Source organism: Malania oleifera, chromosome 7, assembly GCF_029873635.1.
Source record: "Malania oleifera isolate guangnan ecotype guangnan chromosome 7, ASM2987363v1, whole genome shotgun sequence".
NCBI classification, from domain to species: Eukaryota; Viridiplantae; Streptophyta; class Magnoliopsida; order Santalales; family Ximeniaceae; genus Malania; species Malania oleifera.
The window spans coordinates 13,952,490-14,024,578 of record NC_080423.1 but is presented as its reverse complement, the minus strand read 5'-3'; the positions used below and the strand labels follow the sequence as shown (position 1 = coordinate 14,024,578).

Genomic DNA, 72,089 nt, shown 5'->3' with positions numbered 1-72,089 from the left:
TAAATATGTCTATATAAGAATTTCAGTCGCCTGATGAGGATTCATCAATCATCTATCCTATCTTGCAGCTTATATGTTTTCAAAATTTTGTTTCCAAAACTCTTAGCTTTTAAACTTGAAAAACTTAAATGAGACTATAAAAAAAAAATTTCCATGGTTTTCAAAATAACTTTTAAGAACCCTTGATTTGTTATCATCAAAATAATATTCTAAGCCTTGTTAGGCCAACAATCTCTCCCTTTTTAATGATGACAAATAAGGAGCAAAAATGTGTAAGCTTTAATATGGCTCCCCCTTACAGTAAGCATAATATTAACAATATTTGTAAAGTAGAACATATATCATGATTCATATTGACTTAATGAACATCTCATTTAACTTGTATCATTTAAGATCAATGTCATTGTCATGAATATTCATAGTATTCCATTTCCATGCTTAGTTTTGCACTCAAACTTATTCTGTATTTATTTTCCAAAATCTCATACTCAACTACATACTAAGTTTTGCACTCAAACTTCTCCCCCTTTTGAAATCAATCAAAAAGAGAAGGGTAGCATGAAGAGCATAAAAAGCTAACAGATTGAGCCATCAGAAGCACAAGCAATAGCATTCATCACGTATAAGAAGATGAGCAATAAGTCCCAAAATAGCATGAGAAAATTCAAAAGAGCACAAAACAAATTGCATCAAGTGCACATATTACAACCAAAGTAGGTTCAATCAAAGAACACATCTTAGCCTCAACTGCATCTTCATCTTCATTTGCGATTCATCTTCATCATCTTCTTCTTCAGTATCACCAAAACTAGTCTCCATAAGAGCTTTTTCGAGCGAAGAAGATGATCCAGCCATATGTTGTTCATTCCGGCCAAGCCTTTGATCAAGAGAAGTGTAATTATCTTGAAGAGATGCATAAATCGCCTGAAGCAAATTGAAACCAGAGCACATTTCACCCCAAATTAGTGAATAGCTACTGATAAGCTATAAACCATAGAGGGTTGTCATCTACTAGAAGAGCGGGCTGCTAAGTTGGTTGCTGAACAGGAGGCTGTGGGTCCTAAGCTTATCGTCGTCGCTGACTATATTTAGGAAACCATCCTTGATCATGGTTCTTATAACCCATTTTCTTAAGTGTAGTAGAAGAGAAAAGGTCATAGTGGGTTCTCTTGATGAACAAGGTGGAAGGGGTGACTATGCTAAGGTGTGCAATTACAGGATTCAGAATGCCACCATATGGAATAACTACTCGACGAGCTTCTTCTTTAGAAATCATCCACTTGAGAATTAAGCTTGGCAAGTCAAGCTTTTTACCTTTAATCAAACACCACCGAACAAAACAATCCAAATAAGAGACATGGTCATGGGATCCTACTCGAGGCAAGATATTGTATGTGATGAGCTTCTATAGGATCTGAGCTTGCAAATTTAGTTGATTGTAAAGGATGACCAAAGTAAACTGGTTCTTCAGTCATAACCAATGGAACAAATTCCTTAGGGGAGAAATCTTCAGTCATAATCCAAGATTGGCCGAGAGGTGGACACTCAAGCTCTCCTTATCTGATATTTAGAATGGTTGTTAAGGTCTGAGGAGTAAGGGTAATTGATTTCCCCATAACTTCAGTAGAGATTACAGTGTCCCCTTTGACCATAATGGCATAAAATAGTTTGACCAAATTGGGATACATTCCCTACGCTTGATACGTAATAAGCTTGTCCCATTCAAGAGCTTTAAACATTGGCAAAGTTTTCTTCAAAGAAATTTGTATCAAGGACCTTACCGAAATTTGGTTCAATTGCTCAAAGATGATTCTAGTAAAGTTTCTTTGCATGAGGAATCATAAGCCATTTTTATATATCATTGCTATCATCCTTCCCTGAAGTAGAACCTTTGTTTGTTGTTGTTTTCATTCTTGGCATGATGATTATGAGCAAAACAACTGGTGAAATCCTTTGAAATCGAGTGTAAACGAAGTAGGATGATGAGCTTCAATGTTTAATTTGAAGATTTTAAGTGAGGGACCACTTTGGATTTTTTTTTGGTAAAAGAGGGCGGCACCTCCTTTCTTGATTTTATTAATAACCCTCACTTATGGCGGAGGAATACTGTGGAAAAAAAAAATACTTAGAGCTTACATAATAACAAAATAAAAAACACTCCATGCATCAAACTAAGCATAAGAAGAAAACAAACCTATACCAATACCAAAAGGAAACCAACTAAATGTGCTTCATATAAGCCGTACCTACCTTATACAATCTATATAAACCTTTGATAACTCTAGGAAGTTGACTACTATTTGTAAACAAACTATTCCTCCCCATGGCACCTTGTCGAGCCAACGCATATGCCACTTTATTCCCTTCTCTATAGAAATGATTTATAGAAAAATCTACTCCCTCCAATACACCAATAAGTTGCTCCCAAAAATCCCACAAATACCATGAAGAACACTTATTAGATCTTATCCAATTTACTACAATATTCGAATCACATTCAATGTCAATACTGGTACAGCCCAATTGTTTACAAAGCTTTATTCCTTCTATCACTGCTCTTAATTCAACTTCATTATTAGAACAAGAACCAAAATATTTTGATAAACCAAAAATAAAAGAACCTGTACATTCTCTAAGGAGGCCACCACCACCTTCCGGCCCTAGGTTCCCCAAGCTGCTCCGATCCAAATTTAGTTTCAACCTCCCTTGCATGGGTTTTAGCCATCTCACAACTTGCATAGTTTTATTCTTTTTATTCACAATCTGCACCTCCAGATTCTGTAAAATCCAAACATCAGCATCATTTAGATGAGCCATAAGTATCATCTCACTCAAAACCCCTACCCAAATCCTAATGGATAGCCACACATTTGTACTGCTCTCCAATTTCCCCTCCATTCTAGCCACACTTCTCCTTCTCCATAACCTCCAAAGTACTAAACAAGGAATCAAACCCATCAATGTTCCCAATTTAGAGTATCTGAAAGCCATATTAAACCACATTTCGACTCTTTCTTTCTAGCTTTGTTGCCTAAGGAACGATATACCTACCTCCACCGAAACCTTCCTCTATACATCAGCAGCAAGACCTCCCTTATTCAAAACACACTCCACATGTTTTGATTGCCTCATCTCACAACAATCACATGCCAAAGCAAGTGAAACCTCCACCCTTCTCACATTTTCATCAATGCTTAAGCACTCAAAAGCAGCCTTCCATATACAAATAGTAATTTTCTTCAGTAACCATTTGTTCCAAACCCACATTGTCCAATCAAACTTTGGAGCTCTAACTCTGATAGCATCTCATGCTGACCTTATATTAAAAAAACCATTCCTTTCTGGGAGCCATAGTAGGATGTCCAAAAAGTTTCTAAGTTTCCTAACTCTTTCCATAACTTCTTCTGCTTTATTAAAACCAAGAATACTTTGCAAATTTTACACATCTCACACATTATTAATAACCAAATATTTTGATCTGAAATGTGAATGAGGGTTTTACACAATTAGGGTTTTACACCCTGTTGTATATAAACTGCCATTAGCCAGTCGATTGACCTCGATATGTCAGTCGCTGGACAAGTGAGGTTTTTGAATTTTTTTCAAAACAGTGGCTAGTCAGTTGACTGAGCCTCATAAGTCAGTCTCCTGACCTTTGGTCTTTTAATTCTTCTTTTCACTCTACTTATCTACTATGTAATAATCCTAGTTCTGGTCTTATAGAGATAAATCTATCCTCTAAAAGAGGTTTCGTAAAGATATCAGCCCATTGATCACTCGTATTCACAAACTCAAGAGTTATATCCTCTTTTTGCACATGATCTCTCAAGAAATGATGCATATCAATATGCTTGGTTCTTGAATGAGATACATGATTTTTGGAGATATTTATGGCACTTGTGTTATCAAATTTTAAAGGTACAGCTAAATCCAAATTAAAATCCTCTAACTATTGCTTCATATAGAGAGTTTGTGCCTCATAGCTACCTGCTGCCACGTACTCTGCTTCTGCAATAGATAGTGCTACGGAATTTTTGCTTCTTGGAGAACCAAGATAGAAGAGATCTTCCTAGGAAGTGGCAGGAACCACTTGTGTTTATATCAAGCATAGTCGGCATTTGAATAACTGATCATCTCAAAGCTTGTATCTTTAGGATACCGTAAACCTAAGTCAATAGTACCTATCAAATATCTTAAGATTCACTTGACGACTATCTAGTGAGATTCCTTAGGGGCTACTTGAAACTGGGCACACATACATACACTGAATATAATGTCCGGTCTATTGGCTATCAAATAAAGCAGACTTCCTATCATGCCTCGATAGTGTTTCACATCTACCAGTTTTCCTTTTTCATCTTTATCAATATTTATAAATGCAAATCATAAGGGTCCCTAAAGGTTTTCCATTCTCCATATCAAATTTCTTAAGCAAATATCTTATGTATTTTGAATGATTTATGAAAGTTCCAGTTTTAGCTTGCTTAATTTGAAGTCCAAGGAAGTAGGTCAACTCACCCATCATACTCATCTCAAATTCGTCCTATATACATTTTGCAAAGTCTTTGCACAGTTTTTCATTTGTAGCACCAAAAATGATATCATCCACATATATTTGTATAATAAGCATATCTTTGTCTTTAGACTGAATGAACAGTGTGCTGTCCATTTTTCCTCTAGAAAACCCATTTTCCAACAAAAATCCACTTAAATGCTCATACTAAACTCTAGAAACTTGTTTTAGTCTGTATAATGCCTTTGTTAATCTAAACACATGATCAGGGTAATGGAAATCCTTAAATTCTAGAGGTTGTTCTACATATACTTCTTCATTTATAAATCCATTTAAGAATGCACTCTTCACATCCATTTGATAAAGTTTAAAATCTTTGTGAGATGCACAAGCTAATAGCATTCTTATGGCTTCCATACTTTCTGCTGGAGCAAAGGTCTCCTCATAGTCTATTCCTTCTTCTTTATTATATCCTTGAACTACAAGTCTAACCTTGTTACAAACTACTATGTTGCTTTCATCCTTCTTATTCATAAATACCCTTTCGGTTCCAATTACTGAATGATCAACGGGTCTAAGAACTAGTTTCTAAACTTTATATCTTTCCAATTGATTTAATTCTTCTTGCATGGCTACTATCCAAGAATCATCACTTAATTCTTCATCCATGTTCTTGGGTTCCTCCTAAGATAGGAACGCGTAATAACTACACATATTTTTTAAAAAGGATCTAGTAGATACTCCTCGTTAAGGTTCACCAATGATTAGATCCTTTGGGTGATTTCTTACAAACTTTTATTCTTTAGGTAGTTCGGATTGATTTAAAGGTCTATCATTTGAGCTTGATTACTTGTTCTCATCTTTTACTTCTTGAATTTCTAATTCCTTTAGATTTTTCTTTATTTTAGCTTCCTCAATATCAACTGGTTTAGAAAATGGATTTTCCTCATCGAAAGTTACATGCATTGATTCTATGTTTATGAGGGTCCTTTTGTTATAGATCCTAAAGGCTTTATTATTCAACGCATATCGTAAGAAGATTCCTTCATCTAATTTCACATAAAACTTTCCTAAGTCCTCTTTATCATTCAATACAAAACACTTACACTCAAAAACTTGGAAATAAGATATGTTTGGTCTTCCTCATTTCCATAATCCATAGGGGGCCTTCTTTAGGCTTGATCTAAGGGAAACTCTATTTATCACATAACATGCAGTATTTACAGCATCAACCCAAAATTACTTAGGTAAATTATGCTCATTTAACGTGATCCTAGCCATTTCTTGAAGCGTCCTTGTTGACCTTATAGGTCGCACCTAGTTTTAATAATGACAAATACTGACATTTGATGATTGTCAAGTTCTTGTGCATGCTCAAACAAATATCCCAAGGAAGGACACTTGAAGGAACAAGAAGACCGCGAAGACTTGAAATTTGTAATTGTAATTCATATTGGTCTGTAATAATTTATATGGGTCTATAATAGTAACCTAGGCTGTGATTGTATGCTTATCACCCGCACATTATGCATATAGAATATAGCGTAAGCTCAATTAGACTATAACAAGACCCTAGGCTCCAACATTCACACACATGGCATAAAATATATGAGTGTGTTGTAATTGTGCTCAAAATTGAACAAAACTAAGCAACATAAGAGGGCTCGAGCGACCGAACCTTTGGAGTACAAAACTCCTCGGGCGCCAGAAGTTGAAAGTCAAAATGTTGACCATCCTCGGGTGACCGAACACTAAATGCACACGTTTTCCCCGGGTACCCGAACCCCTCGAAAGGGACTATTTACCAACTCGAGCGACGGACATTTTTAGTTCAAAAATACCCTTGATCAATCGAACACAGGGATTTGGGCCACTGAACATTTGACTGGGCACCCGAAGTCACGTAGATTTGCTATTGACTTTGATTCGGGCTGCCGAACCATGACACGAGCGACCAAACTTAGCTAAATCACTTTTATTACTGTGTCTGTTTGGGCGACCGAACCTAGGTTCAGCCACCCAAACCTCGCCCGGTTAAAATTAGTTTAACCATGGTAAAATAGGGTTATTTCGGGCTAATTAGATTTTAATCTTTTGGGACTTTTTTAATAATACCCATTTTATCCTGAACGGTTATATTTTTTTCACCTGGTTATAAATATGCCTTCATTTGCATGATTAGGGAAAAAATTAGCAAAGCGATTAAGCCAGAAATTCTCTCTACTGAAAAACCACCCTTTTGCTCAAATATTCTCAAACTTGCATCCCTTCGATAAAATCCGAGATTGTGAGAGTTTCTCTTACGTTTATGTGATTATTGTTCCTTGCTAATACTCCCATTTGTGTGTGTGCTTGAGATTTTTCTTTTGGAGCTTAGCCTAGGTTTATCCTACAAATTTCTCCATTATAAATCTTGTGTACAATTAAACGAAAGAAGCTTAGGATATTTGCATCCCATTGCAAGTGTCCAATAGCTTTGCTTTTGGTGTGCAAAGGTTTTTCAAACAAGCAAGTAATCTTTCAAACTAGTATTGTGCTACTTACTTCATTCAGGAAAATCATTTTGGAACAAGTTTGATTATCTATTTAGTAAACTTGGAATATTGATGTGCTACTGAAATATTTTATCTAGATTCCAAGTCCCTGCTTGTGTTGAATACTCTTGTGCATCACACTGATTGTGTTGTGTTGAATATTCTTGAACTTCATATTGATTATACTGTGTAGAGTATTGATTAAACAAATCTTGCATCACTGAGTTTACATTATATTCATGCTATTGATGTGTATGTGATTGTGTGTATTTGGGTAAAAATCTATTTTACGTGAAAACATTATTTATGTACCATTTGATGGTAAAATCTGAGTGTTTCTAAGCGTGGCCTGAGGGGGCGGTAATCTAACCTGGTAAGGATTGTATGTAAAAGTTGAGGTCAACCCTAGGCTAATTGACTTGATTCGTATAGGTGCCACTCCACCCGTTTAAGTGAGCAAGTTATTGTGGTAATCCTTGTGCTTGTTAGCCAAGGCGGAGACGTAGGCAAGTAGCTGAACCTCGATAACATTTCTGCATGTCACCCTTACTTTACTGCTTTCTGGTGCATGTATATTTGATTAAATCATTTTATTTACTTTCTGGTATACTTTTACATTACTTGCACTAGATTGACCATAGGGCTATGAATATACTGGTGTTAGGAGATCGATCTAGAGCTTAAATTTTAAAAATGCCAATTCTCCCCCCCCCCTCTTGGGATCACGGTAAAGCTAACAATTGGTATCAGAGCTGTAACGACCTACTTGATAAACTAATTTTTTTTTATACATATATACTCTACATACTATGATACCATACTGGGGGGTAAACCCATTCATTAACCTAAGCAGCAAGAAGAAGAAACTGAATAAACATATCCATATGTAAATATATACAATACCGTACCACACAATACCAGAGTGCTACATGTTTCCCAAAAATACACACATATCTTTGTTCCCAAAGCTCCCTCAACTAGCTAGGGTATACAAAATCATTCCCAAAAATGTACTCACTCTCTGACAGGGCACCACAGAAGCCCCTCTACTTGCGAGCTTGATCTGCTTGCCTGCCTAGATCGCCTGAAAAAATAATTCAACACTGGGATAAGCCAACGCCCAGTAAGAAGAATTATGCTATTACTAGTGTGTGGCAAATGAGCTACTATATATCATGGAATCTGTTTTCATGTAAACATGTATAACTGAATATGTAAGTACAGTATAAGTAATAAAATTCACCACCCCTGTCCCTATTGCTTAACATGACAGTATTGGAGTTTATTATTCAAAATACTTCTAGTATAAGTAAGTATGTCCCCTGTTTCTACAAATCTATACATACATAATAATAAATGAAAATGTTCTCTGTGGCTATCTGTGTGTCATGACTTACCCCCTCATGATAGGGTTGTGCGGCCCGTAGGCTGGATTTACCCTGGCTGGCCAACTAGGAATAAATCACTTTACTCCATAGGTCGATCTGCCCATCTCAACCCATATCTGGATGGGGAGCCTAACCTCTTCAAGGGCCTAAGTGAACGACCTTACCACGTATTATCTAAATAGGTGGTTGCACTCATAAAGTAACATAGTATCTGTAGCAACGGTACCGTGCTCTATAGCTGCAAGTCCAACAGGGTCCGATATCATATAATATACTTCTATATATATATATATATATATATATATCTGATTTACCATGATTCTGAAGTACTAAATTAAACATGATGTTGCATAACTGCACTATAATTCATATGTCGTAATACTGAGAACTGTATAATCATATTACTGAAGTTGCATAATCATAATACTGAAATTGCATAATCATAATATGGATATTTGTATAATCATGGTACTAAGATTCATAAAATCATGGTACTAAAATCCATCAAAAATTATGGTATTAAAATATCGTAAAATCAGGATACTGAAATATTGTAAAACTTATATTCATACTATACTCATATTCAAAAGCCACACGATACTGTAATACATAATTTTCATCAATAAATAAACTGTATAGTATTTTAAAAGTTCCTAGCATAACATATTTCCCTTACCTGACTATTAGAAAGCCCCTATGAAATACTAGCCTAACACCCGTAGGGCCTCTCATAAAACACCCTGAAAACAATATTTTTCAGAACTAAATATCGGCATTTCATTGCCTACATCATTTCTTATAACTACCATAAGGCCAAAAATAGGCTAAAAGGTCTTACCCTGAATTTGGGATGAAATCCAACTTCGATTCCCCAACGATCTGTTCCGATAGACTTGCAGAGAACTTCGCCAGGAGCATCTTGGCGGCTTCGGATTGTTGATCTGGCTACTAGCAGGTCCGAAATCGAAGGGAGAAGGGAGAGAGTGACGTAGGGAGAGAGAGGAGAGAGAGATAGGATTGAAATATGCTTAAAAATCTAATTTTTAGCTATTTATAGGGGCAGATTCGTCGACGAGCCACGTCACCTCATCGATGAGTCCTTCATTAAATTCGTCGACGAGACCCTGTATTCGTCGACGAAATTCAGAGTAGCCAAAAATCGTCTCTCAGTATTTTCTCATTGATAAAGCCTTGTATTCATCGACTAAATTCTTCAGACCTTCGTAGACGAAACCCTGTGTTCATCGACGAAGCTTGGCAATTTCCTTAAATTAAAATTATCCTCAAAATGCAATGTCGTCGATGAAGTCTACAGCCTCCTTCTGTTTCTGTATCTATTTTCTTCCCTCTTATTATTATTAAAATGCTAGTATTCTTTAGGTCACTACAAGAGCCACGTTGCATAGACTAGCTATTATTTTGCAAAAGATCACTTATGGCTCATAACTCCATGACCTCTTTCCCTAAGGGACCATCTTCCGCACGACCTCCTGTTTTCAGTGGTGTTAATTACACCTTCTAGAAATAGAGGATGCGCATCTATCTTTAGAATACTGATTGGAAGGTGTGGAGGATTGTCTCTAAAAGAAACTATGTCCTTATGAAAACTGAGGGTGCAGCTAGGGTGCCTAAGACTGAGGATGAGTATAATGATGATGATATGAAAGTTGTACTGCCATGAATATTTTATACTGTAGTCTTGATGTGAATGAATTTAACAAAATTATGGCATGTTCTACTGCAAAAGAAACATAGGATAAGTTAGAGGTCACATATGAGGGTACTAGGCATGTGAAGGACAGTAGGATAGACATGTTGACCAGTGAGTACGAGGCATTTAGGATGAATGTAGGTGAGTCCATTCAGAGCATGTACACTAGATTCGCACACATCATAAACTCACTGCATGCATTAGGAAAGACCTATCCCACATATGAGATGATTAGGAAGATCCTTAGAGGCTTACCACCTATTTGGGAAGCCAAGGCTATGACTATTGCTGAGGGTAGAGACCTTAAGGTCATGACCTTAGATAAATTGGTAGGTTCCTTGATTACTTATGAATTGTCCATAAATGAAAGACTTAACGAGCATAATAGGACTATGAAAGTGACTGCATTGAAAGCATCTAATAATACATCTAGTGAGTGTAATGAGTCTGACACTGATGATGAAATGGCCATGCTAATCAAAAAATTTAGCAGATTTTTCAGGAAGAACAAGAAGCCCTTTAAAAAATATAGCAAGTCTACTAATGAGAAGGGAGAGTCTAACAAAAGAAAAGAAAAATCAAATGCTCCTACGCGCTATAACTGCAATAAGGTGGGGCATATTAAACTTGACTGCCCACTGCTAAAAAATGAAGCTAAGAAAAAGAAGAAAGCCATGAAGACCAAGACTTCATAGGAAAAACTTAGTAGCGGTGACTCAAAATCAAATCACAGCGACTCGGAGGTTGCTAATCTATGCTTGATGGCACACGAGGATGAGGTATTGTGATTCTGATTGCATGCCTACATTTAAAGAGTTACAATTTGAATATATTCGTGCCTCTAAATTGTAAGGTAAAATGACCAAAGAAAATAATGATCTGAAAAAGAAATATGAAAATTGGTCAAAATTGTTTAATATGGAAAAAACCTCTCAGCCTCTATTTTAAAACAAAAAGGTGATACTATTGTTGAGCTTAAGAAGAAATTGGAGGATAGCTCCAAAATCATTTTTTAAATTCATGGAGGGAAAAAATAATTTTGAAAAATTACTTGGTACCCAAGGAAACTCCTTAAGTAAAAAGGGTCTTGGTTTTAATGGTGTTGAGAATGTTAGATGGCCTAATCATTACTTAGGACACTTTACACATGAGGCAAAATCTCATATTCCTCGTTAAGAGCATAAGTGTAGATTAAAATGTTTTAAATGTAAACAGATTGTTCACATTCAATTCAACTGTCCACTTAGGAATAAGCATGCCAGAATTAGGAAGGTATGGGTAGTTAAAGGAGATCCTGCTACTAACCCCCGTGGACCCAACAAAATATGGGCACCAGCATAAGTTACCTAGCTTATTTTGTAGGTATGCCTAAGATCATCCTCCTCCAAGGATCAGTGGACTTGGATAGCGGGTGCTCATGACACATGACTGGCGACAAGGGCAAATTCACATCAATTGTTCCAAATGATGGAAGCTATGTAACATTTGGTGACAATGTCGAAAGACGCATCATCGGGTAGGTAAGGTTGGTAAGGATTCCTCTCTTACTATTGATAATGTTTTATTAGTTGATGGGCTGAAACATAATTTTCTTAGAATAAGTCAGTTGTGTGACATAGGATATAAAGTATCCTTTGAAAATGAAAAATGCATAGTAGAAGATAAAACAGATTACAAAGTGCTTTTTACTGCTGATAGACATGAAAATGTTTATACTACCTCTCTTGATAATTTAGCTTCACAACAAGTAACATGTTTTTCTTCTATAAATGATGCTAGTTGGTTATGGCATAGGCGTCTAGGACATGCGAATTTATTGTCAAAACTTGTTAGAAAAGAATTAGTTAAAGGCTTGTCTAAGACGTCTTTTGTAAAGGATAAAATCTGTGATGCATGTCAAATGATTAAGCAAACAAAATCAAGTTTTAAGAAAAAGAAATTCATATCTACTACTAGACCTTTAGAGATGCTTCACTTAGATTTTTTTGTACCAAATTCTGTGCAAAGTCTTAGTGGTAAATCTTATGCTTTTGTAATTGTGGATGACTTTTCTAGATTCACATGGGTGTTGTTTCTTGCACATAAAAATGAATCATGTGAACAGTTCACCAAACTTTGTAGGAGAATCCAGAATGAAAAAGGATATAAAATAACTCACATAAGAAGTGATAAAGGCACGGAATTCAAAAATGAAGGCATAGAAAAATATTGTGACTTAGAACACATATCACATAACTTCTCTGCACCTAGGACACCTTAACAAAATGGTGTAGTAGAAAGAAAGAATAGGTCACTGCAAGAAATGGGTAGAACTATGTTAAATGAGCATAACTTACCTAAATATTTTTTAGTCGAGGCCATTAACACTGCATGCTATGTTATGAATAGGGTATTGATTAGACCTTCGATTAATAAAACCCCTTATGAATTGTAGAACAACCATAAGCCTAATATTTCCTATTTTCATGTGTTTGGTTGTAAATGCTTTATGCTAAGAGATAATGAGCATCTAGGAAAATTTGACTCTAAATCTGATGAAGGTATTTTCCTAGGATATGCATTAAATAGCAAAGCATATAAAGTTTTCAACAAAAGAACATTGACTGTGATTCAATCTATTCATGTTGTATTTGATGAAGCTAATCCATTTTCTAAGAAAGATGATGAAGATGATATCAATATTAGAAAATGCTTAGACAAACTATCTATTGAAAATAATGCAAGTGAAAACCCAGAAGAAATGAAAAATCATCTGAAGATAATGAACATCAGAAGTTGCCTAGAGATTGAAAATTCATCAGAAGTCATCCTATAGATCAAATTATAGGTGAACCATCCCATGGAGTAGCCACAACATCCTCCTTGAAAAATATAGTGAATCACTCTGCCTTTTTATCCCAAGAAGAATCTAAAAATATTAAAGAAGCCATAGAGGATGAGTCTTGGGTAATGTCCATGCAAGAAGAACTAAATCAATTTGAACGAAGCAAAGTGTGGACACTAGTTCCTAGGCCTAATGATTAATCAATTATTGGAACTAAATGGGTATATAGAAATAAGAAAGATGAAAATGGAGTAGTAACTAGAAATAAGGCTAGAATAGTTGCCCAAGGGTATAACCAACAGGGAGGGATTGACTTTGACGAAACATATGCTCATGTTGCTAGGTTAGAAACCATTCGTATGTTACTTGCCTTTTTCACTTTTAAAAATTTTAAATTGTTTCAAATGGCTACATTAATGAAGAGGTATACGTAGAACAACCACCCAGTTTTGAAAATCATAAATATCCCGATCATGTGTACCGATTGTCTAAAGCCTTGTATGGATTGAACAAGCTCCTAGAGCTTGGTATGAAGGTTTAGTGGATTTCTACTAGAAAATAGGTTTACCCGTAGCAAGATTGATACTACACTTTTCATCAAATCTAAAAATGATGATATGTTGCTTGTTCAAATTTATGTGGATGATATCATTTTTGGAGCAACGAATGATGAGTTGTGTAATGAGTTTTCCAAATGCATGTAAAGTGAATTTGAAATGAACATGATCGGTGAACTTAGTTTCTTCTTAGAACTACAAATTAAGCAAGCTAATCATGGAACTTTCATATGCCAATCTAAATACATTAAGGACTTGCTAAAGAAATTTAATATGGAAGATTGCAAAATTCTTGGTACACCTATGAACTCTTCCATTAAGCTTGATAAAGATAAGCAAGGAATTCATGTTGATGTAAAATTGTATCGTGGCATAATTGGGAGTCTCCTATATCTCACAGCTAGTAGGCCTGATATTATGTTTAGTGTATGTATGTGTGCTAGATTTCAGGCTTCCCCTAAGGAATCCCATCTAAAAGTTGTTAAACAATTCCTTAGGTATCTAATTGGGACTATAGAGTTAGGCTTGTGGTACCCTAAGTGTACTACCTTTGAGATTGTTAGTTATACTGATGCTGACTCTACCGGTAGTAAAGTTGATAGAAAAAGTACTAGCGGCACTTGTCATTATTTAGGACAAACTCTTGTTTCTTGTTTCTACAAGAAACAAAACTCAGTTGCCTTACCCACAGCCGAAGTAGAATATATTGCGGCTGGAAGTTGTTGTGCCCAAACTCTTTATATGAAACAACAACTTGTGGATTTTGGATTGTACTATGAAACAATACCGATTAAATGTGATAATGCTAGTGCAACAACATCTTTAAAAATATTATCTCATATTCACGAACTAAACACATTGAGATTAAACATCATTTCCTTCATGATCATGTGCAAAAAGGAGATGTGGATGTTGAGTTTGTATGCAAAAATGAACAGTGGGCAGATATATTCATTAAACCACTTCCTGAGGATAGGTTCATACAAATTAGACGTGAGTTAGGTTTAATGCACAACATAGAAGCTTTTTAGATGTTTCATAGTTTGCATAAATTTAGGGGGAGCTCTCAAGTGAAATTTAACAAGTCTTAGCAACCAATGTCATTGTTGATTTGTTTACTTGCCTTAGACTTTGTGGATGCCGATTATTACGTGTGTACACATATCTTATATCTATAACATGATCATAGTGAATGTAATGCATATTGTTTATTACTTGATGCACAACTTCTTGGTTTTGATGATGATCTTAAAACTTTTACTTGATTGTTGGACCATACTAAACTGTTTGAGTAGTTGTGGATAAAATGTTAGGAAATATAAACTCAAATAGGTTACATTTTATACAGGATTTATTTTGGAAAGCGTGATTTACAGACGACACTCTGCCAAAAATTTTTTTAAAACCTTTCCAAAATATCTTTTGTGTAAACGAAACTCTTCACTATTGCCTAGGGTGTTCACTCCTTTGACCCTTTTTGCTGTTGCCAAAAGGGGGAGAGGTAGGGCAAATTTTTGGATTAAATACATCATTCATATTGTTGGGGAGAGCCTCTTAAGGCTATACCCAATTTTTTCTTAGTGTATTTTTCATCATCAAAAAGGAGAAAAATGTTGACCTTATAGGTCGCACTTGGTTTCGATAATGACAAATACTGACATTTGATCATTCACACACATGGCATAAAATATATAAGTGTGTTGTAATTGTGCTCAAAATTGAACAAAACTAAGCAACATAAGAGGGCTTGGGCGACCGAACCTTTGGAGTATAAAACTCCTCGAGTGCCAGAACTTGAAAGTCAAAATGTTAACCATCCCTTGGGTGACCGAACCCTAAATGCACACGTTTTCCCTAGGCACCCGAACCCCTCGAAAGGGACGGTTCACAAACTTGGGTAACCAACATTTTTAGTTCAAAAAAACCCTCGGGCGATCGAACACAGGGATTCAAACCACCAAACATTTGACTGGGCACCCGAAGTCATGTAGCTTTGCTAATAACTTTGATTCGAGCTGCTGAACCATGACACGGGCGACCAAACTCAGCTAAATGACTTTTATTATTGTATTTGTTTGGGTGACCGAACCTCAACTGATTAAAATTAGTTTAACTGTGGCAAATAGGGTTATTTCGGGCTAATTGGATTTTAATCTTTTGGGACTTTTTTAATGATACCCATTTTTTCACCTGGCTATAAATATGCCTTCATTTGCATGATTAGGGAAAAGATTAGCAAAGTGATTAAGCCAAAAATTCTCTCTATTGAAAGACCACCCTTTTGCTCAAATACTCTCAAACTTGCATCCCTTTGATAAAATCCGAGATTATGAGATTTTCTCTTATGTTTATGTGATTATTGTTCCTTGCTAATACTCCCATTTGTGTCTATTCTTGAGATTTTTCTTTTAGACCTTAGCCTAGGTTTATCCCACGAATTTCTCCATTATAAATCTCATGTGGGATTAAACCAAAGAAGCTTAGGATATTTGCATCCCATTGCAAGTGTCCAATAGCTTTGCTTTTAGTGTGCAAAGGTTTTCCAAACAAGCAAGTAATCTTTCAAACTAGTATTGTGCTGCCTACTTCATTGAAGAAAATCATTTTGGAAGTAGTTTGATTATCTGTTTAGTGAACTTGGAATATTGATGTGCTACTGAAATATTTTATCTATATTTCAAGTCTCTACTTGTGTTGAATACTCTTGTGCATCACACTGATTGTATTGTGTTGAATACTCTTGAGTTTCATATTGATTATAATGTGCAGAGTATTCGTTGAACAAATCTTGCATCACTGAGCTTACACTATATTCATGTTATTGATGTGTATATGATTGTGCTCATTTGGGTACAAATCTGCTTTACGTGAAAGCACTATTTTTGTACCGTTTAATTGTAAAATCTAAAGTGTTTCCAGGTGTGTTCTGAGGGGGCGGTAATCCAGCCTGGTAAGGATTGTATGTAAAGGTTAAGGTCAGCCCTGTGCTAATTGACCTGGTTTGTATAGGTGCCGCTCCACCCATTTAAGTGAGCAAGTTATTGTGGTAATCCTTGTGCTTGTTAGCCAAGGCAGGGACGTAGGCAATTGGTTGAACCTCGATAACATTTTTGCGTGTCACCCTTATTTTACTGCTTTCTGGTGCATGTGTGTTTGATTAAATCATTTTATTTGCTTTATGGTATACTTTTACATTACATGCACTAAATTGACCATAGGTTTGTGAATATACTGGTGTTATGAGATTGATCTTGAGCTCAAATTTAAAAAAATACCAATTCACCCACCCCCTCCCCTCTTTTGGGATCACGGTAAAGCTAAGAGTCTTATTTTTCCTTTCAACAACACCATTTTGTTGAGGAGTACGAGATGCTGAAAAGTTGTGAGCTATTCCATATTCATCATAGAATTTTTCAATTTCTTTATTTTTTTGCATGTTAGTATGGATCTATTGTCTACTAGTGGAAATGTACTTTTTCTTTTTGAAACTTGTTTTAGTTTGCTTCCCAAGTTGGCAAGCATCACAAACTTTATCCTTTATGTACTTAGTGTTGGGTAGTCCTTTGACTAAGTTCTTTTTAGCTAATTTAGACAATAGATCCATACTAACATGTCCTAGTCCTCTATGCCACAGCTATCTGGCTTCATTCATAGCTGTGAAGCATGTGAATTCTTACGATATCATATTTTCAAAATTTATGCAAAACACATTATCAACCCTATTTGCCACAAACAAGATATCATGGATTTCTTTGTTTTCAACTACGCACTTGTCTTGTTTAAAGATTACGTCAAAGCCTTTATCACTTAATTGACTAATGCTAAGTAGATTATGTTTTAACCCATCTACTAATAAAACATCATCAATAGTTTTTGTACCTACTTTACTGATACCGATTATTCTACCTTTAGCATTATCTCTGAAGGTGACATGTCCACCATCCTTTTGTATTAGTGTGGTAAATTTGGAATTGTATCCATTCATATGTCTTGAACATCCACTATCCAAGTACCATTTGTCTTTTGATGGAGTGGTCCTAAAACTAACCTATAAGAAGGGTTTCAAGGTGTTACTTTTGGTTCCCAAACCTTCTTAGGTCTTCTTTATTCAATTTTAGCTTCAATTTTGACTCTCCATACTTTCTTAACTTTAACATTTTTTTTCTTTTAAATGGACATTCAAAATTTATGTGTCCCTTTTTCTTACACAGCAAGTAGTATGTTCGTATGCATTTGTGGAAGATGTGCTAGCATAGTGTTTTGATGCCTTTAAGATATATCCCATGTAGAGGTTCTTTTTCTTCTTGTTTTCAACTTTATTGAATCCAATTCATTCTTTATCTAAGGATATTCTTTGTGATCCAATCAATTTTTCAAAGTTTTCCTTTCTTTTAGTGAAACTGTAGATGATTTTGCCTTTATCCTTAATTTTACTATTAAGATCACATATTTCTGAGTCCTTTTTATCTTAACCATTTACTTGTAGCTTTACTAAGTCTTGAGACATCTTGTTTATTTTACTCATAAGTTCATCAATGAGTAAGTCCCTTTCCTTTTTAGCTAATATTGAAGTCTCTAGTTGATTCTTGAGCTTTTCATTTTGTTCTTTCAAAGCCATGTTTCTTTTGGTTACTCTTATAAATTTATCATGCAAAGAAAATAATTCAGCTTGCATTTCTCTATATGAGGGCATGCTGTCACATGTGTCATTACATGATTCATCACTAGATTCTTCTTCCTGTGAGTTAGAATAGGAATTTACCTCATCATCTTTCGCCATGAAGTAGAGGTTTGCCGCATCTTGATCGCATGATTTATTTTCTGATTCACTTGAGCTTGAGAGTCATCCCACATGGTAGCTTTCATCGCCTTCTTTTTCTTCTTATTGGCATCTTTCTTAAGCTATGGGGAACTAGGTTTTATGTGTCCAACTTCTTTGCAATTATAGTATGTAGGAGGATCATTCTTTGTTTCCTTTTTGCTAGTTTCTCCTCTATCATATTTTCAGCCTCTATATTCTCGTGTAATTTTCTTGTTCTTCTTTAAGAATTTTCCAAGTCTTCTAATAATTAAGGCCATATCATTGTCATCTAGCTCATTGTCTTCGTCTTCACTAGAACTTTCTTTTGCAGCCTTAAAAGCTATTTATTTCTTATGTTTGCTACCTTCAAAATTTCTTTCATTTATTGTCATCTCATATGTGAGGAGCGATCCAATGAATTCATCTAAGGAGGTATTTTTCAAATTTCTTCCTTCTCTTATTGCAGTAGCCTTAGGTTCCCAAATCAATGGAAGTCCTCTAAGAATTTTTCGTATCGTCTCATAAGTAGAGTAGTTTTTTCCTAATGCATTAAGAGAGTTTATAATATGTGAAAGTTAAGTTGTATTCCCAAAGGGGGGGGGGGGGAGGTGAATTGGATAATTGAAATTTCTTTTAATTCTTTTTATGAATTCTTTGACCTCTTATTAATTTAGCTAATACTCAGCAAAACTTAGTTTATTATTCAAACACATAGCAAGGAACTTAGTTTCTTATTCAATCCACAATCCAGTATTTAACACAACACAAGCAAATCAAAACTTAAACATTCAACCAATCAACAACCAACGTGTTCAATCCACAAAATACAATATTCAGCACTTTGACAATTCTTAGCTTTTGTATGTAGCCCTATGTATATGAATTTGATTAAATCCTTGTAGAGAATGAAGTTGGTTTCTCAATTTTCTACACAATCAACACTCTTTCCAAAAGCTTAGACTTTAAATAATCTTTCAGTATATGTCTTGGGTGTTGAATCAATCAATGTACTCGCTTATGGTTTTTGAAATTTATTGATCTACCAATGTACTCCCTTTCGGATTCCGCAAGCCCAAAAACAAATAAAACTTCAGTTTATTTAATTTCCAAACTACGTAGTATTTATGATCAAAAAATTAAATCATCCACGCAATATATAGGTATGCTAAAAAATTGTGATAGTAAGGGAAAGAGAAGGAAACCAAGGTTTTTACGAGGTTCGGCTTATTCCCAGCCTACGTCCTCACCTGAGGCAAACGTCCTAAAAATTCCACCGTACCTGTTCCTTTCCAGGTGGAGCAAAACCTTTCACACTCCTTTAATAGGCTGTAATCACCTCTCCAAGCGATACCCCACGCTTGGTCAACGATCCAACAACCTAGAATCGTCAAAAACACTGCAAAAATACAAGATAATCGATGCGTACAAGAACACTCTCTTAAAGAGTAGATTAGTACAAATTACAGCTCTATGTACTTCATAATTTAAATATCAAGATGAAATAATATGAAGCTCAAGTATAAAATTCACCAATTCCTTCTCTAGATGGATATCAGCAGTAGGAACTAGATTTGAGAGGATCAATACTTCAGTTTCTCAGCAAAAGAGTATTGCAATGAGTGAGCAAGAGAGAGCTTTTCAAGAGCAAGTTGCTTTCAGCATATTTTTCAATTCTTTCTTTCTTTTGGTGGGAATTTGATTTGAAAAATCATGTATTTATAGGCTTAGAAAAGTGTTTTCATGATGCCCAAGTTTACTTGGAGTATCTTCCAATTTTTTAGAAAATTTGGGGTCTAAGCAACCTTAATTTGAAATTTAAAACATTTAAATTTTTTTACCATTAACAGTGTTCAGACGACTAAACTTTCGGGTTTAGTCTTCTGAAGTTCCTTAATGCGTTGAAAAATTAAGTCTGGACACAGGGTTTGACGTCTGAAGCGTAGGTTCAGACTTTTGAAGTTCCTATTCAGATGTCTGAAGGTGTTCTATCTATTTTGTGTTTCAAAAATAAAATCTTTTGTCTTATGAATCAAATCTTTAGATTTCTGAAGAAATTCTTTAGACGTTTAAGGATTCTCCTCAGTCATCTGGATAAACCACTTTCATAAATTTCAGTTTTGTTTTCAGAAGTCCTTTTTGCTCTCTTTCTTTGATTAAATTTAAAACATTTTATAGGGTTTAAGATAAGGTCTCTAAGTCAATATTTGACCCTAGAAAAGCTTCAAAATTATTTCGTATGATATTCAAAAAATAAGTACTTACATTATGATCCTAAAGCTTAAAACTCTTTTCTTCAAGCCTTCCATGGTATTTCACTTTAAGATCCTTTGGACTTGAACTCTGAGTCAGCTTTAAGTGTCCTCATATTCTGCTCATATTGAAGTTTCTTTGATCTCTCTTTTTGAATCTTTTCTTTATGTGAATAAGACTTTGTGATTCTTTGAGCTTTCCATTCTTTTCCTTTTAAACTTTGTCTTATACTCAATCCTGAAACATCACCACTTAACAAAATATGTTAAGTTCCTCTTGTTTGTTATCATCAAAACAAGATTTTAAGCCTTGTAAGGCCAACAATATGGGTAAACCTAGTATACACACTAGTGATGGTTTCTTCAAGGTTCATTATAAATGCCTCACATTTGCTAGTGAGCATGTCAATTCTATAATCCCTTACGTCAACCATTCCTTCATAAGTTACTTCAAGCTTATTCCAAATTTCTTTAGCTGATTTACATCCCATAATCCTATTGAACTCATTTACATCTAAACCAAAATACAGTGCATTCATTGCACTAGAATTTATTTGCAGCATCTTTAGATCATTTTCAGTCATCTCTTTTTCTTCCTTAGGTATTTCTTTGTTATCTACATTTTTAGTGGGGATAAGGTCACCATGTTTGACTACTTTCCATCCTTTCCAATCAATGGTTTGCAAATAGATTATCATTCGCTATTTCTAGAAGGTGTAATTTACACCACGGAAGATAGGTGGTGTAGAAGAGGATTGGCCTTCGGCAAAAGGAGATACACCTAGGTGTGCCATACGGATCTTTACGTAGCTTTTGGTTTAAGATTTACTACAACCTAGGGCTCTAATACCAATTGAGAATTTAGGCATACTCCCACGGGGGGGATGAATTGGATTTTTAAAATTTCTTTATAACTTTGTTTTATAAATTTCTTAGTTTAAGAATTAACTCAGAAAATTGATTTTCAGCAATCACACAATTACAGCTAACAATCCTTTGATCAATACAAGTTCAATCCTTTATGAATAAATGACATTAAATATCAGCTTGATTAAAATTTTAGAACTTCAATATTCAAAATATGAATTTTCTTCAACAACAAATATTAACAATATCAAGAACAATTTCAAAGATTTGATTTTATAAAGCTCGAAACTTTTCTTTAATTAATTAATGAAGATTAACTTTAGTTATGATTTAACGATCAATATTCAATTTTGAACTTGTTAAACCAACCAATATGTTCCTCAATTTGAAGTATATATTACAATCAGTAATTCAACAACTTCCAATATGCAGCAAATTCTCAATAAACATACACGCAGTTCATAAACTTGCAATAAAGTAAATAAATTAATGAAGAAGAGCTAAAGACCAGATTTTCTACAAGGTTTGGCCAGAAGCCTACATCCTTCCCTCAAACAACCATTGTGAGGATTTTTCTTTCCTACTTTTTTACTAGGAAAAGTTAGAACATCTCTCCATATAAGGTTGAGATCGCTCTCTAACAAGAATACCCCTTCTTGCTAGGCAATGATCCAATATCCATGAATCATCAAAAATAGAAACAAGAAACAATTTCTGTTCATACAAGTAAAAGTCTCAATTAGAGCAAATTTTTACAAGTAAAAATCAATATACTTCACCAATAATCAATATAAAATAATGAAGCTCAAAAAAATATCTAATTTTTTGATTTGATTTGAAAATCTCAGTAAAAACTGTCAGAATACCGTGATTAGTATAAGCAAAAGCACAACAATTTCTTCAAAAAAATGTCAACAAGAGAGCTTTGAATTTGTAGCTTATTTGTGCTTTGATTGTTGTTCATTATTGTGTGTAATTTTTGTAAACAACAAGTATTTATAGAGTTCAAAAAGTAAATGAATGTATTCTCCAAGTTACTTGCAATGTTTCCCAAGTTTTCTCAAAGTTTGAGAGTCAAGAAATCATTTTTGGAAACTTTCCTTTGCTGTTTCAAAATTTTAAATACGAACTACAGTCAACTATGACTTGAGGGTCAATCATCTGAGCCTTTTAAGTTCAGCATATTTTGAAACATAGTGTTGGATTAGACGACTATCACCTGAAGGGTCAGTCGCCTTTCTCGCCTCTGTTTGCTTAAATTTTGTTTCCAAAACTGTTAACTTTTAAACTTGAAAAACTTAAATGAGACTTTAAAAACTATTTTCAATGGTTTTCAAAATGAGTCTCTAAGTCAATAGTAGTTCCCAAAAGCAACAAACATTTATATTGAAATCGTGAAGTACTTACATGAGACTTCTTAAAGACTATAACTTTCTAAGTGCTAAGTTTTCATGCATTTGATCCCATTCTGTCTTGAGCTCTTTCTCTAGTTTTTTCAATACTCATGTCTTTAAGCATAATCATCATTCAATCTCTTCAAAACACTTGATCTTTGTCTTTATGAAATCATTTGAGTCCTGAAACTTAACTTAACCAAACATGTTAAGTACCCTTGATTTGTTATCATCAAAATAAGATTCTAAAAATAAAAAAACTAAAAAAAATAATTAAAAATATATTAAAATTAAAACTAAAATTAAAATTAAAATTAAAATTTAAAAAAAATTAAAAAATTAATTAATTAATTAATTATTAATTAAATAATATAATATAATAATGTAATATTATATATATATATATATATATATATATATATATATGATATATCCTAAAGGATTCATTCAGAATCCTCCAGGCGGAAGTAAAACAAAGCCGCCACTCCCCCCCTCATCTCCTCGTCCCCCCTCTCCCACTCTTTTTTTTTTTCATCTTCAATATTCGGCCTATCGGAAATCCAGAAATACCGTTGGGTTCTGCTTATCGCCACCGACATTTTTACTGGAGCGGATCTGTCATGGGAGCGACGTAGGTATATCTCCTAGGGTAAGGCCAATTCTCAAACTTTTCTCAATTTCTCTTAAACCATATGCCCAATTAATAAAAAAAAATTACCAAGAGATTCATGGGGAGATTCTCTACAATCTAACTAGAGCGGGTTTTCAAATTGGAGTTCCAGGGTACCAATCATAAATCGGGGGTAAGTTTAATAATTTAAAATTTAGTAGGCTATTTAGGGTATTCTGAGTCAAGGGGAATTTTAGGGAAAGTTACTCTACGGATTGTGATGAGTGATGTAGTGCAATTTGAATTTTTGGGTCCGGGTGAGCGCCAGAGGGATTTTTCGGGATCCTGACAGCGTAGTTGAAGAAATCAAGTAAGGAGAAAAATATATATTAAACCAAAATTTTTATAAATTTAATGAAAAATAAATTGTGTTATATATACGTGTATATGTTTCAGTATGGGTTTAAAATGCCGAATATTTAAATTATGCTTTTCCGAATTCAGGGTTGTTTATTAGAAAGTTGGAAATATTTTCACGATAATTATGTAAGAAACGAAAGGAATTTTTAATATATAAACATTGAATGTTGGTTGGCTTATTTTATAGGCAGTGTGAATTTTATTGCTAAATTGTGTGGCATGAGTAAATGTAGATTCTGTGCAAATATATGTTAAATGTATGAGATATAGGTTAAGTAAGTAATGTATTAAGAATAAAATATGATACGAACTATGCTGCTTGTGTGTGTTAATGCAACCATGCAAACAGCTGAAAGATGCTGAGTACAAAAGTTGAAAGATGCAATAAAACAGAGCCGCCACTCCCCCCCTCGTCTCCTCATCCCCCCTCTCCCTCTCTCTTTCATTTCGTCTCCGATATTCGGCCGATCAGAAATTCAGAAATACCGTTAGGCTCTGCTTGTCGCCACTAACATTTCTACTAGAGTGGATCTGTCGTGGGAGCGGCGTAAGTATATCTCTTAGGGTAAGGTCAATTCTCAAACTTACCTTAATTTCTCTTAGACCATAAGCCTAATTAACGAACGAAAATTACTAGGAGATTCGTGGGGAGATTCTCTACAATCTAGCGGGAGCGGGTTTTCAAATTGGAGCTTTGGGATACCAATCCTAAATCGGGGGTAAGTTTAATAATTTAAAATTTATTAGGCTATTTAGGGTATTATGAGTTTATGGGAATTTTAGGGAAAGTTAGTCTAAGGATTGTGATGAGTAATGTAGTGAAATTTGAATTTCAGGGTCTGGGTAAGCACCGCAGGCATTTTTTGGGATCTTGCCGGCATAGTTCAAGAAATCGGGTAAAGGGAAAAATATATATTAAATCATAATTTTTATAAATTTGAAAAATAAATTGTGTTATATATGTATATGTTTCGGTATGAGTCTAAAATTCCAACTATTTAAATTATGTTTTTTCAAATTCAGGGCTGTTTATTAGATATGTATATGCGAAAATGCACTAATGAAAGTGGAAAATATTTTCAGGATAATTATGTAAGAAATGAAAGGTATTTTCAGTATATAAACATTGAATGTTGGTTGGCTTATTTTACAAGCAGTGTGTGAATTTATTGTTAAATTATGTGGCATGAGTAAATGCAAGTTCTATGCAAATATATGTTAAATGTTTGAGATGCAGGTTAACTGAGTAATGCATTGAGAATGAGATATGATATGAACTACGCTGCTTGTGTGTGTTAATGCAACCATGTAAACAGTTAAAAGATTCTGGGTAAAATAGGTGAAAGATTCGGTAAAACAGAGCCGCCACTCCCCCCCCCCCCCTCGTCTGTTCGTCCCCTCTCTCCCACTCTCCCTCATTTCGTCTCCAATATTCGGTCGATCGGAAATCTGAAAATACCATTGGGCTCTACTCGTCGCCACTAACATTTCTACTGGAGCGGATCTGTCGTGTATATCTCCTGGGGTAAGGCCAATTCTCAAACTTACCTCAATTTCTCTTCAATCATAATACCAATTAACGAATGAAAATTACTAGGAGATTCATGGGGAGATTCAATCTAGTCGGAGTGGGTTTTCAAATTGAAGTTCTAGGGTACCAATCCTAAATTGGGGGTAAGTTTAATAATTTAAAATTTATTAGGCTATTTATGGTATTCTGAGTATAGGGGAATTTTAGGGAAAGTTACTCTAGGGATTGTGATGAGTAATGTAGTGAAGTTTGAATTTCAGAGTCCGGGTGAGCGCCGTAGACATTTTTTGGGATCCTACCAACGTAGTTCAAGAAATCAGTTAAGGGGAAAAATATATATTAAACTAGAATTTTTATAAATTAAAAGGAAAATAAATGGTGTTATATATACGTGTATATGTTTTGGTATGGGTTTAAATGTCAACTATTTAAATTATGTTTTTTCGAATTCAAGGCTGTTTATTAGATACGTATATGCGAAAATGAACTGATGAAAGTGGAAAATATTTTCAGGATAATTATGTAAGAAATGAAAGGTATTTTCAGTATATAGACATTGAATGTTGGTTAGCTTATTTTACAAGTAATGTGTGAATTTTATTGCTAAATTGTGTAGCATGAGTAAATGTAAGTTCTGTGCAAATATATGTTAAATGTATGAGATGCAAGTTAAGTAAATAATGCATTGAGAATGAAATATGATATGATTTATGCTGCTTGTGTGTGTTAATGCAATCATGTAAACAGCTGAAAGATGTTAGGTAAAACAGCGGAAAGATGTTGGGTAAATGTACGATAGATGAAAAATGCTAGGTAAAATAACTGAAAGATGCTGGGTATGTTAATGCAACCGTGTAAACAGCTAAAAGATGCTGGGTAAAATTGTTAAAAGATATTGGGTAAAACAGTTGAAAGATGCTGGGTAAATGTATGACAGCTAAAAGATGTTGAGTAAAACAGCTGAAAGATGTTGGGTAAAATAGCTGAAAGATGCTAGGTATGTAATGAAATGAAATGAGAATGGAAATGAATGAAATGAAAATGAAATGTAAAATGTGAACAATGTAAAATGGGAAAGAGTCACTTAAAGTGAAATGAAATGAAATGTTAAAGTTATGAACTTGATCATAGGTGAATGGTTGAATAATGACAGAAAGAATAAAGTATTATGATACTAGAAGTATCTATGCTTGTAGAACATGTTATGATTGGGCAGGGGGTACACTTCGCTTGAGGGCTTGCTGAGAAAGGTAAGTGTGCTAGTAACTTCAGTTGTGACAGTAACTACACAACGTACTAAGGCAGATGCAATCTACTTTTATGGGTGGGTAGATTTCTCTATCCTTGGTGCCTTTGTTAGTAAACTTTTTGTTGGCCTTACAAGGCTTAAAATCTTGTTATTTTGTTTTGTTACTAAAAAACAAGTGGAATTTAATGTATTTGTATGAGTAATGTTATCTCAGGGCTCATATATGAGGAAGCAAGGTCAAAGTGCTCACAAGGATCAAATAAAGCTTAAAAGAGTCAAAGCATGGATTTAAAGATGATATTTTAAAGTTTGAAGAACATGAGAACATAGATGATTAGCCAAAGAAAGAAAATTTAGAAGTCAAAAGTGCAAAAGAAAAGTAAAGAGAAAGAGCTCAAAGAAAGACAAAGCATGAAGACTCAAGAACCTAGAATGTGAAAAGTCTTAGAAGTCTTTATGTTAGTACTTTAATGTTTAAATATTGTTTGAAATATTATGAAGCTCTTAAGTTAACTTCTTGGACCTAGATAACTTTTAACATACTTGGAAAATATTTTTATAAGGGCAAAAATTGTGACGACCTTAGAATTTACATCATTTATATATATATGCACTACTCTGATAACCCCTGCTATGAAACTCGAGCCTCGGAAGGCATCGAGGTAATTCTAGATATAAAATCATACCTATGCAGCAGAAGCACAATTCATACATCCATACCCATTATACAATACCATAAATATGTATTTCTAAACCATAACTATATAATACATCTCTCTCCAAAATACCTATCCCAAAATACATAACCTTACACAAACTTACCCTCTACACCAGGGTAATCAATATACTCTCTATTCGCGAGCCTGATCTGCTCGCCCAATTAGCTCACCTGAAAAATGTTAAAGTCATGGGTGAGTCAACACTCAGTAAGTGGAAATATGCTATTACTAGTGTATGAAGACTAAGTTAAAAATACTGTTTAAATAACAGCTGAACTATAATACAATAGTAAATCTGTAAAGCATATCTTTCTTTTCGCAATTTAAAATTTAACTCTATCATCTGTATTTTCTACTTTTCATACTGCTAATATCATATTATACTCAGATACTATAAAACTATTTACATATACATAACTGTGCTTTATCCCTGTAACTCTATATGTCATGATTTGACCCCTCACGATAGGGTTGTGCGGCCCGTAGGTGGGACTTAATCTGGTTGGCCCTCCAGATAAGTCAATATACTCTACACTACCTTAGCTCGACCAAATTGCATCCACTCCTAAGCTTAGGACCGGCTACTACCTCATCAAACTGACCCCCTCCACCTAACAAACTGGGGAGCTGCATACTCTCCGAGCATGGTCGACAGATATGTGGTTGCACTCTATTTGTATCTAGCAACGGTATCGTGCTTTATATTCTTTATCTGTATCTATCTATCATCATTCCTTTGGATATGATACTATATATATACATATATACTTTTTTACTATTTTTATCATGTTTCCAAAATTACCATAATGCTATCTTTCTGTACTATAAATACTGTAATTTCTATATACTGTATCTGTAGTATCTTTATGCTATCTCTGTATATCTGTGTGTACACTCAGTTTATATACTTTGTCTGTATACTCTATATGTTATGGTAACAGGAAGCATGGCAAACTATCAATATTGAATATACTGTTATGTATAAAGCTGTAATATATACTGATACGAGTAAAACTGTAATATACTATTCCGGATAAATATTTATGACATACTGATCTGTATAAAACTATAACATACTAATCTGAGTAAAACTATAATATACTGTTATAGGTAAAATATATGTAATATACTGTCTATATCTGTGTAATCAGTATAGTATGATATACTGTAAAATCTATATAAGTTATTCATCACATAAATATCTACTCAAACCACACAAGCATTTAAAACTCATATTCTGTAAAACTGAGTAATAAGCTAGTATATACATGTGTAAAATCTCTATTAACATTATAAAAATTCCTAGCATAGCATATTTCCCTTACCTTATCTCTAAAAAGTCACTACTGTACTTTAGCCTTATACCCGCAGGGTTCTCCACTCAATACCCTGAAAATCAAATCCCCTAGAACAAAACATCGGTATTTCTTCGTGTATTGTATTTCTTATAACTGAGGGAAATACAAATACTGAATAAAATGCCTTACCTTGAGATTAGGGCGAAATCCAAACCAACTTTACCAATGATCAGCTCCTGCAGACTTGTAGAGAACTTCGTTAAGAGTGTTGTGGTGGCTTCAGATCATTGATCCGGCGTAAAACGGACCCAAAATCGAAAAGAGAAGGAGGGAGAGGTGTAGAGAGAGATAGAATAAAGAATTTCACCAAATAATGTTGAAAAATCTGTGTTTTCACTATTTATAGAGCCAGATTCGTCGACGAGACACGTCACCTTGTCGATGAGTCCTTTAATAATTTCGTCGACGAACTTCCTCCCTCGTCGATGAATTTCAGACTATCCTAAAAACCCTTCTTCGTATCTTCTCATCGACAAGGCGTAGCTTCGTTGACGAGGTCCCCTTATGCGCTCGTCGATAAACTCCCTGTGTTCATCGACGAGGCCCTGTGGAAAAATCTTTCAGGTCGTTACATTCTCCCTTCCTTATAAAATTTCGTATTCGAAATTTACTATCTGTATCTCCATCTATACACTCCATCATCCCATAAAGGAAAAGGGTGGACTTATTTTATTACCTGCCCTCACTTGTGACGGAGGAATACCGTGGTAACATTTATGTTTTGAGAGATTACACATATAAAAACTAAAACCTATCTACTAACTAAAATCAATATATGTACCTGCAAAAGAAACTTATCTAACTATTATACTTTACCTTATTACCTCTATACCTTTCGAAACAACTGCGGGTATCTCTATTTGATCTGCTGCTCGAGTTCCCAAGAAGCTTCCTCTATAGCATGATTCTTCCACAAAACTTTTACTAATTGAATTTCTTTAGTGCGCAGTACTTGTGTCTTTTTGTTTAAAATATGTACTGGTGTTTCTTCATAAGCTAGTGAATCCTTAAGCTCTATCTTTGCATAGTTGATTATATGGGATGGGTCTGGGACGTATTTCCTTAACATAGTAACATGAAACACGTCACGAATTCGAGCCAAAGCTGGTGGCAAAGCTAGCCTATAGGCAACTGACCCTTTTCTCTCAAGTATCTCAAAAGGGCCAGTATACCTAGGGCTCAACTTGCCTTCTTTCCAAACCTCACAACTCCTTTCCGAGGAACTATCTTAAAAAATACTCGATCTCCCACATCAAACTTTAGTTCTTGGCGGCGAGTATCTGCGTAGCTTTTCTGCCTACTCTATGCTGTACTGATTCTTTCTTTAATTAGTCGGACCTTGTCACAAGCCTGCTGTACTACTTCATCCAAGAAAAGAGGAGAACAACATCTCCTACCATACAATGCCTCATATGGAGCCTTGCCGATATCTGTATTTGTAGGAACACAGAGCCTAGCACAGAATCGCAGGGTTCCGTCATCTGATATGTTGAACTCCTCTCCCTGATCATCTCGCACTCTAGCCCTTACCTCTGCTAACTCCGTATCATCACCTTGAGCTAATTTAATCCTCTTATATAGTGTGGGCTCAACCACTAGAGCCAATGACTGCCTAAGGATTCTCTTATACCAATTCTATACTGAGCCTCTTGAAATCCATCATAATTGAGTGTTGTATCTCCATAATTGCCAGTACGGAACCCCTTGATTTCCTGCTCAGAGCATCTGCCACTACATTCACTTTTCCCGAGTGGTAACTAATCATGCAATCATAGTCTTTAATGAGTTCTAGCCATCTTCTTTGCCTCATATTCAACTCTTTCTGAGTAAAGAAATATTTCAGGCTCTTGTGATTCGTGAAAATCTCGCACTTTCCACTATATAGGTAATGCCTCCAAATCTTAAGAGCGTACACCACTACAGCAAGTTCTAAATCATGGACAGGATAATTCTTCTCAGATTCTTTAAGTTGCCTAGACACATACGCAATAACCCTATTGTGCTGCATCAACACGCATCAAAGACCCTTCAAAGAGGCATCACTGCATATTACGAACCCATCCTCCCCTAAAGGAATAGCCAGTATTGGAGCTGAACTAACCACCGCTTTAACTCTTGAAAACTCTGCTCACAGTCGTCGGTCTAGTCAAACTTTACATTTTTTCTTCGTAAGTCGTGTTAATGGACCCGATAGCCTGGAGAAACCATCCACAAAGCGCCGGTAATAACTTACTAATCCCAGAAAAATCCTGACTTCCTGAACATTTCCCGACCTTTCCCAACTCACCACTACCTCTATTTTACTCATATAAACTGAAACTCCTACTTTTGAGATCATATGGCCAAGAAAAGTAACCTGCCTTAACCAGAACTCACATTTCTTTAATTTTGCATACAATTTCCTTTCTCTCAATATTTGTAACACCAGCCTCAAATGACGCTCGTGCTCCTCAAAACTCCTCGAGTAGACTCGTATATCATCAATAAAGACAGCCACAAACTGGTCCAAATACTGATGGAACAGCCGATTCATTAGATCCATAAACACTGCTAGTGCATTAGTTGACCAAAATGGCATTACTAAAAACTCGTAATGCCCATATCTAGTATGAAATGCGGTCTTCAAAATATCTTCTGCTCTAACTTTCATCTAATGGTAGCCTGACCGCAGATCAATTTTAGAGTAAACCTGGGTCCCTCGAAGCTGATCAAATAAATCATCAATCCTAGGAAGAGCGTATTTATTTTTGACTGTCAGTTTATTTATCTCCCTATAATCGATACACAACCTTATGGTTCCATCTTTCTTTTTCACAAATAAAACTGGCACTCCCCAAGGCGACACACTAGGCCTGATAAAACCCTTGTTATTCCTATGGCTGATCTTTCAGTTCTTCGAACTCAACTAGAGCCATATGGTATGGTGCTTTAGATACTAGTGTAGATCCCGGCAACAAGTCTATAGTGAACTCAATCTTGTGATCAGGCGGCAAACCAGGTAATTCTTCTAGAAATACATAAGGAAACGCTCTCACTACTGGTATGCTCGCTTGTCTTAATTCTTCTTTTAGAAATTCTTTTAGGTATGCGACATACCCCTGGCAACCACCCTGCAACAGTCTCCTCACCTGAATAGTTGACACTAGTTGTGGTTAACACGTATGCGTGATTCTACGAATCTATACTCTTGCTCGCCCGGGGGTCTAAAAATCACTTCTTTCTGATGACACTCTATGCTAGTGTAATAAGTAGCTAGCCAGTCCATGCACAATATCACATCAAACCCCTACATCTCAAGGATCACAAGATCGGCTAATAGCACCCTCCCCTGAATACTTACTGGAAAATTTCACAGCACCTTCCTGCATTTTACCACTCATCCCATCGACATACCCACAGATAATTCTACATCTAGTAGTTGAGTCTCTACCCCAGTTATTCTGACATACTCTTCCGATATAAAGGAATAGGTGGCACCTCTATCAAACAAAGCAACAATTGTATATGGTAAAGCAGTAAGGGTACCTGTGACCACGTCTCCAGTTGTCTCAGCATCTTCCGGTGTCAATGTATAGACTCTCGCCGGTGCAGTATTCCCCTGCTGACCTCCGTGAGGCACCTGATATCCACCTTGAAACAACCTGGGAGCCTGTGCATAATTCGACGGCATCTAACACGATTGAGCCATAAGACTTAGCCTCCCACAGCGATAACAAACATTCTCCCCCAGTCGGCACTCACCAGGATGTCTCCGTCCGCATCTAAGACAAATGGCAAGAAGCTATCTGTCCTGAAATTCTTTGTGCTCTACCATCTGTCTTTGGCCTCCGCCAGATCTACCTCCTCTCCAAGGGCCTTGGCTAAGAACAGCCCAAAAACTTGAGGGCGCAGTCCTCTTCCTCTGACTCTGTGTCTCCGTCTCTATAGATAGACTCTCCTATGCTATAGTGGCCCTGTCAACCAACTCAGTGAAATTCTGGATCCTTAGTACCACCACCTACCTGTAAATGTCTCACCTCAAATTTCTCTCAAACATTCTAGCCTTCTTCATTTCATCTAGGACAATATAGGGGCAGAAATGCGATAGCTCGATAAATCTCATGGCATACTGTTGGACAGTCAATGATCCCTGGGATAGGCTCAAAAACTCCTGTACTCGAGCCTCTCTGACTGAGGTAGGGTAATATCTATCGAAGAACACGTCCCTGAATCAAGCCTAGGTCATCGACACTGGTATAGCTCTCTGTTCCTCCAACAGTCTGGTGGATGCCCACCATCCCTCGGCCTCCCCCGCCAGCCTATACATAGCATATAAAACTCTCTACTCATCGGTACAATAAAGTACTGTCAGAATGCTCTCCACCTCTTGCACCCAGTTCTCTACAACTGCAGGGTCAATTGCTCTAGAGAATGCTAGCGAATTCATTTTCATAAATTTCTCTTTGGTACATCCCTGAGCTGGAGGTGGACCTTCCTGCTCTCTAGAGGTTCATGCAATCTCAGCCATACTTGCTGAGCCACACTGCGTAGCATTGCATCTGAATCCCCATCTGCTATGCCATAAGGGCCAGCACCATCGTCCCTACTAACATGAGCGCTATTGCCTCCTAGGTCCATCCTGCAAACATACAGAACACAATTTTCAAAATCCTATTTCTCATACAGACTTAACTTATTCAACTAAAACTCCAAATTCTATATTAACTATCTCTCTTGATCCTAACCCCAAATCAAATCCCATAACCTAAATACATAACTCGTCGATAGTTTGCTATGGCTTTCCTGAAGTCGTCACCCTAGGAAAAACACAGAAACCAACACGAAATCCTGTATCAAGATCATAGAATAAACCTCAAATATTTTCCTATATTCTGGTATTATTTCCCGCTGTACTCTAAAGTCTATAAAACCTAGTAACCTAGGCTCTGATACCAAATTGCGACGACCTCAGAATTTACATTATATATATATATATATATATATATATATATGCACTACTCTGATACCCCCTGCTATGAAACTCGAACCTCAGAAGGCATCGGGGTAATTCTGAATATAAAATCATACCTATGCAGCAGAAACATAATTCATACATCCATATCCATCACACAATCCTAGAAATCTGTATTTCTAAACCATAACTATATAATACATCTCTCTCCAAAATACCTGTCCCAAAATACAAAACCCTACACGAACTTACCTTCTAAACCAGGGTAATCAATATACTCTCTATTCGTGAACCTGATCTGCTCGCCTAACTAGCTCACTTGAAAAATGTTAAAGTCATGGGGTGAGTCGACGCTCAGTAAGTGGAAATATGTTATTATTAGTGTGTGGCAACTAAGTTAGAAATACTGTTTAAATAACAAATGAACTATAATACAATAGTAAATCTGTAAAGCATATCTTTCTTTTCGCAATTTAAAATATAACCGTATCATCTATATTTTCTACTTTTCATACTGCTAATATCATACTATATTCATCAGATGCTATAAAATTGTATACATATACATAACTGTACTTTATCCTTGAAACTCTTTATGTCATGATATGACCCCTCATGACAAGGTTGTGCGGCCCGTTGGCGGGACTTAATCTGGTCGTCCCTCTAGATAAGTCAATATACTCTACACTACCTCAGCCCAGCCAAACTGCATCCACTCCTAGGCTCGAGACTGGCTACTATCTCATCAAACAGTCCCCCTCCACCTAGCGAACTGGGGAGCTGCATACTCTCTAAGCATGGTCGACGGTACCCACACACTATCTGAGATATATGGTTGCGCTCTATCTGTATCTAGCAACGGTACCGTGCTCTGTATTCTTTATCTATATCTATCTGTAATCTTTCCTCAAGAATATGATACTATATATATATATACACACACACATATATAGTCTTTTACTTTTTTCATCATGTTTCCAAAATTACCATAACGCTATCTTTCTGTACTGTAAATACTGTAATCTCTGTATACTATATCTGTAGCATCTTGTTTCTATCTCTGTATATCTGTGTGTATACTCAGTCTATATACTCTGCATGTTATAGTAATAGGAAACATGGCAAACTATAAATACTGAATATACTGTTATGTATAAAGCTATAATATATATTGATATGAGTAAAACTGTAATATACTATTTTGGATAAATATCTGTGATATAATGATCTGTATAAAACTATAGCATACTAATTTGAGTAACACTATAATATACTGTTCTGAATAAAATATCTGTATCTGTGTAATCAGTATAGTATCATATACTGTAAAAACTATATAAGTTCTTCATCACATAAATATCTACTTAGGCCACACAAGCATCTAAAACTCATATTTTGTAAAACTAGGTAATAAACTGGTATATACATATGTGTAAAATCTCTGTTAACGTTATAAAAATTCCTAGCATAGCATATTTCCCTTACCTTATCTCTGAAAAGTCTCTACTGTACTCTAGCCCTATACCCGTAAGGTTCTCAAACTCAACACCCTGAAAATCAAATCCCCCATAACAAAACATCAGTATTTCTTCATGTATTGTATTTCTTATAACTGAGGGAAAGACAAATACTGAATAAAATGTCTTACCCTGAGATTGGGACGAAATCCAAACCAACTTTACCGACAATCAGCTCTAGTAGACTTGCAAAGAACATTGTTAGGAGCATTGTGGTGGCTTCAAATCGCTGATTGGCATAAAACGGACCCGAAATCGAAGAGAGAATGAGGGAGGGGCGTAGAGAGAGAAAGAAGAAAGAATTTGCACCAAATAATGCTGAAAAAATCTGATTTTTCACTATTTATAGAGCCGAATTCATCGATGAGACACGTCACCTCATCGACGAGTCCTTTAATAATTTTGTCAACGAACTTCCTCCCTCATTGATGAATTTCATACTGTCCCAAAAACCCTTCTCGGTATCTTCTCATTGACGAGGCGTAGCTTCGTCGATGAGGTCCCTTTATGCGCTCATCGACGAACTCCCTGTGTTCATAAACGAGGCCCTGTGGAAAAATCTTTCGAGTTGTTACAAAAATTGTTTTAGAAAGGTTAGTGTTGACCTTATAAGTCACGCCCAGCTTTGATTATGACAAATTCTCATAATATCTAATGGATATTTGAGGTTTTGTGTAGGAAATAAAATTGTCAAGGTCGAGATGGGCACAAAGCATGTAAACATTGAAGACCATTGTGTTGTAATATATATAGTTCATTCATGTAAATGGTATGTAATAGTAAATAGGTCTTTGGTTTATAATAATCTCACACAAATCGCATGCATGATATAATATGTAAGCTCAAACCAAATACAACCTAAAGTGACCTTAGAAAGGCCTTAGGGTTGTCGACTGACATCGGATTTTTTCGGTGTCTTCAAAAGGACCAAAAAATGACCCTAGAACACACACCATTGCACCTATGAATGTTAGGCCCTTGAATAGGGTTTGTGTGATTCAAAATAGGATTGAAATGCACACATTGTGCACTTTCAGTCGACCGGCCAAGGCAGTTCATTCTGCCTCGATCGACCGAAACCAGCTTGGGTCAATAGTTGACCAAGGTCACGGTCGACCGAAACCTCCCAAGGTCAACAAATTGACCATTTGGTTGACCGAACCAAAATTGAATACCAACTACCTGGTCAACCGAGGGTTCATGGGAGAAGTCCTAACTGTCTGGTCGACCGAACCATTCAGTTCAAAATGGCTTGGTCAACCGAACCTCAAAAAAATGGAAAATCGCCCTTTAGATAGACACTTTTAGTCGACCGAGTCTCCAGTTCAAAAGTGTCCTAGTCAACCGAAACATATGAAATTCGGTCGACCGAACTTGTTCTGGTCGACCAGACCTCTCGGGTTGCCCTGATTTTTACCGTGGTTAAACATTTTTAAACAGGGTTAATTAGGGTTAAAATGATATTAAACAATATTAATAATACCCTACATGTCCTAATGACTATAGTTCTTCTAATATCTATATATAGCCCATCATTTGTTAAGATTAGCAAAAGAGATTAATAGATTTGATTAGGGAGAATTCTTTGAAAATCCAAAAACCTATAATACTCATTTTTTAGCCTCCTACACTTATTCTTACCTGATCTTACTACTCAAACTTCTTTGTAAGTGTGTTTAAGTGTGGTTGTTCTATAAGTTTGCTCTCCTTGCTCTACTTGATTGATATTACTTTTATTGAGAGCAAAACCTTAAGGATTCTTAGGGGACTTTGTTAATAAGTCTATCCTAAGGAGACTTTGTTAGATCTTTTAAGATTGCACATTCATTGCAACATCTTGAGAATATTGTATTTGTTTTTGTTTGCCAAATCCTTTTAAAATCATTTTCGAATATCTTGTGTGCTTTATATTAAAAAATATATTTGAAGAGATATTTGTTTATGAGATAAAAATCTTTGTTGCAATATTCATTGACTTACACATTATTTGCTGATACAAAGATTAAATATATTTTCCAAACCAAGCATATACATTATTTGATATTTGCACAATTGAGACATCCTGCTAATTGAAATATTTGAGACTTGATATCTTTGTATGAACTTATTGATTGAATATCTTGAGATACAAGGATTACCTATTGATTCTCTCATGCACTCATCACACTAATAGAAAATATATTTGAGAGCTGAAACTTTAAACCACACTGAGCTTACATATTAAATCATATTTTGGTGTATGTGATTGTGCATAACTGGGTACATATCTGCTTTACCTGAAAGCATAATCACTGTACCGTTTCATTTATTAAGAAAAACTGTTGTATTCCAGGCACGAGCTTGAACGGGGAGACTAGCTCTAGAATAGTCCTGGATTGGCTTAGACCCGGTTAGGAAAGTTAGGTGCGTCATCCTATTGAGGCATGTAGGTTGAGGTCAGCCCCGCTAATTGACCTAGTTAAGGTTGAGGTTAGCCCTGTGGTAATTGACCTGGTTGTAATCGGTGCCGCTCCACTCTTGAGTGAGCTATTAGTGGAATCCTTGGGCTTGCGAGCTAGAGGCGGGGACGTAGGCTCAATTGGCCGAACCCTGATAACATATCGTGTGTTTGTTCATATTTCCACACTTCATATTTATCGCACGTGTATGTTATTATGTGAATGATGCGCTTGTTTTAAATTTCAGTATAGTATATTTATCGGCGTATTTGGAACTGCATAAAAAGACCCTAGTTGTAATATTCAGCTAACATCTAGTTCAATCTAGGAGAAAATTTTAAAATTCCAATTCACCCCCCTCTTGGGAATACACCAATTCTAACAATTGGTATCAGAGCCTTGTTGCACTTGAGTTAAACATTTTTGCAAAAAGAATGCAATGGCTTATATTGGTGTATCCCCATTCAGTGAGGGATAGTCACTTTCCAGTCCACCATTATTTTGTGGTGTCGACTACACCATGTGGAAAGTTAGAATGACCATATTCTTGAAATCTATGGACTGGAGGGTCTAACTTGTGACTGCTAAAGGAAGATGTGCACAAATAAATGAAAATGATTTTAATGTGATTAATTCTAATGCCATGGACATGTTATATCTTGCACTAGATTCTCATATGTTTGTTGAGTTTGTGGCATGTCAGACTACAAAAGAAATCTGGGATGAATTAGAAAATAAATATGAAGAATCTCAGGAGAAAGAGATCACTCCTCCTATTGCTCCAAGTTCAAAAGATCAAGAGGAGGTAAATCACAAGTATATAGCATTTACAGTCAATGAGGTATATGATTCCCATTCTATATCTTTTGATGATTCCTGTGTTGAATGCTATGTTGTGTCACATGCTGAATCATTTATTGAACATAATGATAGTTCTATTAATATTGCATGTGATGATTCGTCTATTGATTCCTATAATATATCTTGTGATGAATCTTCAAATGTTTTTTGTGATGATAATGGTATGAATGAATGCAATGATTCATGTATCTTTCATTTTGATAAATTATGTGATGAATCATTTGATGAGATACCTTCATATAGAAAACTAGAAAAGACCTCATTTAAAATGCATAAAATTCTAGTTGAAATATCAAAGAAGAAAACGTTTTTGAAAGATGAAAATGAAAAGGTGGCAAAGCACTTAAATGATTTGAAGGAATATCGAGCCACACTAGAAAAGAGAAAAATGGAGAAGGTTTTGAAAATCATATTTTTAGAAAGAAAAAGTAAAAATTATTTTGAAATGTTTTTCAAATCCCCAAGTAATAAAGACAAACTAAACAACCTCTTCGGACCTAAAAAGAAAACTCTTTTCAAAAAGGGTTCAGGTTGCTCACATAGAACCAACAGTCTAGCCTCACTAAAGAAAAATGGAATAAATAAGTACAATCCTTTACGTATATTCAATACCTGCTTATTTTGCAAAACTCTATGGCACATATGGTTTAATTGCTCACTTAGAAGGGCCAGAGGGTTAGAAAAGGAAATGATGTGGGTAATCATAAAAGCAAACGTCGTAGGTCCTAAGGAAAAATGGATTTAAATTAATATTACTATTTTAAATGTTTCCTTAGCTCCTAGGCTTAGGTTTATGGGGTTGTGATGACTGTAGGTTTGGGAAGTGATTGCAATTTAAAAAAAATGAAAATCTTAGTATACACACTCACTAAACTATCTTGTTATACTAAGACTCTTTATACACTTCCAGACGGACATGACATCTATGCCTAGTACTTAATTGTAAATGCTTAACCCATGCTAACATGAAAATCTCAAAAGTTAAGCAACTGTTGTCTAGGGAATCCATCTCACACTATATACCATATTATCCTAAACCCATTCTTGAACCTGACCCCCTGAACAAGTAGAAGTCCTCACTCTAGGTGTAAGCACTAGTGGGTACAAATTCCTAATTCGATATCATTCCTAATCAAAATTATAGGCATTCACTAGGGAAGTATTCCCTTGCACTTTAAATTTTAAACCTTTAATTTTGATTTATCCAATCCATAGGAAGTCCTCACCAAACCATAATCATACTCCGTGAGGTTTCACCCATTCCTTGGTTTGTATCCTTGCTCCTCTATGTCATCATTTCTGAAGGATACTCTCCAATCACCAAAGAGCATAGTTGAAGAAAAGCCACATACTCCTTTGTGCTTGGTGCCAAAATAGTTTGGACTTAAAGGGAAGTAATCTACGTTCAATAAGTCAAATTTTGGTGCATACCTCAATTGTGTAATATCTCTTCACCAAGCATCCCTTAAGAATTATGTTTATGTTGCAATATTCAAAATTCAACCTAAGGGAGAACCTTGGATCAAAATGAGGCAAAATGGGGAAAATTTACTATGCTCGGTCGACCAAGCATTGAATGAGTAAAAGCTCCTGGTCGACCGAAACTCCATTGACTTTGACCTTCCGGTTGACCAAACCTCAGTGAACATATTCCCCACGGTCGACCGAACCTTTCAGTTTTCCCTTGGTCGACTGAACATGGATATAGTACTCCCTCTCGGTTGACCGACCATCTCAGCTCAAATTCTCCTCGGTAAACCAAACAGTGTCGGTGCATAGAGAACTTCAATCGTCGGTCAACTGTATTTGCTTTTGGTGACCGAGCTACGATATATATATACTTCTCCTTCCATCAAAGCTCATTTTCGCGAATACCTTGAGAGATCTTTCACCTTTTCCAGCAAACTTTGATTTCAAGCCTCACATCCTACAGTCATGGCACACATTGAAGCCCATGACATTGCACACGCTGAGGATGAGTACTTCATTTCAGAACGGTGCAAGGTCAGATACATACGAGAGTTTCGTCCTAAGGAGGCGATATTGGGTAAGATCCTAGACTTGGATTTTATGAATCAATATTTTGGCAACGTAATGGATATGTTTGAATATCAAGGCTGGAAAACGTTTATTTCCTATCAGTCTGGGGGTTATTACCCAATGTACTTTAGGATGTTTTATGCAAATTTGGGTAATGATGAAAATGGGTACTTCTCCCGAGTATTAAGGACCAATGTATGTTTCGACGCATAGTGCCTTTCAGATGTCCTTGATATTGACCGTGGAGATTTCGAGTGCCAAGATGTGGTAAATTCCTCGATCTTCGAACAGGAATTCACAATTGCCACATTTGCGAACCTGACCCTATCTGATCCAGGCACGGCTAGCCAAAACCATCCCCTACAGTACAGATAGTTCACATTATAGGTCAAAGTTGTGCACCACTTGATTATTTACAATGTCCTACCCAAGGCAGGGTCTAGAGTGCATGTGTCGTTCCAAGACTGTTTTATTATGTGGTGTCTATTTGCTTGGAGGAAGCTAAATCTGTCCAACCTAATAATCCGATGGATGATGGCCAAAACAATTGGCCACCGAATTATAATGCCATACGGGGGTATACTGAACAAGTTGTTTAGATCCATTGGAGTCACTCGCTCAAATGTGGCTTCACTGAAGAGAAGACGACCTGTTGATATCTTCTCTAGCGTGACCCTGAGACTGATGGGGTATGAGCTCATTGGCAACATTTGGTTGCCTTCTAGGGGTGCAGCGGCACAAGAAGAGGTCCCGTAGGAGCCACCACAACCCGCGCAGCCATCAAATGTGGATCTTATGCCTGCCATCACTAGTTTGTATGACTCATTCGCACAGTTTCGAGGATCAGTCCAGTCAGACCTACGAGATTTGGCATCGTCATCCACTGCACTTCGTGAGGAGTTCCAAGAGTTCTCCATCGCTACTGCCAGTCGCTTTACTGATCTAAAGAGGTCAATGACAGTCAGCTTCAGTGAGCTGAACAATCGCATTCAGGAGATACAAGACGAGAGAGATCGGATGATCATGGATTTCAACTTCGATGCCGGTGATGGAGGTGATGATGGAGGGGAGTTCTGGACTCAGGAGTTGTTCGTAGATCAAATTGTGTGGCCTTGATTTATTTTATATTATTCTATATTATCTCGTCTGTACCTAAATAAAACAGCTTTTGCTTTTATTTTATATTTTCATGATGATACTATCATGTGTTACTTGGTTTGATTATGATATATATATTAGTAGTACTTTGATGTGTATGTGCTTGTGGTTAAATGATTGTTCTATTGAAATGCATGATTAGTATAGAATGCCTCCTACATAGCAGATGCAGTTGATGAGAATTGCCTGCTAGTAGATGATAGGTTCTCGCATCCTGACTCACTCGAAAAATGAGCAGCTCGAAAGCTATCCCAAGTATAGGAGTTCTGTCGTATAATATTAAGCCCAAGGGCTAGATCGTCTCCTCAGGGAATGCGTTTTAATATCAGATTTTACGTTCTTCCAATCAAAATTAAGAAGGTACTGAACTCAGTTCAGATTCGGGTTTTCAAGATTGTTGAGTTCCACTTTGAATTAAATGACATGTAATTTAAAGTCCTAAACTAAATTGCACTAAATAAAAGAAAACAAGAATAGAAATTCTAGTTTACTTAAAGAAACATTGGGACACGCACTAATTAAAACTGGAAACTACAAATAAGGAATTAAAACACGCTAGGATGGAAATTGTATCAAACACACACAAGCACAATAAAAATTGAACCTTTAACAAGAACTAGGATATCGAATCAAAATTCAACCATTAATGATCTAAATGAATATAGAATACGATAAAAACACAACTATAACAAAATTGACCCTAAACTAACTGAACCTCAAAAGAAAAAATTAAAACTTGGAAAACTTTAAAACAAATACAATATTTTTTCTTTTTTCTCTTTTTTTTTTTAATAACCAAATCGGACCTTGACGAAATCAACTAGATGACTTGAACAACAATTAAATCTACCACTGAAAACAATAAAAAAAAAAACATTAATAAATAATTAACCACAACAATGATAATAGAATATTTAAAATTCAAAATTTCGTCTTTCCCAATAACTTCAGCAAATAATTTAAAATAGTAGCACCCAACTTAATATTGAAAGAAATAAAAGAAGAGAGAGGGAGAGAAAGAGAGAAGAACAGAAACAGAGCTGCTGGGTAGAGGGTCGGGGCTGGCTTATCTGGTGCAGAGGGGCTCGCTGTGCTAGAGATTGGCCGAGACACCTGCTGGAAATTGGCCAAGACAGTGCTGGAAATTGGCCAAGACAGTGCTAGAAATTGGCCGAAGGAGAGGATGCTCAGGATGGTGGCTTTGTAGTGCTGCTGTTCTGTGTGTTGGCCTCGGGAGTCTGCTGTGGAGTTGCTTGCTGTGCTGGAACAGGGGCTGAGGAGGTCTTGCAGGTTGCAGGCAGCAGATGGCTGCTGTGGTGGTGTGGCACGGGTTGGTGGTTTTCTGCTGCAGAGGATGGAGGGGCTGGCAGAAGGTGATGGTTCTGCTGTTCTGGAAACAGAGAGAGTTGAGGGAGAGATTAGAGACAAGAAGGGAGGGGAAGGAATAAGAGAAAGATAAAAAAAAACAAAGGGAAGGAGAACGAGAGAGAGAGAAGGGCTGAGTAAACAACAACTGAAAAAAAAATACCAAACCCAAGAAGAAGAAGAAGAAGAAGAAGAAGAAGAAGAAGAAGAAGGAGAAGAAGAAGACCAAGGCAGCGTGAGAGGGCTTGATGGAAGTAGGGCTGGGGGGTTTAAAAAGATAAAAAAAAGAGAAGCCCTACCCAATTAGCCAACCTGACCCGGCTATGCATGGCCGGGTCACATCAACTATCCAATTCTTTTAATTTTATTTTTTTAGTTTATTTGTTCTCTGTTCGTCACAAATTCTGCTCTTCTGTAGCCTGTATCTCACAAAACTTAAAACACAAAAGTTGTATATGATCCTTTTCTCTTTCTCCAGAAATTTGAATCGTCTCAATCGGAGCTCGGACGGAAAAGTTATGCATGAAATACGAACAGGTGTCAATTTTGATTCCCGAGAATTTTCCTGCGACAAAAAATTACCAAAACTATATGAATAGTGCAATAAAGTTCAAGATTGATAATTTTGGCACTTTATTAAAATATTGAATAATTTTTTACATTTAATTAAAAATATAAACCGTAAAACCTGAATTAAACGCCCAATTACGCAGTTTTGGTGCGTAATCACACCCCCCAACTAACGTTTTGCTAGTCTCTAGCAAATGACGTGAATGAATCTCTGGGCGGTGCCTACAACTACAAACTCTAGTAATCATGAAATCAATGCACATGCGACAATATTATACCACTTCACATACAAACATAACTGAATTTCACACAAGCTCGTTCATATTCAATGCACATGACTCCAAAGCACGTCACTCATGCAAGTTTCATCATTTATATGTCATTTAAGAGTAGTATACTCACATGAAGTTATCAGTGGCACATTCAGAGTTAATGCAATCATATAAGTTCGAGTATAAACAGCTAAACTCTCGAGGTGTGTGTGATGTGTGTGACTCAGTACACCTAGGACGCCAGTGGACACCTACAGAACGGTCGCTTTGACTCGGCCTAACTGGTATACCCTCAAAAAACAGTCAAAGAAAATGGGTTCACTCATCATATGTGAGGAGGAGTGTTGCAATCAAACATCCCACATATTAAAAGGATCAACGCTGAGTATATGGAGTGGACTAGTCAGGAAAGGATCTAGCCTATCTATGAGGTGTCGGGTCCTTCACCCTAGCATCTTCTCACCTACTCGCCATATCCAACTGAGACCACCCTAGATCAACTTACTCACAAACTTGTCATGAATACATCTGAGGCATTAACCGGTTGAAGCATCTTCATATGTGGAAAATATGTGTCGTCCTTGACTTTTTGTGATATGTATTTGGGCCGACATTAACTTTTCATTTCATGCGCATGTGTATTGTTTATTTTTTCTTCTACTCATTCTTCATTTTTTTGTCTTTTCTTGAGCAATAAGGACAATCATAACACTTCTTTTGTAATCTTCATACCATCAATGGGAATTGAGCTCGAATAGGAGTTCATGAATTAAGTCTATCTCTAGGGGTGGCTCAGCCTTCACATCTTGAGTAGGCTACAAGACCTAGGTTTCTATCTTCCCACTAGGTGTCACCTCTAGGCTAGCAAATCAAAAATAAAGACTAGTGTACAAGGAATCATCCAAAAAAATAGAATTGAGTTCTGTGAACTCTGATTTAATATTAACGCTCAAAAGGACGATAAATAGCTCAAGGATATCTCACAAGGTGTCATAGTCGCCACGGGTGTTCTCTCAATGTTCACAGGAAACCATAAGTGCAATGAATCACATGAATGTGTTTATTCAGCCTCGTGAGATGCATGTAGATGTAGGAAATTATATAGTCAAATTAACACGAATGTACTACCAATCGATTCTTCATGGAGTCATAAGATCATATAAAGAGAAAACAACGCATGATTGACTCAAGTGTGTCATTCTTAAGTTATACGCAAGTATGTAAAGGGTATGAGTCAGTGTTAAGCATGGCATAATGCAGTGTAATTCCTCAGTGCTCCTCCTTTCTTTTTCTTTCTTTTTGAATTTTTTTTTTGTTTTTTTGTTTTTTTTTTGAAATTAAAAACCTAGTACGTGTACGTGCACAGTGTCACATGCGAATGCTCACCCCCCCCAACTAAAGTGGAACATTGTCCTCAATGTGAAAGCGCAGGGGAAATAAAATTGTGCACAGTAAACAACTAATGGAAAAGTACTATTGACTAAGGTAACAAGAAAGAAAAGGGAAAAACACAACTAAAACAAATAAACGAAAAAATAAAAATAAAAACAGTAGCATAGAAAGATCAGAGGACTCCCCTAGGGTCTTGCAGAAGCAAGACCTCTTTGTCAACATCGAATGGGGTCATGAAAGGCTTTAGGCGCTGTCCATTGACTGTGAAACGGTTGCCATTCTTCGGATTTACAATCTCTATCGCACCATGAGAATGAACTTTTTCAACAATATATGGACCACCCCATCGGGATTTCAATTTCCCAGGAAACACATGCAGTCGGGAGTCATAGAGTAGCACTTGTTGAGAAGAGAAAAGTTGCTTTTCCTTGATGTTCCTATCATGTAGCAACTTCATCCGCTTCTTAGCCAAACGAGCATTCTCATAAGCGTCCCTGCGAGATTCTTCAAGCTCGCATACCTGCAATTTTCTTAAACCTGTGGCATCATCAAGTGAAAGGTTAATCTGTTTGATAGCCCATAATGCACGATGCTGAATTTCAACAGGTAAATGACACGCCTTACCGTATACTAACTTGTGGGGAGACATCCCTAAGTTTGTCTTGAAAGCTGTTCGGTAGGCCCAAAGTGCGTCAACAAGTTTTTCTGACCAGTCCTTACGGTTAGGATGCACGGTTTTCTCAAGTATCGTTTTGATCTCTCTATTGGCCAATTCAGCTTGACCATTGGTCTGAGGGTGGTAAGGGGCAGAGACTTTGTGGGTTACACCATATTTTTGCATGAGTTTTTCAAAAGGTTTGTTACAGAAATGGGACCCTCCATCACTAATGATTGCCTTGGGCATGCCAAAGCGTGCAAATAACTCTTTAAGAAAGCGTATGACAACCTTGTGGTCATTGGTTCGACAAGGTATTGCCTCCACTTATTTATTTAGAAACATAGTCCACAGCGACCAAAAGGTAAGAATGCCCAAAAGAAATGGGAAAAGGTCCCATAAAATCAATACCCCAACAATCAAAAATCTCAAGAGTCAATATGGGGGACATAGGCATTTCATTCTTGGCAGTAATTTTTCCTAATTTTTGACAAGCCTCACATGCTTTACAAAAATTTTCAACATCTTTAAACATGGTGGGCCAGTAGAGTCCACTTTGTAATATTTTTGAAACAGTTTTCTTAGCAGCAAAGTGGCCTCCACATATCCCACCATGGCAAAAATGTATCACAGAATTAAATTCATCATCTGGAACACATCTACGCACTAATTGGTCAGAACAATATTTGAATAGGTATGGATTATCAAAATAATAATGTCTTACCTCAGCTAGGAACTTACGCTTGTCCTAGGTGAGACAATGGTCTGGCATCCGGTCGGTGACGAAATAATTCACAATGTCGGCGAACCATGGAGCGCGTGACACAGCAAAGAGACGTTCATCAGGAAATTCGTCATTCAAGGGAGGGGACACCAGTACCTCGGGTAGCTGCAACCGAGAAAGATGGTCAGCTACAACGTTTTCCACGCCCTTTTTATCGCGTATGGTGATATCGAATTCCTGGAGGAGTAGAATCCACCTGATCAATCTGGGCTTGGCGTCCTTCTTTGCTAATAAATATTTCAAAGCAGAGTGGTCAGTAAAAATAATGACAGGTGCACCAATGACATAAGAACGAAATTTGTCTAAAGCAAAAACAACAGCTAGCAATTCCTTCTCAGTGGTAGTATAATTTCGCTGAGCATCATTCAAAGTTCGACTGGCATAATAAATAACCGACGGCTTGTTATCAATTCGTTGACCTAGAACAGCACCAAGGGCGTAGTCACTAGCGTCGGTCATGATCTCAAACGGCAAGTCCCACCGAGGAGGTTGCATGATAGGCGCAATAGTCAAATGTGGCTTGAGCGTTTCAAAGGCCTGTTGACAATCATCAGTCCACACAAATTTAGTTTCATTTTGCAACAAGGTACATAATGGTTTAGCAATACTACTGAAACCCTCAATAAAACGTCTATAGAACCCGGCATGACCAAGGAAGGAGTGAATATCCCGGACTGTCTTAGGGATAGGTAACTGAGAAATCAGCTCTACCTTGGCCCTGTCAACTTCTATACCACGCTCAGAAACCAAATGTCCAAGTACTAAACCACTACGTACCATAAATTGACATTTTTCCCAGTTTAGAAGTAAATTCTTTTCCTCACATCTTTTCAAAATCGCAATTAAATGTGTCAAACAATGTTCAAAAGACTTACCGAACACAGAAAAGTCATCCATAAAAATTTCGCACATATCATCTAACATATCAGAGAAAATACTCATCATACAGCGTTGGAAAGTAGCAGTGGCATTACATAGACCGAATGGCATTCTGCGGAAAGCAAAGGTACCAAAGGGACAAGTGAAGGTAGTCTTCTCTTGGTCCTCAGGTGCTACGGCAATTTGATAGTAACCAGAAAATCCATCCAAGAAACAATAAAAAGAATTACCAGCTACTTTCTCTAATATCTGATCTAGGAAGGGTAACGGGAAATGATCTTTTCGGCTAGCCGAATTCAATTTACGATAATCAATGCACATTCTCCAACCCGTTACTTTCCTAGATGGGATCAATCAATTCTCCATTAGCATTTTCAATTACAGTCAAACCAGATTTTTTTGGAACTACCTGTGTTGGGCTTACCCATTTGCTGTCGGAGATTGGATAGATGATGTCTGCAGCTATTAATTTCAGCACTTCATTTTTTACCACCTCTTTCATGGCTGGATTCAGCCTCCTTTGTGCATCTCGAACTGGTTTAGCGTCTCCTTCGAGGAAGATGTTATGAGTGCAAATGGAAGGGTCGATACCCTTGATGTCAGCAATGATCCATCCAATCGCTCCTCGATGCTCTCGAAGTACCTGCAATAATTTAGTTTCCTGTTCATGAGTAAGGTGTGAAGAAATTACCACAGGGAATGTGCCATCTACTGGACCCAAGAAAGCATATTTCAGCTCGGCAGGCAATCGTTTCAACTCAAGGATTGGAATTTCTTCTGCGGATGACTTCAGAATTTCTGGTAGGTCAATGGCCTCAAATGTAGGCTTACGCCAACTACTTGTATAACTCGCATCAAACATATGAGGACCACTATCTGGGATCTGCTCCTCTGATTCTAGCAATAATTCATCAGTCCCTTCAAACTGCGCAAAAGAGTCATTTTCAAGTGCGACATCGACATCGAGTACCGACAGTAGCTCTGAAGTGTCTAAGTCATCTATCACATCGACTGCATGAGTATCTGCGTCATCACACCCACTTGACATCCTATGAGCATTAAAAACATTCATTTCCAGTGTCATGTTCCCAAATGTGAGTTTTAGGACTCCGCTCCGACAGTTAATCGGGGCGTTTGAAGTAGCAAGGAATGGTTGCCCCAAAATGACAGGAGCCTGATAAATGGTGGAAAAAGGCTGCTGCATATCCAAAACAACGAAATCCACGGGATAGTAAAATCTGTCAACCTGAACCAAAACATCCTCAACAATACCTCGTGGAGCTTTTACAGATCTATCTGCCAACTGTAGCATCATAGTAGTACTCTTCAATTCACCTAAACCCAGCTGGTCATATAATGAAAATGGAAGCAGATTCACACTACTCCCTAGGTCAAGTAGAGCCCTCCCAATACGAGATTCACCAATCATAATGGGTATTGTGGGGGAGCCAGGATCTCTAAGTTTCTGTGGAGTCTAACTAAGAATCAATGCACTGACCTGCTCAGTTAAGAAAGCCTTTTTCTTTACGTTTAGTTTCCTTTTTACGGTGCATAGGTCTTTCAGAAATTTTGCATATGCAGGGATCTGCTGTATGGCATCTAAGAGTGGTATATTGATTTTTACCTGCTTGAATATCTCTTGAATCTCTGTATGATACTTGTTCTTTTGTCCAGATGTCAAACGCTGAGGGTATGGGACCACCAGCTGGTATTCCTTAACTGGCTCATCCTCTTTATTATCTGTCTTTTTTAAACTTGAGCTAGCCTCGTCTGATTTTTCTTTTCCTTTATCTGTCTTTTTTAAACTTGAGCTGGCCTCATCTGATTTTTCTTTTCCTTTATCTGTCTCATTTGTCACCTCAAGTGTCGGCATGGTTGTTTGTTGGTCTGTGGCCATTTCAGGACGGGGAACTTCCTTTCCACTTCGCAAAGTAATAACTGCTTTTGCTGACTCAAACGTATCCCCTGAAACAGTGTGCACTGACTGTTGTGATTGTCTATATACCTGGGGATTAGGTTGAGGCTGTGCAGGGAATTTTCCTTTTTCCAGGGTATTAAGCTGTGTACTCATCTTGCTTACGGCATCTTTAAGTTCTCCATTGGTCGTAACTTGCATTTGCATGAATTGCTGGAGCATGGTTGCCACCTGCGCTACACTATCATCTGAAGCTTTCTTTACTGGAATGGGGACTAACGGTGGTTGGAATCCTGGTGGTGTATAGCTCCGAGAAAACTGTTGTGGTTGATACTGCGGTGGAGGAGCTACGACTGGATTGTATGTTGGTTGCGGAGGCGGTGCATATGATTGAGGTGCCTGCTGATATCGTGAAGATGATGGACCCGGCTGATCATTTCTCCATTGGAGGTTTGGATGATTCCGCCACCCCGGATTGTAAGTATTTGAGAGCGGCTGATTCTGTGTCTTGTTAACCCAATTTGCCGATGACACCTGATCAAATCTGCTTTCTTGCAACACAGGTAAGAATTGACAATCCTGAGGTCTGTGGTCTGAAGTCTCACAAATCGTGCAAATCTCAGCTTTCGACTTTTCGGATTCCATGACTTCCAATTTTTTAGATAACGCAGCTACAAGGGCCTGTAAGCTAGTATCCTCTTTAACCTCATATCTGCCCCCGCCACTGATTGCTCGGATAGGTTGGGCAGCTATCGGCACCCGTTCAGGTCGTGCGTTCCACTGCTGGGCACTTTCAGCGAGATAGTCTAGAAATGATAAGCCCTCGTCTGGTTCCTTACGGAAGAACATCCCATTGCACATAGACTGGACAAATTGTTTGCACACAGGGGTTAAAGCAGTAAAAAAATAATTCACTAACCTCCACGATTCGAAACCATGGTGCGGGCATATGTTCATCAAGTCCTTGAATCTCTCCCAACATGCTTGGAATGTCTCGCCATCTTTTTGCATGAATTGACTGATCTGCTCCTGTAGGTACTGAGTTCTCTGAAGAGGAAAAAATTTATGTAAGAACTCACGCTGCATTTCAGCCCAACTAGTAATAGAATTAGGGCGCAAAGAATTAAACCAGATTTTTGCCCTGTCTTTCAAAGAAAAGGGGAACAAACGCAGTTTAATGTATTCATCAGTCCTAGCCCTATTAATGAAAGTGGTGCAAACCATCTCAAAGTCTGTCAAGTGTTGGTACGGACTCTCAGAGTCCATCCCGTGAAATTGGGGAATCACAGATAACATGCCATGCTTAAGAGTGAAATTCGGGGCATCCTGGGGCAACACAATGCATGAAGGTGTAGATGTGCGTGCAGGCTGTAGAAAATCTTGAAGTGTACGTGGTACATGTGCAGCCATAGCTTCTTCAAAATAATTGCCAAACAGATTATTCAGTTCAAATTCAGAATCACTCGTAGGACTAACAGGTGAATAGTCAAACTCAGTGCTATGTGTATCCCTACTAGTGCTAGGTGAATGTCTACACAATCGATTCGAATTATCTCGAACCCAGGGCATCAAACATCACAATCGCCAATAGAAATCCACTAACACGGCAACAAACAAAAAAAATTTTCTTCAATTTCTCAATTTTCATTTTTTTTTTCTTTTTTTTTTCTATTTAATAAAAGAAAAGCAAAAAATAATTGGGAAAACGCAAAATTCGAAATTAAAACTGGCAATTCCCCGGCAACGGCACCAAAAACTTGACTCACTCGAAAAATGAGCAGCTCGAAAGCTATCCCAAGTATAGGAGTTCTGTCGTGTAATATTAAGCCCAAGGGCTAGATCGTCTCCTCAGGGAATGCGTTTTAATATCAGATTTTACGTTCTTCCAATCAAAATTAAGAAGGTACTGAACTCAGTTCAGATTTGGGTTTTCAAGATTGTTGAGTTCCACTTTGAATTAAATGACATGTAATTTAAAGTCCTAAACTAAATTGCACTAAATAAAAGAAAACAAGAATAGAAATTCTAGTTTACTTAAAGAAACATTGGGACACGCACTAATTAAAACTAGAAACTACAAATAAGGAATTAAAACACGCTAGGATGGAAATTCTATCAAACACACACAAGCGCAATAAAAATTGAACCTTTAACAAGAACTAGGATATCGAATCAAAATTAAACCATTAATGATCTAAATGAATATAGAATACGATAAAAACACAACTATAACAAAATCGACCCTAAACTAACTGAACCTCAAAAGAAAAAATTAAAACTTGGAAAACTTTAAAACAAATACAATATTTTTTCTTTTTTCTCTTTTTTTTTTTTTAATAACCAAATCGGACCTTGACGAAATCAACTAGATGACTTGAACAACAATTAAATCTACCACTGAAAACAATAAAAAAAAACATTAATAAATAATTAACCACAACAATGATAATAGAATATTTAAAAGTCAAAATTTTGTCTTTCCCAATAACTTCAGCAAATAATTTAAAATAGTAGCACCCAACTTAATATTGAAAGAAATAAAAGAAGAGAGAGGGAGAGAAAGAGAGAAGAACAGAAACAGAGCTGCTAGGTAGAGGGTCGAGGCTGGCTTATCTGATGCAGAGGGGCTCGCTGTGCTAGAGATTGCCCGAGACACCTGCTGGAAATTGGCCAAGACAGTGCTGGAAATTGGCCAAGACAGTGCTAGAAATTGGCCGAAGGAGAGGATGCTCAGGATGGTGGCTTTGTAGTGCTGCTGTTCTGTGTGTTGGCCTCGGGAGTCTGCTGTGGAGTTGCTTGCTGTGCTGGAACAGGGGCTGAGGAGGTCTTGCAGGTTGCAGGCAGCAGATGGCTGCTGTGGTGGTGTGGCACGGGTTGGTGGTTTTCTGCTGCAGAGGATGGAGGGGCTGGCAGAAGGTGATGGTTCTGCTGTTCTGGAAACAGAGGGAGTTGAGGGAGAGATTAGAGACAAGAAGGGAGGGGAAGGAATAAGAGAAAGATAAAAAAAACAGAGGGAAGGAGAACGAGAGAGAGAGAAGGGCTGAGTAAACAACAACTGAAAAAAAAATACCAAACCCAAGAAGAAGAAGAAGAAGAAGAAGAAGAAGAAGGAGAAGAAGAAGACCAAGGCAGCGTGAGAGGGCTTGATGGAAGCAGCGCTGGGGGGTTTAAAAAGATAAAAAAAAGAGAAGCCCTACCCAATTAGCCAACCCGACCCGGCTATGCATGGCCGGGTCACATCAACTATCCAATTCTTTTAATTTTTTTTTAGTTTATTTGTTCTCTGTTCGTCACAAATTCTGCTCTTCTGGAGCCTGTATCTCACAAAACTCAAAACATAAAAGTTGTATATGATCCTTTCCTCTTTCTCTAAAAATTTGAATCGTCTCAATCGGAGCTCGGACGGAAAAGTTATGCATGAAATACGAACAAGTGTCGGTTTTGATTCCCGAGAATTTTCCTGCGACAAAAAATTACCAAAACTATATGAATAGTGCAATAAAGTTCAAGATTGATAATTTTGGCACTTTATTAAAATATTGAACAATTTTGGACATTTAATTAAAAATATAAACCGTAAAGCCTGAGTTAAACGCCCAATTACGCAGTTTTGGTGCGTAATCACATCCCTTATTCTTGTGATACTACTTGTTTAGGAATCATTTTTGTGGAGGTAAAATTTTGGGAAATGTCCTGTTTACAGTCGGCATACTGCAATTTTCTGTAGACATTTGCCCAAATGACTAAAACAATACTCTCTTGTGTGTGCAAAATCTCAATATGTCACAGTTGATTCATTTACATTGAAATGTTACATTCGTTGGGGTTGATTGTGCATATATACATTTAAAGCAATTGGACCAAAATGCTTATTCTTAGGGGGAGTCACTTAGTCTTAAAATTAATAGGCCCTGAGAAACAAATATGTATTCTTAACTATATATTTATAACACTTGATACTAGGCCATCATGCTCTTATTGTTATGTATTTCTTGAAAATATGGATTTATTTTGGCCACCAAGCATGATTATGATAAAATTGACTTAAAATTTTTTTTTTTTGAAAGGATGAGTGAAAAACTAAAGAAAATTTAAATCTCATCTTCACATAATCATCACCTATTTAAGGAATCTTGAGTGGAATTTACAAGTCTAACTAACCTATCGTTGTTGGTATTTCTCATTGGTTTAGACTTTGTAAAGCTACTCATGTCTATGCGTACACACTTCATATTTCTATAGCATGATTATATTGATTATCATTTGTGATGCACAATTTGTCCACTCCATGTTCATATTGATATCTTATTTGCTTGATTGGACATTACTGAATTGTTTGAGTAGTTGTGGATAAGCTACTAGGACATATTTATACTCAAACAGGTTACACTTGTACAATTTTTATTTTGAAAAGTCCGATTTACAAACGACACTCTGTCAAAATTTTTTTTAAAATTCTTTCAAAAATTAATCTTGTATAACTATAATATTTACCCATTACCTATTGTATTAACTCATATGACCCTTTTTGTTGTTGCCAAAAGGGGGAGATGGAAAGAGCCAAAATTATGGGTAAAAGGACTTTGGTTAAAACTAAGTTGGATGCATATTGAGAGGGGGACCCTTCTTGGGCTTAACCCTATATTTTTTCTTGTCATATTTGTCATCATCTTGTACAAGTTTTATTTTGGAAAGTTCGATTTACAAATGGCACTCTATCAAATTTGTTTTTAAAATTCTTTCCAAAATTAATCTTGTATAACTGTAATATTTACCCATTATCTATTGTATTAACTCATATAGCCTTTTTTGCTGTTGCCAAAAGGGGGAGATGGAAATGAGCAAAAATAATGGGTAAAAGGACTTTGGTTAAAACTAAGTTGGATGCAAATTAAGATGGGGAGCCTTCTTGGGATTAACCCTTTATTTTTGCTTGTCATATTTGTCATCATAAAAAATGGGGAGAATGTTGACCTCATAGGTCATGCCCAGTTTTGATTATGAAAAATACTCATAATATCTAATGGGTATTTGAGGTTTTATGCAGGAACTAAAATTGTCAAGATTGAGATGGGCACAAAGCAAGTAAAGATTAAAGACCATTATGTTGTAATATATAGTTCATTCATGTAAAATGTCTGTAATAGTAAATAGGTCTTTGGTTTGTAATAATCTCACACACATCACATGCATGATATAATAATACATAAGCTCAAACCAAATACAACCTAAAGTGACCTTAGAAAGACTTTTGGTTTCTAAGATTGCACTTTTATTGCAACATGAGAAAATTGTATTTGTTTTTATTTGCAAAATCCTCTTAAAATCATTTTCAAATATCTAGTGTGCTTTATATTGAAAAATATATTTGAAGAGATATTTGTTTATGAGATAAAAATCTTTTTTGCAATATTCATTGACTTACACATTATTTGCTGATACAAAGATTAATTATATTTTGCAAACCAAGCATATACATTATTTGATATTTGCACGATTGAGACATCCTGCTGATTGAAATATTTGAGACTTGATATCTTTATGTGAACTTATTGATTGAATATCTTGAGATACAAGGATTACCTGTTGATTCTCTCATGCACTCATCACGCTGATAGAAAATATATTTGAGAGCTGAAACTTTAGACCACACTGAGCTTACATATTAAATCATATTGTGGTATATGTGATTGCGCGTAACTGGGTACATATCTGCTTTACCTGAAAGCATAATTACTGTACCATTTCATTTATTGAGAAAAATTATTTTATTCTAGGCACGAGCCTGAAGAGGGAGATTAGCCCTGGAATAGTCCCGGATTGGCTTAGACCCGATTAGGAATGTTAGGTGCGTCATCCTGTTAAGGCGTGTAGGTTGAGTTCAGCCCCCCTAATTGACCTCGTTAAGGTTGAGGTCAGCCCTGCGGTAATTGACTTGGTTGTAATTGGTGCCGCTCCACCCTTAAGTGAGCTATTAGTGGAATCCTCGAGCTTGTGGGCTAGAGGCGAGGACGTAGGCTTAGTTGGACGAACCCCGATAACATATCGTGTGTGTGTTCATATTTTTGCACTTCATATTTACCACACGTGTATGTTATTATGGAATGATGCGCTTGTTTTAAATTTCAGTATAGTATATTTATCGGCATACTTGGAACTGCATAAAAAGTCCTTAGGTTGTAATATTCAACTAACATCTAGTTCAACCTAGGAGAAAATTTTAAAATTCCAATTAACCCCCCCCCCCCTCTCGGGAATACACCGATTCTAACAATTAGAATCACTTTTGGAATGAAAAACACCAAAAAGAGGATTTCCCAATTGCTCTCATTTTTCATATATCCACATTGAGGTGCAATTGTTTCTATCAAAAACTCCTTATTGTAAACAATGTTCAACATAAAAGTTGTAGGATTTTCTCTTAGCGTTCTTTTGACACCAAGAACACCTAGTTTGAAGTTGTATAGAAAAAGTTATGACAAAAATACTGAAATAGGGTCGAAGTTGTCAGCCAACTGAACACTGTTCATGGCGAAACATCAGAAGACTGAACTGGACACTTCGGTCGTATGACCTTTAACCTTGGTCATCTAAAGAATATCTTCAATTGACTGAAAATTAAGTTTAGTCATCTAAAGATTTTGCTGTAATTTTTTTAAAAAGGTAGAACCACCTCAGGCAACTGAACTCGAAAGTTCAGACGTCTAAACACTATTAAAGGGCATATTTTTCCAAAAAAATTATGTTTTAAATATTAGTTGCTTGAGCTCCAAACTTTATAAAAACTTGGGAAATATTCCAAGTAAACTTGGGCAACAAGAAAACCCTTTTTGAATGCCTATAAATACATGATTTTGCAAATCAAAATATACCATGAATTGAAAAATTCGTTTGAGAAGCTGAAAGCACTCTTGTCTTACAAAGTTCTTTTGTTCACTCATTGAAAATATCTTTTGCTGAGATATTCTGAAGTGCTGATCCTTCCTCCTCTGAATTCCTACTGCTAATCCTCATATGAGAAGGATATTGGTGAATTCTACACTTGAGCTTCCTTTTATTTCATATTGATATTTCTACGTTGAAGTATATAGTACTGAAATTGTACTAACTTGCTCTTTGTGAGAGTATATTTGTATGCAAATTATATCTTGTTTCTTGTAGTTCTTTGACGTTCTAAGGGTTGTTTGGATCATTGGCTAAGCAAGGAGATATTGCTTAGAAAGGCGGGCTCTAGCCTATTTGAAGGAGTGACCGAACGAGGGTACATCATTTGGAGAAGGCAGGCTCTAGCCTTAACCAAGGAGTGTTGTAAAGCTTTTTTCCGCCCATTAAAGGAACATGTTTAGTGAATCCTTTGGTTGTTTACCAAAGGTGAGGATGTAGGCTGGGTATAAGCCGAACCTCGTAAAAATCCCAGTCTCACTCTCTCTTTCCCTTACTCTTTATTTTCAGCATATTTAAATTGCATGGATGGTTTAATTCGACATCATATATACTACGTATATTTGGAAATCATGTAAACTTAAAGTTTAATTTAGATTTGGGATTGTGGAAACTGAAAGGGAGTACGTTGGTTAAACCATTCTTTGCGGAAACCATATGGGAGTACGTTACTTGGTTAAACACCCAAAAATAAATTAACTGAGAGTTTATTTGGATTTTGAATATTGGGAAGAGTGTGAATATTGTGTTGGAATTTATATTACACATCATATTAAGCAAATCAATTAATACAAGGCTTTACATCAGCAAACACAAATTATCATTCACTACAAGGCTTGAATCAAATTTATATACTTAGGGCTAACAACAAGAGCTATATTGCGATTGAATGGTTTAAAGTTTTATATTGAGTGGATTATGTTTATATTTAAAAGAGTGCTGCATCTTTCATCAATCTAATAGTGTTGCAGTTAACTTATACTTGACAAATAAATTGGTTGTATTGTTTGAACATTGTGCTTGATTGGTTGGTTTTAAATTGATTAGTTGATTACTTGTTTAGTTGAGCAATAGTACTGTGAATTAAAAGAACTAAGTTCTTGTGTAATTGGTAAATTGAACAAACAAGTTTAAAATTGATTAAAAAAGAAGAATTCCTCAAATAAATTAAAAGAAAGTTTCAAAATCCAATTCACCCCCACCCTCTTGGGACTACACCTTGCTTTTCACTTTTGTATGAACTGTGTGAGTACGAGATTAATTTATAACTTAAGGGTTTACTGAGTAAAGTGAATGCCCTAGTATGCTTTAGCTATGACCTTTGGGTTGCCTGATGTATCAAAGCAGAGGGATGCTACTTTTATGGACAGGTAATCACCCCTATCCTTAGGTAACCTTGTGGGTAAAATACCTTGCATGTGTTATTAGGATTAGAAAATGATTTTAGAAATTATGTTAATGATTTGTAAATGATGAATAATATGTTATATACAAACCTCATGTTAGCCACATACTGTGTTAGCTTTACCGTGATCCCAAGATGGGGGTGAATTGGTATTTTTTAAAATTTAACCACTAGGTATCCCTCTTGACAACAGTATATTCACAACCCTATGGTCAATCTAGTGCGAGTAATATAAATATATCAGAAATTAAGTGAAGCAATTTAATTAACAGCACATGCGTCAGAAGAACAGTAAAGTAAGAGTGACATACAAAAATGTTATCAAGGTTCGGCTAATTGCCTACGCCCCTACCTTGGCTAACAAGCACAAGGATTACCACTATCACTTGCTCACTTAACCGGGTGGAGCAACACCTATACAAACCAGGTCAATTAGCACAGGGCTGACCTCAACCTATACACCAATCCTTACCAGGCTGGATTACCACCCCCTCAGGGCACACCTGGAATCACTCAGATTTATAATCAAATGGTACAATGAAATAGTGCTTTCACGTAAAGTAAATTTGTACCCAAATAATACGCTCAATCACATATGCGTCAAAAGCAAGGATATAGTGTAAGCTCAGTGATGCAAGGTTTGTTCTATCAATATTCAACACAGTATAGTCAATATGAAGCTCAAGAATATTCAACACAAAACAATCAGTATGATGCTCTAGAATAATCAACACAAGCAATGACTTGGTATCTAAACAAATTATTTCAACAATACATCAATATTCCAAGTATACTATGCAGATAATCAAACTAGTTTCTAAATGATTTTCTTCATTGAAATGAGCACAAAGCTAGTTTGAAAAGGTTGCTTGTTTGTTTAGAAAATCTTTGCACACCAAAAGCAAAGCTATTGGACACTTACAATGAAATGCAAATATCCTAAGTTTCCTTGGTTTAATCCCACACTAGATTTATAAATGAGAAATCCATGGGTTAAACCTAAGCTAAAACTCCCCAAGAAAAATATATATGACAATCATACAAATGGGAGAATTTAACACTGTATAACAATCAAAATAACACATGAAGAACTCTCACAATCTCAGATTTTTATTAAAGGAGACAAGTTTGAGAGTTTTTTGGACAAAGAAGGGATTTTCAAGATAGGGAGAGTTTTTTTCTAATCACATTTCTTAATTACACCTTAATTGAGCAAATGGACTCATATTTATAGTCAGGTGAAAAAATATTACTATTCAGGACATAAAGGGCATTATTAAAAAGTCTTAAAAGATTAAAATTCAATTAGCCCGAAATAACCCTGTTTTACTGTGGTTAAAATAATTTTAACTGGGCGAGGTTCGGGTGGCTAAACCTTGGTTCGGTCGCCCGATAAGACACAGTTCAAAAAGTTCTTCAATTAAGTTCGGTCACCCGAATAAATGTTCGGCAGCCCAAATCAAAGTCAGAAGTCAAGCTTTGTGGCTTCGGGTGCCCAGTCAAATTTTTGGTGGACCAAAGGCAGGTGTTTGGTCGCCTGGGGATATATTTGAAATAAAATTGTAGGGCGCCCGAGTTGGTGAACAGTCCTTTTTGAAGGGTTCGAGCGCCCGAGGAAGATGTGTGCATTTGAGCTTCGGTCACTCGTGGGTTGGTCAACATTTTGACTTTCAAGGTTTGGGTGCCCGAGGAGTTTTATACTCCAAAGGTTTGGTCGCCCGACTCCTCTTATCTTGCTTAGATTTGACAATTTTTAAGCACAATTATAACACACTCATATATTTTATGCTATGTATGTGAGTGTTGAAGCCTAAGGTCTTTGCTATGGTCTAATTGAGCTTACGCATCCTATGTGCATGATGTGCAGGTGATAAGCATACAATCACATCCTAGATTACTATTATAGACCTTATTACATAAATGACTAATATATTACAATGTAAATTACAAAGCTTCACGGTTTTCTTGTTTCTTCAAGTGCCATCAAGGAAGTTTGATTTGAACCTGCACAAACACTTAACAAACCTCAAATATCGATATTTGTCATTATCAAAACCAGGTGCGACCTATAAGGTCAACATTCTCCCCCTTTTTGATGATGACAAATACAACTAACAAAAATATGGGTTAAGCCTAAGAGGGTTCCCCCTTTCAATATGCATTCTAAACAAACTATTTTATCCATTATTTTTGCCCCCTTTTTCCATCTCCCCCTTTTGGCAACAACAAAAAGGGCCAATTAAAGTAAACCAGGCAATGGGTAAATGTTACAAATATACAAGAAAAGTTGGAAAGATTTATAAAAATTTTGGTAAAGTACCGTTTGTAAATCAAACTTTCCAAAATAAACCTGTATAATTGTAACCTGTTTGAGGTTATATATCCTAGCAGTTTATCCACAACTATTCAAACAGTTCAGTATGGTCCAATCAAGTAAATAAAATATCAATATGAACAAGGAGTGGACAAATTTTGCAACACAAATGAGAGGCAATATAAGCATGCAATAGAAATATGAACTGTGCACATAATTAATAATCAACTTTCACAAAGTTTCAAGCAAGAAGATAAGTCAACAAAAGAATTAGTTGATAAGACTTGAAAAGTTCCCATGAGAGAACTCCCCCTATATTTATGCAAGTTATGAAACATTTAAATTTTAGGAAGCTTCTCTACTATACATTACGCCTAACTCACGTCTAATTTGTATGAACCTATCCTCGGGTAGTGGTTTAGTGAATATGTTAGCCCATTGTTCATTAGTGCATACAAACTCAAGTGCAACATCTCCTTTTTGTACATAATCACGAAGAAAATGATGTCTAATCTCAATGTGTTTAGTTCGTGAATGTGAGATATGATTTTTAGAGATGTTGATTGCACTAGTATTATCACATTTAATCGGTATTGTTTCATAGTGCAATCCAAAATCCACAATTTGTTGTTTCATATAAAGAGTTTGGGCACAACAATTTCCAACCGCAATATATTCAGCTTCAGCTGTGGATAAGGCAATTGAGTTTTGTTTCTCGAAGAACCAAGAAACAAAAGATTGTCCTAAGTAATGACAAGTGCCGCTAGTGCTTTCTCTCTCAACCTTACTACCGGCAAGGTCAGCATCGGTGTAACTCACAATCTCAAAGGTGGTAAGCTTAGGGTACCACAATCCTAATTCAATAGTCCCAACTAGATACCTAAGGATTCGTTTGACAACTTTTAAATGAGATTCCTTAGGAGCAGCCTGAAACCTAGCACACATACATACACTAAACATAATATCAGGCCTACTAGCAGTGAGATATATGAGACTCCCAATCATGCCACGATAAATTTTACGTCAATAGGGATTCCTTGCTCATCTTTATCAAGCTTAATGGAAGGGTTCATAGGTGTGCCAAGAATTTTACAATCTTCCATATTAAATTTCTTTAGCAAATCCCTAATATATTTAGATTGGCATATGAAAGTTCCATGATTAGCTTGCTTAATTTGTAGCCCTAAGAAGAAACTAAGTTCACCCATCATGCTCATTTCAAATTCACTTTGCATGCATTTTGGCAAACTCATTACACAACTCATCATTAGTTGCTCCAAAAATGATATCGTCCACATAAATTTAAACAATAAGCATATCATAATTTTTGGATTTGATGAAGAGTGTAGTGTCAATCTTGCCATGGGTAAACCCATTTTCTAGTAGAAAACCACTAAGTCTCTTATACCAAACTCTAGGAGCTTGTTTCAATCCATACAAGGCTTTAGATAACCGGTAAACATGATCAGGATATTTATGATTTTCAAAACCAAGTGGTTGTTCTACGTATACCTCTTCATTAATGTAGCCATTTAGAAAAGCGCTTTTAACATCCATTTGAAACAATTTAAAATTTTTAAAGGCGGCAACGGCAAGTAGCATATGAATGGCTTCTAACCTAGCAATAGGAGTATATGTTTCATCAAAGTCAATCCCTTCCTATTGGTTATACCTTTGGGCATCTAGTCTAGCTTTATTCCTAGTTACTACCCCATTCTCATCTTTCTTGTTTCTATATACCCATTTAGTTCCAATGATGGTGTGCTCATTAGGCCTAGGAACTAAGGTCCACACTTTGCTTCTTTCAAATTGATTAAGCTCTTCTTGCATGGACATCACTCAAGACTCATCTTCTATGGCTTCTTTAATATTTTTAGGTTCTTCTTGGGATAAGAAAGCAGAATGATTCACTATATTTCTCAAGGAGGATCTTGTGGCTACACCACGGAATGGTTCGCCTATTATTTGATTTATAGGATGATTTCTAATGAATTTTTAGTCTCTAGGCAACTCCTGATTTCCCTTTTCATTATCTTCAAGTGATTTTTCATTTGCTTCTAGATTTTCACTTGCATTGTTTTCAATAGACATTTTCTTTAAGCATTTTCTAATATCAATATCATCTTTATCATCTTTATTAGAAAATGGATTAGACTCATCAAACACAATATGAATAGATTCAATGATAGTTAAATTTCTTTTATTGAAAACCTTATATGCTTTGCTATTTAATGCATATCCTAGGCAAATACCTTCATCAGATTTGGAATCAAACTTTACTAGATGTTCATTATCTCTAAGCACAAAGCACTTACAACCAAACACATGAAAATATGAAATATTAGGCTTATGGTTGTTCCACAATTCATAAGGGGTTTTATTAATTGATGGTCTAATCAGCACCCTATTCATAACATAGCATGCAGTATTAATAGTCTTGGCCCAAAAATATTTAGGTAAATGATGCTTATTTAACATTGTTCTACCCATTTCTTGCAGTGACCTATTCTTTCTTTCTACTACACCGTTTTGTTGAGGTGTCCTAGGTGCAGAGAAGTTATGTGATATGCCCTCTAAGTCACAATATTTTTCTATGCTTTCATTTTTGAATTTTGTGCCTCTATCACTTCTAATATGAGTGATTTTATATCCTTTTTCATTCTGAATCCTCCTACAAAGTTTGGTGAATTGTTCACATGATTCATTTTTATGTGCAAGAAACAACACCTATGTGAATCTAGAAAAATCATCCACAATTACAAAAGCATAAGATTTACCACCCAGACTTTGCACAAAATTAGGTCCAAATAGATCTAGGTGAAGCATCTCCAAAGGTCTAGTAGTGGATATGAATTTCTTTTTCTTAAAACTAAATTTTTTTTGCTTACCCATTTGACATGCATCACATATTTTATCCTTAACAAAAGACATCTTAGGAAAGCCTTTAACTAATTCTTTTCTAACAAGTTTAGACAATAAATCCATGCTAGCATGTCCAAAACGCCTATGCCATAACCAATTAGCTTCATTTATAGCATAAAATCGTGTTACTTGTTGTGAAGCTAAGTTATTAGGAGAAGTAGTATAAACATTTTCATGACGATCGACAATAAAAAGCACTTTGTGATGTGATTTGTTTTCTACTATGCATTTGTCATTTTCAAAAGATACTTTATATCCTATGTCACACAACTGACTTATGCTAAGTAGATTATGTTTTAGTCCATCAACCAGCAAAACATTATCAATAGTAAGAGAGGAATCCTTACCAACCTTACCTACCCCGATGATACGTCCTTTGGCATTTTCCCCAAATGTTACATAGCTTCCATCCTTGGGAACAATTGATGTGAATTTGCTCTTGTCACTTGTCACGTGTCATGAGCACCCACTATTGAAGTACCATCTGTCCTTGGAGGAGGACGATCTTAGGCATACCTACAAAATAAGCTAAATGACTGATGTTGGTCCCCAAATTTTGTTGGGTCCATGGGGGTTAGTAGCAGGATCTCCCTTAACTACCCATACCTTCCTAATTTTAGCATTTTTATTCCTAAATGGACAATCAAATTGAATGTGACCAATCTATTTATATTTAAAACATCTTAATCTACACTTAGGTTCTTTATGAGGAATATGAGATTTTGACTTATGTGCAAAGTGTCCTAAGTAAAGATCAGGTCGTCTAACATTTTCAATACCATTAAAACCAAGACCCTCTTTACCTAAGAAGTTTCTTTGGGCACCAAGTAATTTTTTAAAATTTTCTTTGCCCTTAGTGAATTTAAAAATAATTTTGGAGTTATCCTCCAATTTCCTCTCAAGCTCAACAATAGTAGCATTCTTTTCTTTTAAAATGGAGGCATGAGAGGTTTTCACAATATTAAATAGTTTTGAACAATTCTCACATTTCTTTTTCAAATCATCGTTTTCTTTGGTCATTTTGCCTAATAATTTAGATTCATGAATGTAGTCAAGTTATAACTCTCTAAAAGTAGGCATGCAGTCAGAATCAAAATCAGATGAATAAAATGAAGATAATGATCTAGAGGACAATACCTCATCTTCGTGTGCCATTAAGCACAGATTAGCAACCTCCGTGTCACTATAATCTGTGTCCGAGTCGCTGCTACTATATTGGCCCCATGAAGTGCTCGCCTTTATAGCTTTCTTCTTTTTCTTGGTTTCCTTTTTCAGCAATGGGAAGTCTGATTTGATGTGCCCGATTTTATTGCAGTTATAACATGTGGGAGCATTTGACTTTTCTTTTATTTTTCTAGGCTCTCCCTTTTTAGTAATAGATTCCTTGTAATTTTTGAATGACTTTCTGTTTTTCCCGAAAAATCTGCTAAACTTTATGGTTAGCATAGCCATATCCTCATCAGTTTCAGATCCACTGCACTCACTAGATATGTTCATGGAGGTTTTTAATGCAGTAACTTTCTTAGCCCTGTTGTGCTCACTGATAATAATTGATTTATTTATTACTTTTGTGTTGTATTAAGTACTATCTATATATTGGCTTTGTCTTATATTGCTTTGTTTATTTTTGTTTTAAGTTTGGCTTGTAACTCCATTACTTATGTCTTTGTGTAATATGACTATGTTCTTTATGTGCTAGGACTCTTTGTACCTATGCTCCTCATTAATTTTTGATTGATGTCGAAGGGGGAGAGATATTTTAGAGAGCAAACATGAGAGAAACGTATCTTAGAGACTAACCATCAAAAATGAAAACATATCAAATATATAAAACACATAATTTGGCATGAGATATAGCATGGGGGAGTAAAAGCAAAAATAAATGAGAAAAATGAGACCATAAAAATATATGTTGCTATGAGCTATAATGCAATACACTTGATTGTGACTTATTGAGTTTTGAACTTACTTATACTTATCATCATTTTTCATAATTGTTAAAAGGCATGCTTATTGTAAGGGGAGGACCTTATTGAGGTTCTCTCATATTTGCTCCTTATTTGTCATCATCAAAAAGGGGGAGATTGTTGGCCTAACATGGCTTTTGAATCTTGTTTTGATGATAACAAATAAAGGTTAAATTTCAGGAAACCTTGTATAACAAAGATCAAAAGGACAAAAGAAATGAAAGTTCAAGATCACAAGTACCATAAAGTCATACTCCATCAACAAAGTGATCAAAAGAAAGCTCAGGAGGACCACGATATTCAAAACATGTGGAAGCTTAAAGAAGACTCAAGCTCAAGTCTAAGAGGATTCAATGCAAAGACATATATGATGACTTCAAGTTTAGAGTGTTTAATTCTTTAGGATGATTTATGTAAGTACATTATTACAAATGTCATTTTGAAATGCCTTGAAGCTTGTTAGCGATTGATATGGAAATAGAGACCGGATTTTGAAAACCGCAGAAAAAGCTTTTTAAAGTGACAAAGCAAGATGGCTAAGAGTTTCTGAAAACTAAACTAAAAAACATAATTTATAACTTTTTAGGCGACTGAACTTTTAACCTCATGAGCCTAAAAATTTTCCTATAGAAATTCTAAATAGGCAGTGTAGGCCCAAGCGCCTGACTCCTGCAACTTCAGGCGCCTGACCCTATTTTGAAGCTGAAATTTCACAATTTTTAGAAACTTCAGGTGACTGATTCCGAAGCCTTAGGCACCTGACCACTGTGAACGGCTATATTTTTAAAGTTTTTAAAATTCAAATTTATATTGCTTGTGCCCCAAACTTTGTATAAACTTGGGAAACACTCCAAGTAACCTGGGTAACAAGAATTAAACCTTTTTGAGCCTATAAATACATGATTTCTTGAATCAAATTAGCACCAAGCATTGAAAATCGGTTTTCAAGTCATATTACTCTTGCTCTCTCAAAAGCACTCTTGCTCATACTTTCATACTGAGAATTTCTGGGATTTTCTGAGTTTCTGATCAATATTTTCCAAGCTCAAACCTCTGATATACTGATTAACATCAAGAGAAGAATTTTGGTGAAATAATTCTTAAGCTTCAATTCAATTTCTTTTTTATATTTGTTTTTGAAGTATTAGCTTAGCTTTATTTGTACTAACCAACTCTATCTGAGAGCATCTATTGTACAAAAGAAATCTTTTCTTACTTCATTGTTTCTTTGACGGTTCATGTTATTGAATCATTGTACCGAGCATGGGGTATCGTTTGGAGAGGGGGCTCCATACAAAAGGAGGGATTGTAAATGATTTGTTCTGCCTACAAAGGAACAGTTTAGTGGAATCCTTAGGTGGTCTTGCCTATGGTGAGGACATAAGCTGGGTATAAGCCGAACCTCATGAAAAACTCAATCTCACTCTCTACCCTTTCTATTTAATTTTTAAGCATATATAAATTGTGTTTCCAAGTACAGGTAGTTGAAAATTTGAGACTGAGAAAAATTTTAATTTAAGAAAGTACGTTGATTAATCTTTTGCAGAAACCTTAAAGGGAGTACATTGATTAACCATTTGTGCATATATTAGTTAAAAGAAGTACACCAATATTCATTCATACAAGGCTTTATTTAAACTCTAAATTGAGTTTTTGCAAACGTTGAAATAAGGAAGTGTTGTAGTTCTCACAATTGGTTAAGTATCTTGTGTGGTTGATTGATTATTATAGTTAAAAGTATTTGGCATGTGATTGATATTGAGTGTGGATTGTGGTTGGTTTAATTGAGTATTTAAAATCAAAACATTCTTGTGTGTTTATTAAGTATACAAAAGATTGTGAATTTGTAAAAAGGTTTAAAAAAATTTTATAAACCCAATTCACCCCCCTCTTGGGACTACACCTTAATTTTCAAGGCTTATGTATTGGTGAGTGTCGGCATGTGTGCATGATTTTAGTTTATGCAATGGATGAATTTCATTGAAGGGTTCAATATTCTAAATTAAACATAACAACGCTTAACCATCATGCAACAACCTAGTGTCAACTAATCAACATGTAGTTCTTAATTTGTTCAATTAATCGGCATGCAACATCCTAGTCAACTAAGCAGCGTGCATTTCAAAAGTGCCCAAAAGATCTACTATATCATAAATACCGACAAATGCCTAAGGACCTAAATGTATGCTTAGTGGCAATTGGAAAATCTACATTCGTGATTATAAGGAAAATGTGCCCCTAAAATTTTAGACAACAGAAAGAAGGGATTATTAGTTATACTAAGAGTGGTTCTGCGAAAAAATGCTACTATTGAAAAAAGACGTCCAATAAAATGTTGTATCTAACATCTCAAATTTATTTTACATAAAATTTCAAAAGTCTAAAAGCTATCATCCATATATTTCCCACATTAATCTCTGTTTTTAATGGAAAAAAGGATTTGTTAAGACGACAATATATTCTCAATAAATACAAACATTACTCAAACTTCACAAAAATAACATATGACACTTCAATTCCAGTTACAACTAAAATAAACAAATCAATTTCTAAAAAACCAACTAGAATTACACATTTCAAAGACCAAATCAAAGACAAAAAATATATTAGGCATGGTAAAGCAAGTAATAGAAGTTTAATTCTAATCTCCATACTCCAAAAATAATTTTAAAAAAATTACCAAATCCTACACACACACATACACACACCAACACACACACACACACTCACACACATTGTCACATGCACAGCGTGCGCGCGCACGTGCACACACACACACACACACACGCACACCAAAAAACACACACACACACACTCACACACACAATCACACACACAAACATAGTCATTTCACACACACACACACACACACACACACACACACACACCTATACGCACGCACGCACACATTATTAGTCATGGTTTGGCAAACCATTACTATTACCAGCCTATTAGTGATGGTTTCCATAAATCATCACTAATAACAAACTATTAGTGATGGTTATTCTAAACCATCACTAATATAGTTAAATAAATAATTTTTATATTTTTTAAATAAAAAGACTATTAGTGATGGTTTAGCAAATTTGTCACCAATAATAGGATACTAGTAACGGTTCTATAGAACCCTCACTACTAATGTTGACTTTTTCACAGTAAAGAAAGAAAAGAATTATTAGTGATAATTATATACACCGTTACTAATAAAAGACTATTAGTGACAGTTTAGAAAAATCGTAACTAATAATGCATTAATAGTGACAGTTTTAGGAACCGTTACTAATAATTCATTATTAATGACGGTTATCTAATCATCACTAATAAGTGGCTTTTAGTGACTCTTTGATGTCGTCACTAATACTCCAAAAAATGTAGCTAAAATTTTCCCGAGTTAGTATCCATGTGAAAAGTGATTTTCTATGATGGTTCGGTAGGAAAATTTAGGTTTTAGTGACGAAAGTATTAGTGATGATTGCTATTTTGTCACTAAAGTTTCCTTATTAGTGACAATTCTCCAAACTGTCACTAATATTTACACTAGTAGCGATTGTTTCCAAAAACCATCACTAATAAGCTACTTTTAGTGATGAAATTGAAACCATCACTAATACTTTCGTCACTAAAAATCAGTTTTTTTGTAGTGGTGAATTAGATATTTTAAAATTCTAGGTCAACTTTTTAGCCTATTTTTAAAAACACAACCACTCTCAAGTCTAGGGTTAATTAAACAATTACAAGACTATAAGGATTTAGATATACAAGGGCGAAAAATTAAATGAGAGTAGGGAAAGGGAAATCAAACACAGCAATTTTTATGAGGTTCGGCTATTCCTGCCTACATCCTCGCCTCAAGACAACCGCTTGAGGATTTTCACTTACCGCTCCTTCAACCAAGGTGAAGCCACCTCATACAACACTCCTTCACTCGAGTGGAGATGCCCATTACAACACTCCTTGCAGGCGAAGTGATTTCTCCAAACGATATGCTCTCGTTTGGCACAGTTCAAAACCCGAACTGCAAAAATACAAGTGAGATAAATATTTGTATATAATGAAATGCTTCATGAAAAGTTACTTAGTACAATAAAAAATTTAATGTACTCTCACAAGATAAGATTGAAGCTCAATAGAGTTTGGGTGTTTCTCTCAAAAAGATTTTTGCGATAAATGAGAGTAGATGATCTTTGATGTGAAAAGTGTGTATAATAAATATTTCAAAGATTCAATAACAATAAATGATTTCTCCAAAAGTATTTTAAAAAAATAAGAGTAGGAGAAGTTAAGGTTTTTCTCTAAAAATGATTTTTGCAAAATAAAGAGAGTAGGAGAGCTTTGATTTGAGAAAATGAATATAATAAATGCCCAACAATGTAAGAGTATTAAATGTTATTGGCAAAAGTGTCTCCAAGTGTTTTGGGCATGGTATTTATAGGCAAAAACACAATATGACCGTTTGACATAATAATAATAATAATAATAATAATAATAATAATAATAATATATTTTGAATTTTATGGCTGTTTTCTACTCAAAAAAAGCCTTAACCTAAGAGTTCCAATTAACTGACCCAAGGCCCGGTCGACCGACCCTAAGGCGATTTTCCTTTTAGCGTAGCTCGATTTGCTGGGCTGATGATCCAATCTGCAAGATCATCCTTACATGAATGCCGGTCGACCGAGCTTATGATTCGGTCGACTGAGCCCTTTAGAAAACTTGGGTATAGTGTCAATCTATGGTCATTATTGAGCTTCATATCAGATCAAATAAGACATGCACTTACATTTGATACTAAATACAATACAACCAAAAAAATACGTGTCTTCACTCTTTTTTCTTCAATTTGCCATGGAATGGGCCATGTGAAGTGTACATTGAATGCCTCATGGCTTCCATATTGCATTGACTATTCGTGTCTTCTGAATCATAAATTTTTCCATATAGTAAATGCACAAATGAGATGCTTATGATTTGTTATTATCAAAACAGGATAGGACTCAAAAAGTCAACAATCGCCCTTTTTTTGATGATGACAAATACAGGAGCAAAATGAGGTTAGCCTGACAAGGCTCTCCCTTACAATATGCATAATGTAAATGTTGACAGTGTTTTTCAGGCCTATTTAAATAAGAAGACATTGGAATTTTTTAAGTTGATAAATTTTGAATTTCAGATCAATTTGCATTTAGTATTGAATCTGATTTTGAAAACAATTTCTTCAAATGAAATCTAAGCCAATTTTGAAAATCAAGAAGCAGGGTACATTAAAAATGCATTTTGGCAATCTTACTCAGACACTTCTCCCCCTTTTATCATCAACAAAAGGACTAAACTAAGCACAATATGATAAAACTTCCCCTTTTTGACACAAAAATGTGCTTAGATGACAGACTTATAATTGTTTGAAAATTTTGCAATTTTGTGCACAAAAATAGTATAAGTGGTCATTTAAGGTCAAAATGAAATGTTAAACATGATGAGACCAGAAAAAGTTCATAAACCATTAATTTGCTACTCTGAAGTTACATAAGATTTTTTAAAAATAATTAGAGTTCAAAAATAAGGCTTGTGTAATCGGAGTGTTGGTTTGAACATAATTTTAGTCAACTAGTCAGCATGCATATTTGTATTTGATCATTTAAGTAACATGCAACACTCTAGTCAACTATCAACATGCAATCACAAGGTCTGCATCAACCATGCAGATGATATGAATCCAATCAGCATGAAAATCTCCTAATTAATCAACTACCAGCATACATTCTGCATCAACCATGCTGATGGTATTCAACTCAATCAGCATGCAAATCTCCTAATCAACTACCAACATACATTCTACATCAACCATGCAGATGGTATTCAACTTAATCAATTCAGTATATCCACAAACAGTTCATTTTATAATCAAGAAGTAATAACCATCCATCAAATGAATTTAAACATTCAACAAGTTATGGATAGTAATACTCAGTACTGTGCTCACAAAACATAAAAACAAAAGTAAGATAATATAGTGAGTTTTTATAATTGTAGAACCAAAGGATAAAATTGTTAATATCCATTATTTTGCTCACAAAACATAAAAACACAAACAAGATAATATAGTGAGTGCTTGTAATTATAGAACCAAATGATCAAATTGTTTATCTGAAAAATTTGCTTCTCCCGCTTAATGAAGCAGTCTGATCATCACCACCATTATGCTCTCCATTAGAAGAACTGCCTCACTGCCATTAACATCCATTGAATTTTTCCCTTTTTAAGTTGTCAATGCCTTCAAGGTCATTGAAGTAGTCATTGATGATGGTGAAGTTGGATTGCACGATATCTGTTAATTCAATAAATTCATTCTGTATCGAGATGAATTAGGAGTCAGTAGAAGCTATAAACTTATTGAAAGACTTGGAAGGCCTTTCAATGGAGGCCAAGATTTTAGAATTTGAGGTCTCTTCAGGTTGCTAGGGTTGATCCTGTTGAGCAACATACTGATCCGCTACCTTCCTCTGCAGTGGAGCCTGTGCTACCTAGATATTTCCAAGTAGTTTATAACCCATCTATTTTACTATTGTGGAGGAGAAGATATAAGTACTTCGTCTCTAACAAGCAATGAAGGCCCTCAGGTGAGTCCTAATTTCTCAAAAATGTTGTTAATGATTCCCCCATACAGCATGATAATCCGATGCCCAATGGTCTTAGAAAACATCCATTTGATTATCAGACTAGGCAGGTCAACCTTCTTACTCTCAAATAGACACCACATTATGAAATAGTCTAAGTATGATACATAGACTCTGGATTCACTCTTAGGCAAGATATTGTAGGAAATAAGGTGGCGGATCACCTTGGCCTTTAGGGTGAATGTTATATACTGAGGGATGGTTTAGGGTTATCACAAGATATTCCATCACCCGGTTTAGAAAAGCCTCAATTGTGAAGCCTTGCTCATTTATCCATGAGAAGCTAGGGTCAAGACGATAAAAATCTCCTTTTTCTATCTCAAATGTTTCTGCTAATAGGTCA

At 35.9% G+C, this 72,089-nt stretch overlaps 1 non-coding gene across 1 annotated transcript; it reads left to right on the top strand.

Moving 5' to 3' along the window:
- Positions 1-50,453: 50,453 nt before the first annotated feature.
- Positions 50,454-50,561, top strand: LOC131161127 (small nucleolar RNA R71). Its single transcript, XR_009138286.1, has one exon. It is a non-coding gene; the product is annotated as a small nucleolar RNA R71 (small nucleolar RNA).
- Positions 50,562-72,089: the final 21,528 nt, after the last annotated feature.